The 62,813-nt window shown below is 45.8% G+C and overlaps 3 protein-coding genes across 5 annotated transcripts; 1 reads left to right on the forward strand and 2 right to left on the reverse strand.

The window, feature by feature from the left end:
• Positions 1 to 24,237: 24,237 nt before the first annotated feature.
• On the reverse strand, positions 24,238 to 48,068 carry iftap (intraflagellar transport associated protein). 2 transcript variants are annotated; one of them, XM_014125038.2, is made up of 7 exons: positions 47,121 to 47,248; positions 45,058 to 45,249; positions 44,664 to 44,824; positions 43,717 to 43,791; positions 43,337 to 43,400; positions 24,712 to 24,875; positions 24,238 to 24,445 (listed from the first exon to the last, which is right to left on the reverse strand). In XM_014125038.2, the coding sequence occupies exons 2-7, from the start codon at positions 45,188 to 45,190 to the stop codon at positions 24,338 to 24,340; spliced, it is 705 nt and encodes a 234-aa protein (XP_013980513.2). In that variant the 5' UTR covers positions 45,191 to 45,249; positions 47,121 to 47,248; the 3' UTR covers positions 24,238 to 24,337.
• LOC106561305 (recombination activating gene 2) lies at positions 47,147 to 50,305 on the forward strand. The gene is made up of 2 exons (XM_014125109.2): positions 47,147 to 47,369; positions 48,421 to 50,305. Exon 2 carries the CDS (start codon positions 48,435 to 48,437, stop codon positions 50,034 to 50,036), a length of 1,602 nt encoding a protein of 533 aa, XP_013980584.1. The 5' UTR covers positions 47,147 to 47,369; positions 48,421 to 48,434; the 3' UTR covers positions 50,037 to 50,305.
• Positions 50,306 to 50,628: 323 nt separating this feature from the next.
• rag1 (recombination activating 1) lies at positions 50,629 to 57,684 on the reverse strand. Of its 2 annotated transcripts, none has more exons than XM_014125106.2 (4): positions 57,496 to 57,684; positions 56,123 to 56,476; positions 54,843 to 55,984; positions 50,629 to 54,159 (listed from the first exon to the last, which is right to left on the reverse strand). In XM_014125106.2, exons 1-4 carry the CDS (start codon positions 57,546 to 57,548, stop codon positions 52,403 to 52,405), a joined length of 3,306 nt encoding a protein of 1,101 aa, XP_013980581.1. In that variant the 5' UTR covers positions 57,549 to 57,684; the 3' UTR covers positions 50,629 to 52,402. The 2 variants fall into 2 exon arrangements, with proteins under 2 accessions (XP_013980581.1, XP_013980582.1); XM_014125107.2 differs by lacking the exon at positions 57,496 to 57,684 and adding an exon at positions 57,200 to 57,388.
• Positions 57,685 to 62,813: the final 5,129 nt, after the last annotated feature.

Below are 62,813 nucleotides of genomic sequence, written 5' to 3' on the forward strand. Positions count from 1 at the left end.
TCAGTAAGCCTGCAGAACATGACGTTCGTTTTTTTCTTTGTTTGTTGTTTTGATTTCGTGTTCTGATTATAATATATAGAAATATGAACAGGTACTACTCTGCACCTTGGTATACTCCTTACAACGATCGTCACGCTCAGGACAACGGAGCTTTGGAGGAATACGCAGATTTAAAAAGGAGTCCGTAATTTGCTTTCTAATGATCATGATCTTTTCCTCAAAGAAGTTCATGAATTTATTACTGCTGAAGTGAAAGCCATCCTCTCTTGGGGAATGCTGCTTTTTAGTTAGCTTTGCGACAGTATCAAAAATACATTTCGGATTGTTCTTATTTTCCTCAATTAAGTTGGAAAAATAGGATGATCGAGCAGCAGTGAGGGCTCTTCGATACTGCACAGTACTGTCTTTCCAAGCTAGTCAGAAGACTTCCAGTTTGGTGTGGCGCCATTTCCGTTCCAATTTTCTGGAGCTTGCTTCAGAGCTCGTGTATTTTCTGTATACCAGGGAGCTAGTTTCTTATGACAAATGTTTTTAGTTTTTAGGGGTGCAACTGCATCTAGGGTATTGCGCAAGGTTAAATTCAGTTCCTCAGTTAGGTGGTTAACTGATTTTTGTCCTCCGATGTCCTTGGGTAGGCAGAGGGAGTCTGGAAGGGCATCAAGGAATCTTTGGGTTGTCGGAGAATTTATAGGTCGACTTTTGCTGCTCCTTGGTTGGGGTCTGAGCAGATTATTTGTTGCGATTGCAAACGTAATAAAATGGTGCTCCGATAGTCCAGGATTATGGGGAAAAACATTAAGATCCACAACATTTATTCCATGGGACAAAACTAGGTCCAGAGTATGACTGTGGCAGTGAGTAGGTCCAGAGACATGTTGGACAAAACCCACTGAGTCGATGATGGCTCCGAAAGCCTTTTGGAGTGGGTCTGTGGACTTTTCCATGTGAATATTAATGTCACCAAAAATTAGAATATTATCTGCTATGACTACAGTGTCCGATAGGAATTCAGGGAACTCAGTGAGGAATGCTGTATATGGCCCAGGAGGCCTGTAAACAGTAGCTATAAAAAGTGATTGAGTAGGCTGCATAGATTTCATCCCTAGAAGCTCAAAAGACGAAAACGTCGTAGTTTTTTTTTGTAAATTGAAATTTGCTATCGTAAATGCTTGCAACACCTCCGCCTTTGCAGGATGCACAGGGGATATGGTCACTAGTGTAACCAGTACACCTCCAATTGACTCAAATGATGTCAATTAGCCTATCAGAAGCTTCTAAAGCCATGACATCATTTTCTGGAATTTTCCAAGCTGTTTAAAGGCACAGTCAACTTAGTGTATGTAACCTTCTGACCCACTGGAATTGTGATACAGTGAATTATAACTGAAATAATCTGTCCGTAAACAATTGTTGTAAAAATTACTTGTGTCATGTGCAAAGGAGATGTCCTAACTGACTTGCCAAAACCATAGTTTGTTAACAAAAAATGTGTGGACTGGTTGAAAAACAAGTTTTAATGACTCCAACCTAAGTGTATGTAAACTTCCGACTTCAACTGTATATATTTTTTATTATTTATTGCATTTTCTCCCCGGTCCTTAAACGTCTTTGCTCTGCAAAAGAAGCAGAGATGACGGAGAAAACTTAGCATTGATTGAAGCATTCATTCTATCATTTATGACCATTTTCTGGTGAGCAAGGGTTTAATAAGTATTCTAGTATTCAACAAACAGTACCAGTCAAAAGTTTGGACACACCGACTCATTCAAGGTTTTTATTTATTTTTACTATTTTCTACATTGTAGAATAATAGTGAAGACATCAAAACTATGAAATAACACAAATGGAATCATATAGAAACCAAAAAAGTGCTAAACAAATGAAAATATATTTTATATTTGAGATTCTTCAAATATAAAGATCATTCTGCCTATTCATGTGAGCTCTTGTCACAGGTGTAGCCGTGTTGAATCGACCAAAACGCAGCCGGGATGTGAATACTCATCTTTATATTTATTTTGAATAAAGCATACACGGGAAAACAATAAACAAGAACGACTTGCGCCAGTTTCACAGGCTATACATTCACTAGCAGTGCGAAATACAACAACCCACAAAAACCAGGTGACAAACACACTCCTAATATATGACTCCCAATCAGGAACAACGATAACCAGCTGTCCCTGATCGGGAGCCACACAGACCAACATAGAAACAGAAATACTAGACAAACACATACCCAGTACTTCTGCCACGTCCTGACCACAATACTAAACAACTACTCCATCTGCTGGTCAGGACATGACAGTACCCCCCCACCCCAAAGGTGCATACCCCGAATGCACCTAACAAAAAAAACCACAAATATCCCCAATAGCACAACAAAAAACAAAACCAAATACCCCCCTAAACAAAAAGGGAGGGAAGGGAGGGTGGCTGCCGTCAACGACGGCACTGTGCTACACCCCCCCTCCCCAACCCACCTATCCTGGAGGTGGCTCAGGTGCGGGACGTGGCCTCCGCTCCACCCTTGGCGTCGCACACTGCGCCCGGCTGGCGGGCGACCCTGGCTGCGCCCGGCTGGCAGGCGACTCTTGCTGCGCTCGCCTGGCTGATGACCCTGGCGGCTCCGGCCTGGCTGATGACCCTGGCGGCTCCAGACTGGCGGGCGGCTCTGGCGGCTCCAGACTGGCGGGCGGCTCTGGCGGCTCCAGACTGGCGGGCGACTCTGGCGGCTCCAGACTGGCGAGGCTGGGCTGACGCACAAGAAGCCTGATGCGTGGGGCTGGTACTGGATGTGCCAGCCTGGAGACATGCACCTCAAGGCTAGTGCGTGTAGCGGAAAACACTGGACCGTAGAGGCGCACTGGCGGTCTCGAGCGCAGGACTGGCATCACCCCTACTGGCTGAATGCCCACTTTTTCCCCCTGGCACATGTGGGGCGCTGGTACTGCGCGTACCGGCCTGAAAATACCCGGCCTCGCCACAGCACCCATCACCCCAAAGCACGGGACCTGTCCAGTATGTCTCTGCCCAAAAAGGGTACGGGGAGCTGGCCTGGGGCTCCATCCTCGCCCAGCCAAACTACCCTTGTGCCCCCCCCAAAAAAATGATTGGGGCTGCCTCTCGAGCTCCCTTACCAGACGTGTTCCCCGGTCCTCACCAGATTTCCTCCGCTGCTTGGTCCTTTTAAGGTGGGTTGTTCTGTCACAGGTGTAGCCGTGTTGAATCGACCAAAACGCAGCCGGGATGTGAATACTCATCTTTATATTTATTTTGAATAAAGCATACACGGGAAAACAATAAACAAGAACGACTCGTGACAGTTTCACAGGCTATACATTCACTAGCAGTGCGAAATACAACAACCCACAAAAACCAGGTGACAAACACACTCCTAATATATGACTCCCAATCAGGAACAACGATAACCAGCGGTCCCTGATCGGGAGCCACACAGACCAACATAGAAACAGAAATACTAGACAAACACATACCCAGTACTTCTGCCACGTCCTGACCAAAATACTAAACAACTACTCCCTCTGCTGGTCAGGACGTGACAGCTCTATAGGAGAAAGCCCTGCCTCCAGCTGTTTGCTTAGAAATTCTAGGGAAAATAAGGATGCCTGCGTCGTGTGACCATAGCGTACATGTAGATATGTACGGCAAGACCAAATCGGAGAGATAGGTAGGAGCAAGCCCATGTAATGCTTTGTAGGTTAGCAGTAAAACCTTGAAATCAGCACTAGCCTTTACAGGAAGCCAGTGTAGAGAGGCTAGCACTGGAGTAATATGATCACATTTTTTGGTTCTAGTCAAGATTCTAGCAGCCGTGTTTAGCACTAACTGAAGTTTATTTAGTGCTTTATTCGGGTAGCCAGAAAGTAGTGCATTGCAGTAGTCTAATCTAGAAGTGGCAAAAGCATAGATTAACTTTTCTGCATCGTTTTTGAACAGAAAGTTTCAGATTTTTGCAATGTTACGAAGACGGAAAAAAGCTGTCCTTGAAATAGTCTTGATATGTTCGTCAAAAGAGAGATCATGGTCCAGAGTAACGCCGAGATCCTAGACAGTTTTATTTGTGACGACGGTACAACCATTAAGATTAATTGTCAGATCCAACAGAAGATCTCTTTGTTTCTTGGGACCTAGAACTAGCATCTCTGTTTTGTCCGAGTTTAAAAGTAAAATATTTGCCGCCATCATCTTCCTTATGTCTGAAACACAAGCTTCCACGGAGGGCAATTTTGGGGCATCACCATGTTTCATTGAAATGTACAGCTGTGTATCGTCCACATAGCAGTGAAAGTTAATATTATGTTTCCAAATGACATCACCAAAAGGTAAAATATATAGTGAAAACAATAGTGGTCCTAAAACGGAACCTTGAGGAACACCGAAACTTACAGTTGATTTGTCAGAGGACAAACCATCCACAGAGACAAACTGATATCTTTCCGACAGATAAGATCTAAACCAGGCCAGAACTTGTCTGTGTAGACCAATTTGAGTTTTTAATCTCTCCAAAAGAATGTCATGATCCATGGTGTCAAAAGCAGCACTAAGGTCTAGGAGCACAAGGACAACTCAGGTCATGTGAATTGGGTTAAATTTAGAATAAGGGTTAGGGGAAGATTTATCTAAAATGCTACAGTTGTCCCCCAACGCAACTCGAACATGCAACCTTTGGATTGCTAGACTGTTACGGATTATGGCTACCCATCCTCCCCGACCAACATCCTTACTTTCATTTCTGTCTCAAACTGGACCATTCATATCTATCATAGTATGTATTGTAGGTGCTCAGAAATACGGGAAGTATATTTCATATGGCTCTGAGGCCAGGCTGGCCCGCCGGGGAGACTTTGTCTTCCCATTCTAATTAGCATCAAGGCTCACTCTGTCTAGAAGCCAGCCAGCAAGGGCACTCAGGGATGGCTGAGTCAATATGTCTTCTTATAATAATACAACAGTGCCGACTGACTGACAAGTCATTTCAACAGGGCTCCATGCCCAGCTCCCTCCCCTCCTCACACTGTGGTCTATGAATGCAACAGACCCAAAGCAGCTGCTGCAAGTTACCTTCAACTCACAACAATTTCAAGGACTAAACATAGCCCTTTCAATCATAGACTTGTTCATTGCATTACTGACTTGTCCATTTACATTTTGTTGATTTCATGACTGTTGTGAGTGAACACAGTTCTTAACACTTCCTGAAATAGTATGTTTTGTTGGTTAACAACAAGGGAATGCCTTATCCTGTGCACTGTGACTTTTGCTCTGTGATACAACACTATATTCAGGCCTATCTCAACATTGAATATCAGTACTTTTGTCAGGCCATCGAACACAGCTTGTGCATCCATTGTTACGCAAGTGCAGCTTGGAGCTTGGAAGTCTAGAAGCTACACAGGATTCCTGTTGCAACCGCAATGGCAAACCTACTTCCATTTCCCTCTGTCCTGTTTCTCTCTGCCCTGACATTGTAATGTATGTGCAGGCATGTTAATGAAAACAAATAGAAGAAAGCAGCCACTCTGCTGGATAAAGTGGGGGAAGGAGGGAGGTAGGGATGGAGGGAGGGGTATTTATATGAAGGCAGTGCAACTGGAGCATCACTTCCCTTTTCTGTGAAGGTTAGGGAACAACAAGATTAAAGGAGTGTCAGACAGCAACCCTAAGTGGCTGGCGGTGAGTGCATCACTCCTAAAGAAATGATCGAGCGACAGAGAGGAGAGAAAATGAGAGGGTGTTGTGGAGAGAGAGGGAGCGGAGGAGGTACGATGGAGTGAAAAGTGGAGAGATATTGGGGGTGTTTGGCGAGACGTTTAGGAGAATAGGACAGCGTGATGATGGGTGAGAAAGCGAGTGATGGATGAGATGTGAGAGAAAGAGAGGGGAATGAGAGAGAGGGAAGGAAGTGAGGGAAGAGAGAGCAATTGTGCAGCTCTTGACACCTCCACAGAAAACACCTTGGCAAGCTGTCAATCAGACAGACTCGCTTGATTGATTTTCTCCTCTTTTCAATCAGCCTTTCACTTCGCTTCCTTCTCTTCTTTCTGGGAGCATGTATGGGTGCCAACATTCCCCCTCTCAGCTCCTCTTCCTCCTCCATCCTAACACTCCTGCAGCGTGAGACGCTTTAAAGCTACTTGATTTATTACAACACAGAGCTGACTGTCTGTCATATTTAAAATGCATTTAACATCATTAGGTGGTGGAGTAAAGTACGTATATGCAATGTGCAATGTTAATTCCTTTTAACTTTGAGCAATGAGTGCAAAGTTGAAATATACACTGCTCAAAAAAATAAAGGGAACACTTAAACAACACAATGTAACTCCAAGTCAATCACACTTCTGTGAAATCAAACTGTCCACTTAGGAAGCAACACTGATTGACAATAAATTTCACATGCTGTTGTGCAAATGGAATAGACAACAGGTGGAAATTATAGGCAATTAGCAAGACACCCCCAATAAAGGAGTGGTTCTGCAGGTGGGGACCACAGACCACTTCTCAGTTCCTATGCTTCCTGGCTGATGTTTTGGTCACTTTTGAATGCTGGCGGTGCTTTCACTCTAGTGGTAGCATGAGACGGAGTCTACAACCCACACAAGTGGCTCAGGTAGTGCAGCTCATCCAGGATGGCACATCAATGCGAGCTGTGGCAAGAAGGTTTGCTGTGACTGTCAGCGTAGTGTCCAGAGCATGGAGGCGCTGCCAGGAGACAGGCCAGTACATCAGGAGACGTGGAGGAGGCCGTACGAGGGCAACAACCCAGCAGCAGGACCGCTACCTCCGCCTTTGTGCAAGGAGGAGCAGGAGAAGCACCGCCAGAGCCCTGCAAAATGACCTCCAGCAGGCCACAAATGTACATGTGTCTGCTCAAATGGTCAGAAACAGACTCCATGAGGGTGGTATGAGGGCCCGACGTCCACAGGGGGAGGTTGTGCTTACAGCCCAACACCGTGTAGGACGTTTGGCATTTGCCAGAGAACACCAAGATTGGCAAATTCGCCACTGGCGCCCTGTGCTCTTCACAGATGAAAGCAGGTTCACACTGAGCACGTGACAGACGTGACAGAGTCTGGAGACGCCGTGGAGAACGTTCTGCTGCCTGCAACATCCTCCAGCATGACCGGTTTGGTGGTGGGTCAGTCATGGTGTGGGGTGGCATTTCTTTGGGGGGCCGCACAGCCCTCCATGTGCTCGCCAGAGGTAGCCTGACTGCCATTAGGTACCGAGATGAGATCCTCAGACCCCTTGTGAGACCATATGCTGGTGCGGTTGGCCCTGGGTTCCTCCTAATGCAAGACAATGCTAGACCTCATGTGGCTGGAGTGTGTCAGCAGTTCCTGCAAGAGGAAGGCATTGATGCTATGGACTGGCCCGCCCGTTCCCCAGACCTGAATCCAATTGAGCACATCTGGGACATCATGTCTCGCTCCATCCACCAACGCCACGTTGCACCACAGACTGTCCAGGAGTTGGCGGATGCTTTAGTCCAGGTCTGGGAGGAGATCCCTCAGGAAACCATCCGCCACCTCATCAGGAGCTTGCCCAGGCATTGTAGGGAGGTCATACAGGCACGTGGAGGCCACACACACTACTGAGCCTCATTTTGACTTGTTTTAAGGACATTACATCAAAGTTGGATCAGCCTGTAGTGTGGTTTTCCACTTTAATTTTGAGTGTGAGTCCAAATCCAGACCTCCATGGGTTGATAAATTGGATTTCTATTGATTATTTTTGTGTGATATTGTTGTCAGCACATTCAACTATGTAAAGAAAAAAGTATTTAATAAGATTATTTCTTTCATTCAGATCTAGGATGTGTTGTTTAAGTGTTCCCTTTATTTTTTTGAGCAGTATATTTAAATACACATTTTAAGTAATTTAGTAGCACATTCAACTAAAGTTGGTCAGACAACCACATATCACCATTATCACTGTAAAACAGTTTTTTTTTTCATCTTCAATTCTTCTAAAATGTTCAAATGACATGCAATACAGACTGCATTGTACAATAAGACCTCTTTAGCTACAGGAGGGGTAAATTAATAAAATAAAAAAGACAAAAAAAACTATGAGCCCAATAACCTTTTCATAGGCATCTAAAAGGTTAACAAGCAGCCCAAGGCAACCCCACCGGCCTCATTTGGAGAACCTGGCTAACCGTGCAGTCAATCATGTATTCTTAATTTACACACACACACACACACACACACACACACACACACACACACACACACACACACACACACACACACACACACACACACACACACACACACACACACACACACACACACACACACACACACACACACACTAGGACACTCTGTCCTAGTTCCACATTTCTGACCAACTTCAGCCAGCAGCATACCACCCTGCATCCCACAGCTGGCTTGCCTCTGAAGCTAAGCAGGGTCGGTCCAGATGCTGCTGGAAGTGGTGTTGGAGGGCCAGTAGGAGGCACTCTTTCCTCTGGTCTAAAAAAAATATGCCCCAGGGCAGTGATTGGGGACATTTCCCTGTGTAGGGTTGTGTCTTTCAGATGGGACGTTAAACGGGTGACCTGACTCTCTGTGGTCACTAAAGATCCCATGGCACTCGTAAGAGTAGGGGTGTTAACCCCGGTGTCCTGGATACATTCCCAATCTGGCCCTCATGGCAACCTCTTCCCTGTAACTATTCCCCAGGTGGTTGTTGTAAAATGAGAATGTGTTCTCAGTCAACTTACCTGGCAAAATAAGGGTTAAATTAATTTTTTCAAACATATATACAGCATGCACTAATACCAAATTCACCATCTACTTCTGACAGTCAAGTCCATAGCCATACCCATAAATATTTCAAATTATCCTAATCTTGATTTATAACAACATTTCTAATACTGCATTAAAGATGCTGAACTGCTGGAGAATTTATGAAGACAACAGCAACGGTGGCCATCCATCCACGGTCTCCATTTTACACGTTTGGTACTGCTGACTCAGGCCAGAGGCATGTTTCCTGTGACTCCAACTGAGTTTGAACAGCCAGGGTGTGTCTCTAGGACAAGAGGCCCATTGATTTCCATGCAGATGGATGAATAGACTAAATGCTTTTGCTTTTTCTCCTCAATTCCCACAGAGTCCAGGGAGGCCAGGGCCAATCAAATAGGCACCAATTGCTTTCATTCTGCAGAGGAAAAGTGGGCCAAGCGGGAGCAGGCTTTATATTAATCACAGAAACAAATGGGACAGGGGATGAGGGAAAAAGGCCTGGTTTTCTAAAATAAAACCTTACAAACATGTCAAGAGATAAGGAAGAGGAGAACGAGGAGGAGGAGGAGTTGGAGTGTGAAGATCACATTATTTTGGACTGGCATTTTGGCAACACATCAACAGACCCTTTTTGGTCATTTCGGGGGGGTCCCTCTCTTCACCCGTATCCGTTACCAACCACAACAACTATGAGCCACAACAGAGACAGTCAGTAGAAAAGAGGAGAGGAGAGGAGAGGAGAGGAGAGGAGAGGAGAGGAGAGGAGAGGAGAGGAGAGGAGAGGAGAGGAGAGGAGAGGAGAGGAGAAGAGAGAGAGAGAGAGAGACAGAGAGAGAGAGAGAGAGAGATCCAAATCCAACTCAGGACATTGAAATGTAAAAGAAAATTAAGAGCCCAGGCGGAACAAATGGAGAGAAGACATTAAAGTGAATCACTGGAGGGGATATGAGAGATATTTGCCATCCGCTATTCTTAAGGCATTATGAAGTGATAATCACATCACTCTATCCCACCGTGATGTAATATATCCATCATTCACATGTCAATCACTCTGCCACCTCCCTCCCTCTCTCTCGCCCTCTCCCTCCCTTCCTCTGTCCCACCCTGCCAGCTTCCCTCCCTTCCTCTCTCTGTCCCTTCCTCCCTCCATGCCTACCTGCGTCCATCCCTCCCTCCTTGCCTGCCTCCATCCCTGCCTGACCTCCCTCCGGCCTCACACAACCAGGGGGTTGAAATCAATTATCAAGCAGCCCCTCCCCCCGAGACTGTTTCTAGACACACTTGACCCTGTTGCGTTTTAACGTTTGCCATGAACATAAAATACATTATATAGATTACATTCCCTGATTGCAGAACAGCAGTCTTCCTTAACCGCCCTCCCTGACTAGGAGTAGGTAGATGGAATCTGGGACCTGTGGCAAAGGGGGACCTTATTTAGTTGGTGAGTGGAGATAGCACAACGGGGAAATGAAAAACCTCCCTCTCATTTCCTGCCTTGCAACTGCAGCGCTGCCGGGCTTCAAAGCACAGAATGTTTCTCTGGTGATACATATCACTCAGCCCACAGACTCCACTAAGCGTAAACCGAACACAAAATAACTTTTTTTCCTACATTGAGGTCTACTCTACACAGCCAGGGAGAGAACTGGGAGGAGAGGCATTACTTAGGAGGCTATTCACTTCACACTTCCTTTTGTCCTCAGCAGACATACAGCGAAGGGCTTGACTGTGGGGTTAACATGGATCACACAGAAGCCCACTACTTCAGTGATGATTAGTCTGATTAGTCTGTAGGATGGAGAAAAACACAAGATGAATGTATTATTCTACTTTCATGGTTTTATTCTAACAGCAGAGACAGACTAGACTTTTAAAACAGCACCTAGAATGTCATTATAAACGAGAGGGATAGTTGACCCTCGCGAAGCACTTTACATTTTCTTATGATGCCCGATGCGTTGCCTCTCCCCCAGGGCTTACCAGGGAGGTGAGGCTGAGGGATGAGAGCCCTGGAGATGTGTTTCCCCTTGTTTTCAGGCTCTCTCCCTACATCTCTCCCTCCCTTCATCTCTCCTTCGCTCCTCCTGTCCCTGTGACTAAAAGGAGGCTGATTGCCCGGAGCCTGAGAATGCCAAAGTGGAGAGCGAGGCCAGCGATTAGCTCTGACAGATCAACTCCCATGTTAGGAACAACACCCCACAAACACACACACACACACACACAACTTTGTAGGAGCGTCATAACTGTCGCTCAGGGGAAGAGTGGTGAATGCTAAGTTATTCACCATGTAAGACCCAAATTATTCCCAATGGGCTGCTGTGCCTACGGTATGATGCTGCCTGTGTACAGATGTATTTACTGTAGTAGCACATGAGTCATAGACCATATAAGACTCATGTTAGTCCCAAATACAGTGGGCTGACCCTATATTAAAGTTCCTGTATAAAGGAAATAGCTTTACGTAATACGCTGATATATCCAGTCATCATAGACACTGTATGATTGGCCACGATGGATCATTGACAGTGCTGAATTTTTGGGGGGGAATGCAGTACAAGTTGAAAGGTGAAGTGGCAAACCCAGTGAACTGTCACAAGCGCTTAGAATGCAAAACAAACAAACAAATCTTTACCATAAACAAAGACAATCAACAAAGCTAGATGTAATTCTTAAAGATGCACTATGCAGAAATCGTTCTGCCATTTTCTGGTTGCAAAAATTCTAGTAGTTTGCTTAATTTCAAGTACAGTGTAAATAATCATTGTACTATCTAAACCGCAGTGGAATATATTTTCCTTAACCAAAAATATTGTATTTTCAGCAGTTTGAAGCTGGTGTACAAAACAAAAAGCAAAAACTGCAAAAACCAAACTTAAGAACGGGAAGCATAGAAATAGCGCACATAGAACAGATAGTACACATACTGCTTCTTAGACTTGCTTGTAATGAGAATGACAGATCTATAACTCACATTTCTATGTGCATTTGGTCAGGTCACCCAAAAAGTAACATATTGCAGCTTTAATGATAGGAAACCCCATACAGTTCAATTCAATTCTATGTAAAGTGTTCCTTCCTATGCTGTATAGGTGCAACAGGTGATGAAATAGGACCGTAAAGGGCATGATTTATATGACCTGTCACATTCACTACATCAGACCAATAATGTTGTCAGATCAGTTACCCTTGGCCTCCAGCGAATCTGCTGTTTCACACATTAGGGTCATGATCATTATTCTGGGGGCTAATGGTGGAGGTCATTAGCTCGCTGCAATCAGAATCATTTTAGAATTTTTCATAAGACTCTAATGTGCTTAAGCTGATCCTATAAAACTACTTCTGTACATACCTTTTCTATTCATATACTGTACATACTGTCTTTACACACCATTCTGTATATATATTCAGTGCATTCGGAAAGTATTCAGACCCGTTGACATTTTCCACATTTTGTTACGTTACAGCCTTATTCTAAAATGGATTAAATTGTAAGGCTTGGGTGTTGTGGGTGAGGAGTCAGGCGCAGGAAGCAGAGAATACAGGGTAGTGTTTTTAATGAACACAATGGCGAACACAAGCCACCACACAGCGATCCAGAGCGCACACAAAACCAAAGTGCCCCAAACACAGGGGACAGAAAATAGTCGGCGCAAAACACGCACTAGCACCTTAATTAAACACAATGAGCGTGTACACAAGCAACACACAGATCAATAATCCCGCACACAGAGCAGGCGGGCCTACTAGCTAAAATAGCCCAGCTAATCAGCCCAACACAAAAACAGGTGCAAACAATAAACGGAAAGGGGGAAAAAAGGGAATCAGTGGCAGCTAGTAGGCCGGTGACGACGACCGCCGAGCGCCACCCGAGCAGGAGGGGGAGCTACCTTCGGTAGGAGTCGTGACATAAATCGTTTTTTTCCCCCTCATCAATCTACACACAATACCCCATAAAGGGACATTTTTGCAAATTACTTAAAAATAAAAAAACAGAAATTATTCAGATCCTTTACTCAGTACTTTTTTGAAGCGCCTTTGGCAGCGATTACAGCCTAGAGTCTTCTTGGGTATTAAGCTACAAGCTTGGCACACCTGTATTTGGGGAGTTTCTCCCATTCTTCTCTGCAGATTTACATTTACATTTACGTCATTTAGCAGACGGTCTTATCCAGAGTGTCTTACAAATTGGATCCTCGCAAGCTCCGTCAGGATGAATGGAGAACGTCGCTGCACAGCTATTTTCAGATCTCTCCAGAGATGTTCAATCGGGTTCAAGTCCGGGCTCTGGCTGGTTCTGTCACGTCCTGACCAGCAGATGGAGCTATTGTTTTAGTTTTGGGGTCAGGACGTGGCAGTTTTGTGTATGGGAATGTTTGTATTGTTGATTGGGACTTCCAATTGAAGGCAGGTGTGTTGAGTTGCCTTTGATTGGAAGTCCTATATAGGTGTGTGTGTTTTTCTTTGGGGTTGTGGGTGGTTGTTTTTGCACTGCGTTTATAGCCTGCAGAACTGTTACTGTTGTCACCTTTTTTGTGTTTTTAAGTGGATGCTTTACTCCTTATTTGTAATTAAAAATGAGTATTCACATACCTGCTGCGCCTTGGTCCATTTATGAAGACAAACGTTACAGAACCACCCACCAAACCAGGACCAAGCAGCGGAAGAGGAAGGAGCAGCGCCAGGAGGAACGTAAGGAATGGACCTGGCAGGACGAAAGACAATTCTGGGAGGACAAGTTAAGGGAGCTTAGGAAACCCGAGAGGCACCCCCAATACATTTTTTGGGGGGGGCACACGGGTAGCTTGGCCAGGCCAGGGAAGAGCCGTAAGCCAGCTATCCGTGACTACAGGGAGGTGCGTATGAGGTGGAGGGCGCCATGTTACGCTGAGGTACGCACCATCTCGCCTACACGGACGCACAGCCCAGTCCGCCCGGTACCAGCGCCCCGCAGGTGCCAGGGCAAGGTGAGCATCGGGCTGGAAGGGGTGATGCCAACCCTGCACTCAAGACCGCCAGTGCGCCCTTTCGGTCCGGTGTTTCCCGCTAGACGCACTAGCATGGAGGTGCGTGTCTCCAGGCTGGCACGTCCAATACCAGCCCCACGCATCAGGAGTCTAGTGTGTCAGCCCAGCCTCACCAGTCAACAGTCACCAGAGCTGCCCGCCAGTCAACAGTCACCAGAGCTGCCCGCCAGTCAACAGTCACCAGAGCTGCCCGCCAGTCAACAGTCACCAGAGCTGCCCGCCAGTCAACAGTCACCAGAGCTGCCCGCCAGTCAGAAGCCGCCAGAGTGGCCCGACTGCCCGGTTCTGCCAGAGTGGCCCGACTGCCCGGTTCTGCCAGAGTGGCCCGACTGCCCGGTTCTGCCAGAGTGGCCCGACTGCCCGGTTCTGCCAGAGTGGCCAGACTGCCCGGTTCTGCCAGAGTGGCCAGACTGCCCGGTTCTGCCAGGGTGGCCCTCCTGTCCTCCGGTCCAGCCCGAGTGGCCCTCCTGCCCTCCGGCCCAGCCCGAGTAGCCCTCCTGCCCTCCGGTCCAGCCCGAGTGGCCCTCCTGCCCTCCGGTCCAGCCCGAGTGGCCCTCCTGCCCTCCGGTCCAGCCCGAGTGGCCCTCCTGCCCTCCGGTCCAGCCCGAGTGGCCCTCCTGCCCTCCGGTCCAGCCCGAGTGGCCCTCCTGCCCTCCGGTCCAGCCCGAGTGGCCCCCCTGCCCTCCGGTCCAGCCCGAGTGGCCCTCCTGCCCTCCGGTCCAGCCCGAGTGGCCCTCCTGCCCTCCGGCCCTGCCTGAGTGGCCCGCATGTCTTCCGACCCAGCCTGAGTGGTCCGTCTGCCAGGGTCAGCCTGAGTGGTCCGTCTGCCCGGCGCAGCTATCGGCGCCACCAAAGTGGGCGACGCCGAAGGTGGAGCGAGGTCCACGTCCTGCACCTGAGCCACCTCCAGGATAGGTGGGTTGGGGAGGGAGGGTGTAGCACAGTGCCGTCGGTGACGGCAGCCACCCTCCCTTCCCTCCCTTATTGTTTAGGGGTTATTGTTTATGGGTTTTTTGTTGGTGTTTTCTGTTGGTAGGTGCATTCCGGGGTCTGCACCTTGAGGGGGGGGTACTGTCACGTCCTGACCAGCAGATGGAGCTATTGTTTTAGTTTTGGGGTCAGGACGTGGCAGTTTTGTGTATGGGAATGTTTGTATTGTTGATTGGGACTTCCAATTGAAGGCAGGTGTGTTGAGTTGCCTTTGATTGGAAGTCCTATATAGGTGTGTGTGTTTTTCTTTGGGGTTGTGGGTGGTTGTTTTTGCACTGCGATTATAGCCTGCAGAACTGTTACTGTTGTCACCTTTTTTGTGTTTTTAAGTGGATGCTTTACTCCTTATTTGTAATTAAATATGAGTATTCACATACCTGCTGCGCCTTGGTCCATTTATGAAGACAGACGTTACAGGTTCACTAAAGGACATTCAGAGACTTGTCCCGAAGCCACTCCTGCGTTGTCTTGGCTGTATGCTTAGTGTCATTGTCCTGTTGGAAAATGAACTTTCGCCGAGTCTGTACTTTGCTCTGTTCATCTTTCCCTCGATCCTGACTAGTCTTTCAGTCCGTCGCTGAAAAACATCCCCACAGAATTATGCTCCTGCCACCACCATGCTTCACCGTAGGGATGGTGCCAGGTTTCCTCTAGACGTGGCGCTTGGCAAGAGTTCAATCTTGGTTTCATCAGACCAGAGAATCTGCCTTTTGGCAAACTCCAAGCGGCTGTCATGAGACTTTAACTGAGGAGCGGCATCCATCTGGCCACTCTACCATAAAGGCCTGATTGATGGAGTGCTGCAGAGATGGTTGTCCTTCTGGAAGGTTCTCCCATCTCCACAGAGGAACTCTGGAGCTATGTCAGAGTGACCATCGGGTTCTTGGTCACCTCCATGACCTCCCTGACACCTCCCTGATCTCCCCCGATTGCTCAGTTTGGCCAGGCGGCCAGCTCTGGGAAGAGTCTTGGTGGTTCCAAACATCGTCCATTTAAGAATGATGGAGGCCACTGTGTTCTTGGGGACCTTCAATGCTGCAGACATTTCTCTACGGCCAATTCCTCGACCTCATGGCTTGGTTTTTGCTCTGACATGCACTGTCAACTGTGGGACCTTATATAGACAGGTGTGTGCCTTTTCAAATCATGTCCAATCAAATGAATTTACCACAGGTGGACTCCAATCAAGTTTTAGAAACATCTCAAAGATGATCAATGGAAACAGGATCCACCAGAGCTAATTTTTGAGTCTCATAGCAAAGAGTCTGAATACTTATGTAAATAAGGTATTTCTATTTTTATTTTTGTATAAATTTACGGTCATTATGGGGTATTGTGTGTAGATTGATGAGGATTTTTTTTTTATTTAATCCATCTTAGAGTAAGGCTGTAACGTAACAAAATGTGGAAAAAGGGAAGGGCTCTGAATACATTCCGAATGCACTGTGTACAGTGCTGTGAAAAGTTTTTGCCCCCTTTCTAATTTTCTCTACTTATGCCTATTTTTTATATTGAATGTTATCAGATAACTGGTTGTGCAACCTTTAGCTGCAATGACTCCAAACAAACACTTCCTATAGTTGTTGATCAGTCTCTCACATCGCTGTGGAGGAATTTTGGCCCACTCTTCCACGCAGCATTAGCCATTTTCATGTAGACTTGATTGTGTGTTTTGGATCCTAATCTTGCTGCATGACCCAGCTGTGCTTTAGCTTCAGCTCACAGACAGATGGCCTGACATTCTCCTGTAGAATTCTCTGATAAAGAGCAGAATTCATGGTTTCTTCTATTAAGGCAAGTCATTCAGGTCCTGAGGCAGCAAAGCATCCCCAAACCATCACACTTCTCTGCAAACCCTAGACACTGTCGTGCATGAAAAGCCCAGAAGGGCGGACGTTTCAGAGATACTGGATCCGGCGCACCTGGCACCGACAATCATACCATGCTCAAAGTCCCTTAGGTCACTCGTTTTGCCCATTCTAACGTTCAATCAAACAGTAACTGAATGCCTTGATGCCTGTCTTCCTGCTTTTTATAGAAAGCCATGGCCACGTAAACTCACTGTCTGTAGGTGCGATCCATTTTTGTGAACGGGGTGGTGTACCTAAAAAACTGTCCGTTGAGTGTATATGTTTTTATATTCCGGTCTCTGGCATTTCTCGTTCTAATATTTCTTAATAATTTTTTCCTGGATTGTGTGTATTGTGTATTTTCTATTTTGCATTGTTAGCTATTACTGCACTGTTGGAGCTAGAAACACAAGCATTTCGCTGCACCTACAAAAACATCTGCAAATCTGTGTGCGTGACCAATAAACTTTGATTTAATTTGAGATGTAACAGATGTGGAGTAAATGTGAAAGGTGGAGACCGTTGACCGAACAAAGCGAAGGAAGAAGGTCACTATTTGTTAACATCATTGTTTCAAAATGAGTAGGACATTGACGCTGTCCTTGTACACAATGAGGTATATGTTTCAAGCAGACCACTATAGTCCCTGTGCCCAAGAACACTAAGGTAACCTGCCTAAATCTCTACCGACCCATAGCACTCACATCTGTAGCCAAGAAATGCTTTGAAAATCTGGTCATGGATCACATCAACACCATTATCCCAGAAAACTTAGACCCACTCCAATGTGCATACCACACCAACAAATCCATAGATGATGTAATCTCTATTGCACTCCACACTGCACTTTCCCACCTGGACAAAAGGAACACCTACAGTTGAAGTCAGAAGTTTACATACACCTTAGCCAAATACATTTAAACTCAGTTTTTCACAATTCCTGACATTTAATCCTAGTAAGAATTCCCTGTCTTAGGTCAGTTATGATCACCACTTTATTTTAAGAATGTAAAATATCAGAATAATAGTAGAGCGAATGATTTATTTCAGCTTTTATTTCTTTCATCACGTTCCCAGTGGGTAAGAAGTTTACATACACTCAATTAGTATTTGGTAGCATTGCCTATAAATTGGCTAACTTGGGTCAAACGTTTCAGGTAGCCTTCCACAAGCTTCCCACAATCAGTTGGGTGAATTTTGGCCCATTCCTCCTGACAGAGCTGGTGTCAGGTTTGAAGGCCTCCTTGCTCGCACACGCTTGGGGTCATTGTCCATTTGGAAGACCCATGTGCGACCAAGCTTTAACTTCCTGACTGATGTCTTGAGATGTTGCTTCAATATATCCACATAATTTCCCTCCCTCATGATGCCATCTATTTTGTGAAGTGCACCAATCCGTCCTGCAGCAAAGCACCCCCACAACATGATGCTGCCACCCCCGTCCTTCACGGTTGGGATGGTGTTCTTCGGCTTGCAAGGCTCTCCCTTTTTCTTCCAAACATAACAATGGTCATTATGCCCAAACAGTTATATTTTTGTTTCATCAGACCAGAGGACATTTCTGTAAAAAGATCAATCTTTGTTCCCATGTGCAGTTGCAAACCGCAGTCTGGCTTTTTTATGGCAGTTTTGGAGCAGTGGCTTCTTCCTTGCTGAGCGGCCTTTCAGGTTATGTCGATATAGGACTCGTTTTACTGTGGATATAGATACTTTTGTACCTGTTTACTCCAGCATCTTCACAAGGTTCTTTGCTGTTGTTCTGGGATTGATTTGGACTTTTCGCACTTCTAAAGCCATGACATCATTTTCTGGAATTTTCCAAGCTGTTTAAAGGCACAGTCAACTTAGTGTATGTAAACTTCTGACCCACAGTGAAATAATCTGTCTGTAAACAATTGTTGGAAAAATTACTTGTGTCATGCACAAAGTAGATGTCCTAACCGACTTGCCAAAACTATAGTTTGTTAACAAGAAATTTGTGGAGTGGTTGAACAACCAGTTTTAATGACTCCAACCTAAGTGTATGTAAACTTCCGACTTCAAATGTACATGTACATAGTACTTCAATTACCTAGACACCTGTGCCCCCGCACATTGACTCTGTACCAGTACCCCCTGTATATAGCCCCGCTATTGTTATTTACTGCTGCTCTTTAATCATTTGTTATTCTTATCTCTTACTTTTTTCTTAAAAATGCATTGTTGGTTAAGGGCTTGTAAGTAAGCATTTCACTGTAAGGTCTACACTTGTTGTATTCAGCGCATGTGACAAATAACATTTGATTTGATTTGAATAGGAAAACATTCTATAGAAAGCCATTAACGTTTACTGTGTAGTATCCGGAACCTTAGCTTTCATTCAAGCAGCAACACGAGGAACCTCCCTGATCTCCATAAGGACTCAGGAGGGGAAGGAGCACAGCCAAGGAGTGGAGCCAAATTGGGACTTTTCCTCTGCAGGCTTGACGCCTACAGCACTGCCTGTTTGTCCTTCTCAATCCCACTGATCCACCACAAAATCCAGCGTCATCCAGAGCAGGGCCACTCTGGTGGCCCAGGCTAGCCTGGATTGGTGCTGCCACCCTGGGCTCTGGCAAGGTGACTGTCTGCCTTGCCTGCCACGGGGCATGGAGGGGAATACATAAATAGTGCTCCAGAGATCAACAGTCCTCTCTCCAGCTCTCCTTTCTATTCCTCCCTCTCCCCCTCTGGCATGATGCTTTATTATCATATATTTTTATTGAACCATCATTTCATACCTGCGTCAATCAACACAGCTTTACCTCTCTGGCCACAGCCATATATAGATGTGTAGAGGGAAGAGAGCTGAGGAGAATGGAATCAAATGACAGAGATACTGTTAACTCATGTTCATTTAAATGTGAACGTGAGCAAAGGGATGTGAGCATAAATCAGAGCCACATGAGTCCATTAATCTCCAGCTCCCCTGTGGAATCCATCACAGAGCAGTGGAGCAAGGACCAGAAGGAAGGAAGGAAGCCATTAGTGAAACAATGCCGTTCCTAGAAAATAGAAGTTGTTTCATGGACGGCATCTTGTGTAAATAATTGCTAAAGTGGAGAGTGCATGACCTTCACATTACAGAATCACATCCTCTGTGTTTTGTTCTCATCAAACCTTTATTAACATTTTTATGCAGATTGGTTAATTGGGTGAAGCTTGATTGTTGCCATGATGATCAACATTCAACCTATGTAACGAAGTCTCTACCTGTATGTGCGCACACTTGTCTATGTGCATACTTCTGTGTGTGTCTCCAGTGCAGACAGACAGTGGCCTGACTCACCAGTGTGGAGCTGATCAGTGTAGTTAGAGCCCTGTGTTAGACCTCATACACACCACCATTGAGGTGCCACACATGGGGCAACAGTGACACCCTCAGGAAGAGAGAAACACCCTCCTTCCTTCTTTCCCTCCCTCCCTCCATCCCTCCTTCCTTACCCCCAACACTAAGCTAAACCAGCCTAAATTATTATAATGAAAAGAAGCATGCTTTAGACATATTAGGCAAGGGCAAAATAATAAAAAAATTATATATATCAGGGTGTTTTGTTACTTCCATTTTAAATGGGCCAGGAGAAAACTTCCTTAGCATGTACAGTACAAATTATATGAATATTCAATGATCCCTGGCTGGGTTTCTCTCTGTCTCAGCCTCTTTCTGTCTTTAGTCTACAACCCAGTATGGTGTTTTTAAATTATCATCTGGCATCTACTTCCAAAGATCATTCTTGAAAAGGAAATAATTCCCTCCGGAGCGATAGTGTCTCTGTCATCTAATTAAATCACACACACTATCTTGGGAATCATTAAAATGATCACATTAATAAATAAACGGACTAAAGAAGTGTTTATTAAATCATAACGAAGCTTGGTAATAAATGCTGCCTCTCTTGTAAGAGAGTAGAACTGACCTAGGACAGGACAAGCTAATGATGTAGGATTGGTCTAATGCTGAGAGCTAATAATGTGAAGGGAAGGCTGCTTTTCTGATTTAATGTCTGCTCTGCATTTCAATCGTCTACTAAGTTACACCAACATACCAATTAACCATTCCGCACACAGAGTAAATGCCACTGCTACTTGGTCATAGGGTAACAGACCTGGGTTTAAATACTATTTTAAGTCTTTCCAATACTTTAAGCTTTTGCTTTAGCTTGCCTGGAGTGCCAGATTAGTGGGGTTTGTGACTACTCTTTTGGTTCCATTGCGCCAGGCAGGTTCAATTAACCGCAGCTAAAAGCATTTTAAATTATTTAAAATAGTATTTGAACCCAGGTCTCACAGTAATGTACCAAGCTGGAAGAGTTGTGATACTAGTCCCTACCATTTCTTCTCTGCAGTGCTCTCCTTTGTGTTCTCCTCTCTCCTCACCTGGGGGTTACCTGCCGTTGGTGGCCCACTAACGCTGCAGCTGTGGGAGGCTGGGTGAGGCTGCCTGCGGGGGCGAGGAGGGGGGTTGCCCTCCTTATCTCCCTCCCCATCCCGGGCTTCTGGTGGGGTAGCACCAACCGAAGGGCTGTGGTCACGGCCCCCATAACACACACACACAGTACCACAGACAACAGAAGCACCTGGGGAGGGGAGCCTGCTCCATCTGCTAAGGCACGGGAATAGCATGAGATGTTTAACCATACAGTCGGATTTCAATTCAGTCAGCTAAAGGATACGAACTGAGACTAAGTTCCCAATGCAAAATGAAATACTTATCCTCTGCTTTCCTAGATTATCTTTTCTATGATACTTTAAGCAATAATACATAAACACAATATGGTATGGACTTTAGTAAACAATAATAATATATTACTACAGTCAAGGATGCATACGCCTATAGAACAACCACATAGTATCAGCTTTCACAGAGAAGAGAGAAATACATTGGAGCATCATACGTAGTACATACTGTGCTTTCAGAAAGTATTCATATTCTTTGACTTATTCCACATTTTGTTGTTACAGCCTGAAATTTAAATATATTAAATCGATTTTTTTTTACGCCCATTTTCTCTCTCCACAATGACAAAGTGAATACATGTTGTTTTTTTGTGCAAATTTATTGAAAATGAAATACAGAAATTTCATTTACATAAGTATTCACACCTCTGGGTCAAAACTTTGTAGAAGCCCCTTTGGCAGCCTTTACAGATGAGAGTCTTTCTGGGTACGTCTAAGAGCTTTCCACACCTGGATTGTGCAACATTTGCCCATTATTCTTTCAAAATTCTTCAAGCTCTGTCAAATCTGTCAATTTGGCCGACCAACCAGTGCTCCCACACATTGGCTAACCGGGCTATCTGCATTGTGTCCCGCCACCCACCAACCCCTCTTTCACGCTACTGCTACTCTCTGTTCATCATATATGCATAGTCACTTTAACCATATCTACATGTACATACTACCTCAATCAGCCTGACTAACCGGTGTCTGTATGTAGCCTCGCTACTTTTATAGCCTCGCTACTGAATATAGCCTGTCTTTTTACTGTTGTTTTATTTCTTTACTTACCTATTGTTCACCTAATACCTTTTTTGCACTATTGGTTAGAGCCTGTAAGTAAGCATTTCACTGTAAGGTCTACACCTGTTGTATTCGGCGCGCGTGACAAATAAACTTTGATTTGATTTGAAATTGTTTTTTGATCATTGTTGGACAACCATTTTTAGATTTTGCCATAAATTATCAAGTAAATTTAAATCAAAACTGTAACTTGACCACGCAGGAACATTCACTGTCTTCTTGATAAGCAACTCCAGTGTAGATGGCTTGGCTTTGTGTTTGTTCTGCTGAAAGGTGAATTAATCTCCCAGCATCTGGTAGAAAGCAGACTGAAACAGGTTTTCCTGTAAGATTTTGCCTGTGCCTCCATTCTATTTCTCCAAAACTCCCAAGTCCTGTTATTTTCACTCTGTCAATTAGGTTAGTATTGTGGAGTAACTCCAATGTTGTTGATCCATCCTCAGTTTACTCCTATCACAGCCATTAAACTGTGTAACGGTTTTAAAGTCACCATTGGCCTTATGGTGAAATCCCTGAGCGGTTTCCTTCCTCTCCGGCAACTGGGTGTATTGATCCACCATCTAAAGTGTAATTAATAACTTCACCATGCTCAAAGGGATATTCAATGTCTGCTTTTTATAATTACCCAGCTACCAATAGGTGCCCTTCTTTGGACTTGATTAAACAATAATAATATATTACTACAGTCAAGGATGCATACGCCTATAGAACTACCACATAGTATCAGCTTTCACAGAGAAGAGAGTATTTGTGGTTGAACCTGTGTTTCAAATTCACTGCTCGACTGAGGGACCATACAGATAATTGTATGTATGGGGTACAGAGATGAGGTAGTCATTCAAAAATCATGATAAACACTATTATCGCACACAGAGTGAATCCATTTAACTTATTAAGACATTTTCTACTCCTGAACTTATTTAGGCTTGCCATAGGAAAGGGGTTGAATACTTATTGACTTAAGACATTTCAGCTTTTCATTTTTAATTAATTTGTAAACATTTCAGGGAAAAAATAATTCCACTTTGACATTATGGGGTATTATGTATAGGCCAGTGAAAAAAAAATCAAAATCTAAACCATTTTAAATTCAGGATGTAACACAACAAAATGTGGAAAAAGTAAAGGGGTGTGAATACTTTCTGAAGGCAATGTAAATGCCAGATCGCCCATACAACACAAGGAACCGTGTTCCATTGAATGCTAGCTTTTCAAATGTGTCTGCTCTTTAACTTTTAACACGTAACTGTGAAAAGGTCTTGTCCTCTTTAGGCATGTTCCAACCATGCCACCCACCAATTAAATGTGAGGTGACAGGAACATCCATTAAATATGCATTGCGTTCAGACTGAGTAGGCTGCACACGCATCGCGTTGCACACCTTCTTCTTAATGTTTTAAAGTAAACCAACAGTCGGTCTGGAAGATGTATTTTGCTTTTCTGCAGTATGAACTTGTCAACCCCTGTCACTCTCTCACACGCACACACACTAACGCTCTCTCTTACACACACAAATACTTTAGATGTCAAATCACAAATGAACCACTGACACAACAACATAGCATTCGTTAGAGGGAAATATTTGGTGTGTGCTTTCAGGTTATGAAGCCTGCTCAGTGCACCTCCCAGAGCTCTTTGTTCCAATGCAAAGGCACAGTGAGACACAGGCTGTAGCTACAGGGAATTAATTACAGTACAGGGTGTTTACCCAGTGGGGTACGAGCATGCACACACACGTACGCACATACACACAAATTACCTCTTACACACAAACACAAATACACAGCATTTCTGCTATGTGATGCCTGGTGGGCCAAGCCTCTATGTTCCTGTGTGTCGTCATTCATCAGTGACCAGTCTCACAGCCCAAAACAGTATGATTACTCCTGATCCAGAGGAGAGAATTCAGATAAGCTGTGCCATTAGCTTAGCACTATTTACAGTACATAAAGTCTGTGCTGCTGTAGTGTTCCTTTTAAAATAGTCCTTTTCAAACACCGTTTTGGTGTTGCTCTGTTCTAATGTTACACTTAGTAGCAGGAATGACAGGAAGGATGCTGTTTTCAGGAGTGGTTTATTAGTCCAGTTAAATGGTAAGTTGGGTAATTTGATGTGGTATGACACAAGGCTCTCCCAGACAGGGGTCCCTGCACAGAGGTCATTCACCAGTGTTGGACTGCGGTAGGAGATGTTTGCTAGACAGCACAACATTGTCGTAGTCAAAGTTCTCATCCAGGTTGAAAGGCAAAACCTCTTCACTGTCACTCTGTGAAAAGTCAATGACATGAATTAAGTTGCCTATACTGTATATAGACAGACCCCTCTCGCATGACACTAGCACAGAAAGACTGTGGCTTAAATAACAACACTTATGAATGCTTAACATAACTCTCAAACAAAATATACCAACTGCAAGTTCCATTTTCCTGGTCAACTAATTGTGGAGTCAACTAAGCTGTTCCTGGGGTGGGTAAATGTAATCTTCATCATAGTGTCTTTATGTCATAGATTAGTAAATGTCCTTCCTCGTACCTGTCTCTGTGGTGGCGTGTCCTGCTGCTGTCCCTGTGTCCCCGGCCGTGTCCCCGTCCTCCTGCCTGTGGAGGTCAGGTCCAGCTGGGTCAGGTGACAGAAGGAGGGCAGGTAGGCAGGGAGTTCCTCCTCTACCTCCCCTGGTAGAACCCGAACCCCACAATCTGAGAAAAGAGGAGAGAAGACACACCGGATGAGGACTCAACAGTGTCTTCTTTCTGCTTCTAGCTGTCCTTCCTAAGTAACTTGAAAAAGAAGGAGAGAACATCACACAGGATTAAGACCCCTCTTGATGGTATGCACAGTTTACGGAGTGTGGCTTGAATAGGATTCACATAGTGAGACTGAACTGACCATTAAGTTTTCACTCAGAGAAGCCGGCCTTTTCAAGTGGCACTCCTTGAAAAGTTAGTTAATTTTAGTTAATTGGGATTCAATAGCTCCTGAAGATCTAAGCCATTGTATTATTTCCAAAAGATCAGAGTAAGTACATCATTATGCAAATGATTATCGCATTGGCTTTGTTCTGTGCCATCATCAAACACAATTCAGAAGTGTGACAATCAAATTACAGAAAATGAGAAGTGACTCTTTGTTCAATTAAAATCAGACTCCAGTAGGTTAGAAAGGGCTGCTCATCACAATTTAATTGTATCACTAGGAAATCGTGTATAGAAATGATAATTTTACGAGTAATGATTTTACCTCCTCAAGTTCTCACCTCAGTGGGCACTACACACTGTAACCTAATACAACTCCTGCAAACCCCAGCCGCGAGCTGTCCAGTGACGCAAGCCTACCAGACGAACTAAATACCTTCTATGCTCGCTTCGAGGCTAGCAACACTGAACCATGCATGAGATCACCAGCTGTTTCGGACGACTGTGTGATCACGCACAAAACGCCAAGGTAACTTGTCTAAATGACTATCGCCTCGAAGCATTCGCATCTGTAACCATGAAATGCTTTGAAAGGCTGGTGATGGCTCATATCAACACCATCATCCCAGACAACATGCACCCACTCCAATTCGCATACCGCCAAAAAAGATGACGCAATCTCTATTGCATTCCACACTGTCCCATCTGGACAAAAGGAACACCTACGTGAGAATGCTGTTCATTGACTACAGCTCAGCATTCAACACCATAGTGCCGTCCAATCTCATCACTAAGGACCCTGAGATTAAACACCTTCCTCTGCAACTGGATCCTGGACTTCCTGATGCGCTACTCCGAAGTGGTGAGGGTAGGCAACAACACATCCGCCACACTGACGCTCAACATGGGGGCCCCTCAGGGGTACCTGCTTAGTCCCCTCCTGTTCACCCACGACTGCGTGGCCGCGCACTACTCTAGCACCCTCATTTTGTTTGCCCACGACACGGTGGTGGTGGTATGCCTGATCACGGACAACAATGAAACAGCCTACAGAGACCTGGCAGTGTGGTGCCAGGACAACAACCCCTCCCTCAACGTCAGCAAAACAGAGCTGATCGTGGACTACTGGAAACGGAGGGCCGAGCACGCCCCCATCCACATCGACAGGGCTGTAGTGGAGCAGGTCGAGAGCGTTAAGTTCATCGGTGTTCATATCACTAGGGAATTATCATGGTCCACACACACCAACACAGTCATGAAGACTGCACAACAATGCCTGTTCCCCCACAGAAGGCTGAACAGATTTGGCATGGGCCCTCAGATCCTCAAAAGGTTCAACAGCTGCACCATCGAGAGCATCCTGACTGGCTGCATCACCGCTTGCTATGGCAACTGCTTGGCATATGACTGCAAGGTGCTACAGAGGGTAGTGCGTATGGCCCAGTACATCACTGAGGCCAAGCTCCCTGCCATCTTGGACCTCTATACCAGGCGGTATAAGTGAAAGGCCCTAAAAATTGTCAAAGACTCCAGCCACCCAAGTCATAGAATGTTCTCTCTGCTACCGCACGGCAAGCGGTACCGATGCACCAAGTCTGGATACAGTCCCAAAATTGTTTGCATGTCAGCAGTCAAGTTTTCAAGATATTGGACATTCAAGAACCAAAGTGTCACTTGACACATCATGATGATGTATTTTGCATCATATAATAATTTTTTTAGCAAGAGACAAACCATTTTGGGACTGTATCAACACTGGACTAATGAAAAGAATAGTTGTTTTTGAGTGGAGTTTTCTTTTAATTTAGCAACTGCATGCTTCACTCCATTTCAAAAGATTTTCACTCAATTGAACACGCCCCAGGAGTATCTGTCTTTCTGCTCATCCTGTCAGACACATCCAACTAGTGTCGCACGGTATATCAAAAATAAGGTACTTTTCGGATACTAGAACATGAAAAACAGTTCGGTACTTCTGTGAAATGTGTCTCACGGATCACGCCTGTCTATCTGCACAGCCAACCCCTTATTATAGCACGCACTGTGCCTGCTCCACTTACCCATAACACACTTAAATAACACAACACGGCATGTAGAAATGTTGAAACTGTTGATTACTGTTCACAAAACAATGTCCATAAAGGCTAGAACACTTTACAATGGAAGAAGATAGCTTCCAGCTCTGTAAGCTACTGGTAACTTTCCTTGCTAGATGACAGCTAAAGCTGACATCCATTCACTACCCTAGTACTTTGTTTGTGATAATATGCAAACCAGAAGGCAACATATGCTGATTTCAAAGCTGATTGCCACCAAAAACGTTATTCATTCACTTACTCCCGTCTACCCCAAAGATTATCTATAGGGTGTTGAGGAGGAGGAGCCCTGTGGATCCGGTCCCGTGTGGCTCAGTTGGTAGAGCATGGTGTTTGCAACGCCAGGGTTGTGGGTTCAATTCCCACGGGGGACCAGTATGAAAAAGAAAAAAAAAAATGTATGAAAAATGTATGAAATGTATGCATTCACTACTGCAAGTCGCTCTGGATAAGAGTGTCTGCTAAATGACTAAAATGCTATTTTGTCGAGTCAATTAAATCGTGACATTCCTGGATTACTCATTATACTAATAAAAGTCCAATTAAATCAACAAATAGTATAAAAAAGGTTAAGTGTACATACTATATCTGGCTGTGTTGGCAAAATCACTAAATATACCATCAAGCCAAGCGGGGACAGTTCCAAGACCAGTCAGAAATGTCCAGCTAACCCTACCTCAATGACGCCAGTGAATTTCAAAACTGAACTTGGATCTGCATTAAGTAGCAATGACACAACAGATAGCTCGAATCAGTCATGACTATTCAACAAAACAATAAATAATTGTATTTCCATTGAATTTCTTAGTTACATGATTGTATAACTAGCAACAATGTTTTGATGTTGAGGGTGCAGTATTTAGGAAATTTAGCAATGAGGATGAAAACTAGCATAGTTCAGCTAGCCAGCTAGTTTAGCCAGGGAAAACAAGAGTGGGACAGGATATAGCTGGGCGCACATGCACACTATGCTAATTCAGGGCACAGACTTGAGTTTTTATGCCCTGATATCAGGAGCTGGCGGCGAAAAGTTCAATTATAAACTGGGTGGTTCGAGCCCCGAATGCTGATTGGCCGACAGCCGTGGTATATCAGAGCGTATACCACAGGTATTTACTTATCTAATTAAGTTGGTAAACAGTTTAGAATAGCAATAAGTCACCTCAGGGGTTTGTGATATATAGCCAATATACAGGGCTGTGTCCAGGCTCTCCACGTTGCGTCATACACAAGAACAGCCCTTAGCTGTGGTATATTGGCCATATACCACACCCCCTCGGGCCCTATTGCTTAATTACACAATTCAGAGACTGAAACAAATCCATCAGATGACAAATATTTAATGAGAGCAATTCAATATACAATCCCAAAATCAGCAGTAACTGTCAATAGTAAAATAAAGCTTAAAATGATGTTTGAGTGAACCTGAATCCAGAAAAGGAACTCTATTATCTCAGCGAACTGACGTGCTCTGACATGCCGCACCCCTCTTGACTCATGAATGACGTCATTACTGGTTAAAGACACAGCGCACATTTTTATAAAATAAGCTACTTCTATGCAAATGTTGTTGGTCAGTACAATAAAATAAGTCCTAAATGAAAGGGATACAGATTGTTTGTCATCTGTAGCCTCATGAAATAAGCCAAAACAAGCTCAATAACTCAATGCATGCGCACACTCCTATTGAATATGGATTCACCTGTGGATAGGCCTAGGCTACCCAGTTTATCAATAGATTTACCATTCAAATAAATGATTACCATTACGTTGTTATGTAGTTAGATTGGTAAAAACAAAGTCAAATTGATTGTAAAGTTGATTCATTAATGCATGCATGGCTGTCTCTGAAAAATGTTGACATAAAACAATTAAAATGTAATGAACACATAAAATACCCAACAATTGAACAGAGCAGTAGCTGAGTTTATCTGTCTGGGTCAAGTGCCATTCTGTGTTTTTGGCTAATATGCCTTCTTTTTTGCCGTGGTATCGTTCTGGTATAATTTTGGTATTGAGTATCGTGATGGTATAGAGCAGGGGTGTCAAACCCATTCCACGGAGGGCCGAGTGTCAGCAGGTTAAGACCTAGACAACCAGGTGAGGGGAGTTCCTTACTAATTTGTGACCTTAATTCATCCATCAAGTACAAGGGTGGAGCGAAAACCCGCAGACACTCGGCTCACAACCAAAATTCTGGTATCGTGACAACACTAATCCAAACAGGACACTAAGCCTGCTGTAACTCTGCAGTGAAACGAATCTCTATCAAAATGCAAAGCCACACTATTAACCCATATTTCCTCTGACAGTTTCTCCAGAATACAGATCCTGCAGCACGCAGCAGGAGGACTCAACAACAGCATGAGAGAAAGGGTCACAGACAACAGGTGAGGGATGGTTGGCTGGCTGGCAGGCATATGAAAGACATCAATGGGGTGGAGGAGATTTAATCTGAATTAAAAAGGCCTTGGTCGGCTGTAATCATCTCTGCCAGCCAGCTAATGTAACCCACATCCAGAGAACACAGAGATGGAGAGAGAGAGAGAGGAGCCTCAAATAGCAGGACCCAAAACACACTCCTGATAATAGGACCCTGACCAAAACATCAGGGCGATGGAGAGCGATCAAACTGAAAAGGACAGGCCTAGGCAACTGTCAAAGACAGGGTAGGTATACAATTATGTGTCTCCGTGCGTTCATAAAAGGGAATTTAAATCAATTAGAGAGGAGCAGAGACCATTAAATATTGACACTTCTCCTTGGCTTGGCGTGGCAGCCACAGGGCCGGTGTTGATCCTAATTAAACAGCTAATTACTCTCACTGTGAAAGTCACACTGGGATGGGAGGACGGAGCAGAAGAGGGGAGGTGGAGGGAGACGAGAGGCAAGGATAAGGAGGAAGCAAGACAAAGCATGAGTTGGTGAAGGGACACCACCTTGTGTATTATGTGCAGATGAGAAAGTCACACATTGAGCACGGTTACATGCACACAATAATATGAGTCAGATTAATATACATTTGTATAAAACATTTAGATGCTTTGCAAGAAGAACAATTTCCCTAATAATCCTGTTTACATGGGCACATCTGAAATCAGGCTACCTGATGGGCCTTTTGATGCAGAAAATCGGCAATCAAAATAAACGTTCTACCACAGTGACCATGTTATTTTTGCGAAGCCTATTTGATTCTGAGTTCGGACATATAAAGTTTGTATATGAAAACTATTTCTAAGATGCATACTTTTAGTTTTTGCGAACTCTCTTCACTCACGCATAAGAGGAAGGCTTGTGCTACCAGTGCTGCCACATGCGCAGATCAAATACACCTCTGGAACACCGATTAAGCGGTTTACATGTCCTAATAATTAGAAAGATTTCTCAGAAAACCAGGTGTTTTAATCGGTGTATGCTTACTTTGATTTTGACCTTACACCGATTTAGATAAGCAGAGTAAGGGGTTTACATTACTATATTTACACTCGGGCTACTGACATAATCAGTTTAAGGAATTATTAGTGTGCATGTTGTAACGCTTGATGTAGTGGGTGTGGACTCAGGCGCAGGAAACAAGAGCGTTTGCTATCGTGCTTTAATAAATGCACCATCAAAGAGAGTATACACCCAAAATAACAACAGGGTGTAATAAAAATACAATGACCCAAAACACGTTCCACTTACACAATACACAGTGCAAGAAAGAAATAAGCCCGCACACAGAACAGGTGGGGAAACGGGCTTAAATACCCCTAATCACTAATGGAACACAGGTGATACCAATAAAGACAAAACCAACAGAAAAGGAAAAAGGGATCGGTGGCAGCTAGTAGGTCGGTGACGACGACCGCCGAGCTCCACCCGAACAGGGAGAGGAGTCACCCTCGGCAGGAGTCGTGACAGTACCCCCCCCCCCAACAGCGCGCCGACACCGGCCTCGGGGGCGAGGCGCAGGGCGATCCGGGTGGAGGCGATGGAAATCCCTCAACAGTGCTGGATCCAGTATGTCCCCCACCGGCACCCAGCACCTCTCCTCCGGACTGTACCCCTCCCAGTCCACGAGGTACTGCAGGCCCCTCACCCGGCGTCTTGAGTCCAGAATGGCACGTACTGTATACCCCATAGTGCCGGAAGACATGGGTGAATAGAGCTTCCGCAGTCTGTAGGGCCGTAGGGAGACCGGGCAACGGGAGGAGACGGCAGGACTTAGAGAACCGATCCACAACTACCAGGACCGTGGTATTCCCCTGAGACGGGGGAAGATTGGTGAGAAAGTCCACCGACAGGTGAGACCACGGCCTCTGTGGAACGGGGAGGGGTTGTAACTTCCCTCTAGGAAGGTGCCTAGGAGCCTTACTCTGGGCGCACACAAAACAGGAAGAGACATAAAACCTCACGTCCTTAGCCAAGGTGGGCCACCAGTACTTCCCCCTAAGGCCTAGCACTGTCCTCGCCACCCCAAGATGACCCGACGAGGGTAACGTATGAGCCCATCGAATCAATTGATCACGGACACCAAGCGGAACGTACTTACGGCCTGCTGGACATTTAGAAGGCGCAGACTCCAACTGTAGCGCCCGCTCGATGTCCGCGTCCACCTCCCATACCACCGGTGCAACCAGCTTAGAGGCTGGAAGGATGGGAGTAGGATCGATGGGCCGATCCTCAGTGTCATAAAGACGGGACAGTGCGTCGGCCTTAGTGTTCATGGAACCTGGTCTATACGAAATAGTGAACTGGAACCGGGTGAAGAACATGGCCCACCGTGCCTGACGCGGGTTCAGTCTCCTAGCTGCCCGGATATACTCCAGGTTCCGGTGGTCAGTCCAGATGAAAAAAGGGTGTCTAGCCCCCTCAAGCCAGTGTCTCCACACGGTCAGAGCCCTGACCACAGCCAACAGCTCCCGGTCCCCCACATCATAGTTGCGCTCCGCCGGACTGAGCTTCCTAGAAAAAAAAGCGCAGGGGCGGAGTTTCGGTGGCGTACCCGAGCGCTGAGATAGCACGGCACCCACCCCAGCCTCGGACGCGTCCACCTCCACTATGAATGGTAAGGAGGGGTCCGGGTGCGCCAACACAGGTGTATCAGTGAACAGTGCCTTCAACTGGGTGAAAGCTCTGTCCGCCTCTGTCGACCATCGCAAACGCACCGGCCCCCCCTTCAGCAGTGAGGTAATGGGAGCCGCCACTTGGCCAAAACCCCGGATAAACCTACGGTAGTAATTGGCAAAACCCAAAAACCGCTGCACTTCCTTCACCGTGGCTGGAGTCGGCCAATTACGCACGGCCTTAACGCGGTCACACTCCATCACCACCCCCGAGGTGGAAATGCGATAACCCAGGAAGGAGACGGCTCGTTTGGAGAACTCACACTTCTCAGCCTTGACGTATAGGTCATGCTCCAGCAATCTCCCAAGCACCCTGCACACCAGGGACACATGCTCGGCGCGGGTGGCGGAGTAAATCAGGATATCGTCAATATACACTATCACGCCCTGCCCATGCAGGTCCCTGAGAATCTTGTCCACAAAGGATTGAAAGACGGCTGGAGCATTCTTCAACCCATACGGCATGACGAGGTACTCATAGTGGCCCGATGTGGTACTAAATGCGGTTTTCCACTTGTCTCCCCCCCGAATACGCACCAGATTATACGCGCTCCTGAGATCCAGTTTCGTGAAAAAACGCGCTCCATGAAATGATTCCACCGCCTTAGCGATGAGAGGTAACTGGATCCCACTGTAATGGAATTGAGACCTCTATAATCAATGCACGGACGCAGACCTCCCCCCTTTTTCTTCACGAAAAAGAAACTTGAGGAGACGGGTGAGATGGAGGGCCGAATGAACCCCTGTCTCAGAGATTCCGTGACATATGTTTCCATAGCCAACGTCTCCTCCTGGGACAATGGGTATACGTGACTCTTGGGAAGTGCAGCGTTTACCTGGAGGTTTATCGCACAATCCCCTTGTCGATGAGGTGGTAATTTAGTCGCCTTCTTCTTACAGAAGGCGAGAGCCAAATCGGCATACTCAGGGGGAATGTGCACAGTGGAAACCTGGTCTGGACTCTCCACCAACGTGGCACCGATGGAAACTCCCAGACACCTACCTGAACCCTCCTCTGACCACCCCTGGAGAACCCCCTGTTTCCACAAAATCTTGGGATTGTGACTGGCCAGCCAATGCACCCCCAGCACCACTGGAAACGCAGGTGAATTGATATGGAAGAAACTAATTCACTCCTTATGATTCCCCTGCATTACCATGTCCAGTGGCAGCGTGGTCTCCCTGACCAGCCCTGACCCTAATGGCCGGCTATCTAAGGAGTGCACGGGGAAGGGGGAATCTAACGGTACTAGTGGAACTCCCAGCTTGAGGGCGAGTCCGCGATCCATAAATTTCCCCGCTGCGCCTGAATCGACTAGCGCCTTATGCTGGGAACAGGGAAAACAATCAAGAAAAAAAAATAAAACAAACATATGACCAACAGAGGGTTCTGGGTGAGTTTGGTGCTGACTCACCTGGGGTGAACGAGGAGTGTTCTGCCTGCCCTCTCGACTCCCAGAGGGACCCCCCCAGCACCGGTCGACCGTGTGTCCTCGGCGACCACAATTGGTGCAGGAGGAGTGCCCTCCTCTGGTTCCCTTAGATGCGGCCCCTCCTAGCTCCATGGGAATGGGCGCGGGAGGGCTAGGAGGTGGAACTAACAGGACCCTTTCTGACCTCCGCGGGCAGCCAGCAGATTGTCCAGTCGGATTGACATGTCAATCAGTTCATCCAGGGAGAGTGTAGTGTCCCGACACGCTAGCTCCCTGCGGACGTCCTCCCGGAGGCTGCACCGGTAATGATCTATTAGGGCCCTGTCGTTCCACCCGGCCCCCGCAGCCAAGGTCCGGAACTCCAGAGCGAAGTCTTGCGCACTCCTCGTCTCCTGCCTGAGATGAAACAGTCGCTCACCCGCCGCCCGGCCTTCTGGAGGGTGATCGAATACGGCACGGAAACGGCAGGTGAACTCAGGGTAGTTCTCTCTCGCTGAGTTGGGGCTGTTCCAGACAGCATTGGCCCATTACAACGCTCGCCCCGTCAGGCAGGAGACGAGGAGGCTCACACTCTCCTCTCCCGAGGGAGTCGGCCTCACGGTAGCCAGGTATAAGTCAATCTGAAGCAGAAACCCCTGGCACCCCGCTGCTGCTCCATCGTACTCCCTCGGGAGCGCAAGATGTGGGGCGCCAGAACCAGACGTAGGAGGGAGCGGAGTAGGTGAACTCATCTGGTGAGTCAGAGGCGAAGAGAGGAGACCACTCCTCTCCCATCGGTCCATCCTCTCCATCATTTGGTCCATCGCTGACCCGATTCGATGGAGTACGGTGGTGTGGTGGAGGACCCGTTCCTCCATAGAGGGGAGAGGGGTGGCGGCTGCTCCTGCTGACTCCATACTTAAAGGTTGCGGGCTTCTGTAACGCTTGATGTAGTGGGTGTGGAGTCAGGCGCAGGAAACAAGAGCGTTTGCTATCGTGCTTTAATAAATGCACCATCAAAGAGAGTATACACCCAAAATAACAACTGGGTGTAATCAAAATACAATGACCCAAAACACGTTCCACTTACACAATACACAGTGCAAGAAAGAAATAAGCCCGCACACAGAACAGGTGGGGAAACGGGCTTAAATACCCAACTAATCACTAATGGAACACAGGTGATACCAATAAAGACAAAACCAACAGAAAAGGAAAGAGGGATCGGTGGCAGCTAGTAGGCCGGTGGCGACGACCGCCGAGCTCCACCCGAACAGGGAGAGGAGTCACCCTCGACAGGAGTCGTTTGACATGTAAACTACATATAGGTAAACAAGTACTCTCTAAGGATGTTTTACCTAAAGACAAACATCACCTGGAGGACACAGCTACAGTGGTTTGTTATGTCTTGGAGATAGAGACCTTTAGTCAGTGTCATAATGGGTAATCAAAAATAAGCGGGTCTTAAATGTGACCCGTTTCAGGAAACTAGACGTATGTCACAAGTCACGACTTCACAGGAGAGCCATTTTAATGTTTTTTCGTTTTTTTTATCAAAATGCATTTTTTGGCAGAAATGCCTTCTGGAGCATGTGAACTTTCATGTGCCTTAATAACAAACTTGCATGCCATCTGTAAATATGAATAAAATTGTTAAATTACGAGCCTTGTTGGTTAAGCCACAAGCCTGTGGTTAAGCCACAGAAAAAGTGAGCCACCTTCCCAGTAGCTATGATTGGCTGAGATAATGAGTGGGCTGGACATGCCGAGAGAGGGGTTCGGATTGGTCTGCCATATAGAGGGCTTTTGTCTATTTCAGCTGGTCAGTCTGTGTTGGTAATCCTGTCGAACGCGGCTTTAAAAAAAAATGTATCGTGTAGTGGAGCTGCATAAGTGTTGCTCTCCACTTTCTGGAGGATCGAGTTTTGAAATCAGTAGTATTAGAGTATGATAGCTAAGGAGATGAAGAAAAAACCTGTCTCCGGATTACATCTTCAAACTAAGGACAACCGTGGCATGGCATCCGTGACAGGGAGACTCGTCCATCATGCATGATGATGTATACGGGTAAGATAGTCTAGCAAGCTACATTTTCAGATATTACACGTTAGACAGAAAGTAGTTTCATTTCAAGCTAAAGTGTACTGTTAGCTAGCTAGCTAACGTTAGCTGGCTGGCTCCCTAAGCTAACGTTACGTGTATGGCGTTATTATTCGTATCCCAGAACCGTTTGCTTTGCGAGTTAGAGCCTAATGTTAGCTAGCTAACATTGAACCTGGTTGGTCAGCTCCCAGCAGATTCATGCAGGGTAGTAACGACATGATTTGGCACTATGTTTATTGTTGTTTAACTAGCTAACATTGGCTGTCTGGCTCGTTAGTTAACGTTACGTGGCGTGTGTGATCTTACACATTGTTTACCTAGCTAGGTTCATTGTTTGCCTAGCTAGCTAGCTACATGTCTTAAGCTAAAGTGTACTGTTAACCAGCTAGCAGCAGCCCGTCTGGTGTTCAACCTTCCCAAGTTCTCTCACGTCACCCCGCTCCTCCGCTCTCTCCACTGGCTTCCAGTTGAAGCTCGCATCCGCTACAAGACCATGGTGATTGCCTACGGAGCTGTGAAGGGAACGGCACCTCCATACCTTCAGGCTCTGATCAGGCCCTACACCCAAATAAGGGCACTGCGTTCATCCACCACTGGCCTGCTGGCCCCCCTACCTCTGAGGAAGCACAGTTCCCGCTCAGCCCAGTCAAAACTGTTCGCTGCTCTGGCACCCCAATGGTGGAACAAGCTCCCTCACGACGCCAGGACAGCGGAGTCAATCACCACCTTCCGGAGACACCTGAAACCCCACCTCTTTAAGGAATACCTAGGATAGGATAAAGTAATCCTTCTAACCCCCCCCCTTAAAAGATTTAGATGCAGTATTGTAAAGTGGTTGTTCCACTGGATATCATAAGGTGAATGCACCATTTTGTAAGTCGCTCTGGATAAGAGCGTCTGCTAAATGACTTAAATGTAAATGTAAATGTAGCTAACGTTAGCTGGCTGGCTCCCTAGCTAACGTTACGTGTTTGACATTATTATTCGTATCCCAGAGCCGTTTGCTTTGCTAGTTAAAGCCTAATTTTAGCTAGCTAACATTAAACCTGGTTGGTTAGCTCCCAGCAGATTCATGCAGGGTAGTAACAACATGATTTGGCACTATGTTCATTGTTGTTTAACTAGCTAACGTTAGCTGGCTGGCTTGTTAGCCAACGTTACGTGATGTGTGGGATCTTACATATTGTTTACCTGGAGCTAGGTTCATTGTTTACATAGCTAGCTAGCTAGCTACATGTTTTAAGCTAAAGTGTACAACACCGTTGAATATGGCCGGTGTCAGTAAAAGTCGGCAAGAAAGCGTAATGAAATTGTTGCCAGCGTTTTTGACACAAAGTTCAACTGTACTGGTTGTTCATGCTCTGATCTTGTCCCATTTTGATTGCTGTGCGATAATATGGTCAGGTGCAGCAAAGAAAAACTGCAGCTGGCTCAAAATAAAGCAGCATGCCTTGCCCTGAACTGCACACACAGAACTAACATCAACAGCATGCATGATAGCCTTTCATGGTTGAGGAGAAATTGACTACTTCTCTTCTAGTCTTTTTAAGAAACATTTGTATGTTGACAATGCCTAACCACTTGTATAATCTATTTGCATACACTTCAAACAGACATACATACCTCCCGAGTGGCGCAGCGGTATAAGGCACTGCAGCGGTATAAGGCACTGCAAGAGGTGTCACTACAGTCCCTGGTTTGAATCCAGGCTGTATCACATCCGGCCGTGATTGGGAGTTCCATAGGGCGGCGCATAATTGGCCCAGCATCGTCCAGGTTTGGCCAGGGAAGGCCGTCATTGCAAATAAGAATCTGTTCTTAATTAGTGACTTGCCTAGTTAAAAAAAGGTAAAATATAAATATATTTTTTAAATACCCCACCAGACACGCCACTATGGGTTTCATCATGGTACCCAAACCAAAAACAAATGTAATGCTTCGCTCAGTTATGTGTAGAGCCATATCACTGTGGAATGCTCTGCCACCAGATGTTACTAAGGCAAAAAGCAAGTTTAGCTAGAAGGAAAAAAACATATTGTATCACAGCGCTTCTCCTCTGTCTAAACATCTAATTTAACTGTAATTATTATATAACAGTGTGTATATATGAATAGTGAGTAAATAGTATTTTTGTTGTCTCCTGGTATATTTCCAATATACACTCGGCTGACAGGTTATTAGGTACACCACCCCGTTCACAAAAATATTTCACTCCTACAGACAGTGAGTCAAGTGGCCTTGATTGGGAGTCCCATAGAGCTGCGCACAATTGGCACAGCGTTGTCCGGGTTTGACCGGGGTAGGCCGTCATTGTAAATAAGACTTGCCTAGTTAAATAAAAAGAAATACATAAATGGCGTGGGGATTGTTTTCCTGGCACATGTTAGGTCCCTTGATACCAATTGAGCAACGTTTGAACACCAAACTTTGTAGAATCCACGCCCCGAAGAATTCAGGTTGTTCTGGAGGCAAATTAAATTGAGCAAGTTGGAAATTAAGCAAGTTGAGATGACTAAACTGCTTGGAGTAACCCTAGATTGTAAACTGTCATGGTCAAAACATATTGATGCAGTAGTAGCTAAGATGGGGAGAAGTCTGTCTATAATAAAGCGATGCTCTGCCTTCTTAACAACACTATCAACAAGGCAGGTCCTACAGGCCCTAGTTTTGTCGCAACTTGACTACTGTTCAGTCGTGTGGTCAGGTGCCACAAAAAAAAGGACTTAGGAAAATTGCAATTGGCTCAGAACAAGGCAACACGGCTGGTCCTTGGATATACACAGAGAGCTAATATTAATAATATGCATGTCAATCTCTCCTGGCTGAAAGTGGAGGAGAGATTGACTTCAACACTACTTTTATTTATGAGAGGTATTGACATGTTGAATGCACCAAGCTGTCTGTCTGAACTACTGGCACACAGCTCGGACACCCATGCATACCCCACAAGACATGCCACAAGAGGTCTCTTCACAGTCCCCAAGTCCAGAACAGACTATGGGAGGCACACAGTACTACTTGGAGCCATAACTACATGGAACTCTATTCCACATCAAGTAACTGACGCAAGCAGTGAAATTACATTTAAAAAACAGATTAAAAAAAAAAACACGGCCCGCTACCAAAACCTGTGGGCTCTCCTTTACTGCAGCCGATGTGAGCAAAACATTTAAACATTCAACCCTCGCAAGGCTGCAGGCCCAGACGGCATCCCCAGCCGCGTCCTCAAAGCATGCGCAGACCAGCTGGCTGGTGTATTTACGGACATATTCAATCAATCCTTATCCCAGTCTGCTGTTCCCACATGCTTCAAGAGGGCCACCATTGTTCCTGTTTCCAAGAAAGCTAAGGTAACTGAGCTAAACTTTGAGAGAGTAGTCAAGGACCATATCACCTCCACCCTACCTGACACCCTAGACCCACTCCAATTTGCTTACCACCCCAATAGGTCCACAGACGACACAATCGCAATCACACTGCACACTTCCCTAACCCATCTGGACAAGAGGAATACCTATGTGAGAATGCTGTTCATCGACTACAGCTCAGCATTTAACACCATAGTACCCTCCAAACTCGTCATCAAGCTCGAGACCTTGGGTCTCGACCCCACCCTGTGCAACTGGGTCCTGGACTTACTGACGGGCCACCCCAGGTGGTGAGGGTAGGTAACAACATCTCCACCCCGCTGATCCTCAACACTGGGGCCCCACAAGGGTGCGTTGTCAGCCCTCTCCTGTACTCCCTGTTCACCCACGACTGCGTGGCCATGCACGCCTCCAACTCAATCATCAAGTTTGCAGACGACACTACAGTGGTATGCTTGATTACCGACAACGACGAGACGGCCTACAGGGAGGAGGTGAGGGCCCTCGGAGTGTGGGGTCAGGAAAATAACCTCACACTCAACGTCAACAAAACAAAGGAGATGATCGTGGACTTCAGGAAACAGCAGAGGGAGCACCCTCCTATCCACATCGATGGGACAGTAGTGGAGAGGGTAGAAAGTTTTAAGTTCCTCGGCGTACACATCACGGACAAACTGAAATGGTCCAACCACACAGACAGCGTGGTGAAGAAGGCGCAGCAGCGCCTCTTTTACCTCAGGAGGCTGAAGAAATTCGGCTTGTCACCAAAAACACTCAAAAACTTTTAAAGATGCACAATCGAGAGCATCCTGTCGGGCTGTATCACTGCCTGGTACGGCAACTGCTCCGCCCATAACCGAGGGTAGTGAGGTCTGCACAACGCATCACCGGGGGCAAACTACCTGCGTTCCAGGACACCTACACCACCCAATGTCACAGGAAGGCCAAAAAGATCATCAAGGACATCAACCACCCGAGCCACTGCCTGTTCACCCCGCTATCATCCAGAAGGCGAGGTCAGTACAGGTGCATCAAAGCAGGGACCGAGAGACTGAAAAACAGCTTCTACCTCAAGGCCATCAGACTGTTAAACAGCCATCACTAACATTGAGTGGCTGCTGCCAACATACAGAGTCAACTCCAGCCACTTTCATAATGGAAAAATGTATGTAATAAATGTATCACTAGCCACTTTAAACAATGCCACTTCATATAATGTTTACATACCCTACATTACTCATCTCATATGTATATACTGTACTCTATACCATCTACTGCATCTTGCCATCTTGATGTAATGCATCACTAGCCACTTTAAACAATGCCACTTTTATATGTTTACATACCCTACATTACTCATCTCATATGTATATACTGTACTCTATACCATCTACTGCATCTTGCCATCTTGATGTAATGTATCACTAGCCACTTTAAACAATGCCACTTGTATATGTTTACATATCCTACATTACTCATCTCATATGTATATACTGTACTCTATACCATCCACTGCATCTTGCCTATGCCGTTCTATACCATCATTTTGCAGAGGGGTCAAATACTTATTTCCCTCATTAAAATGCAAATCAATTTATAACATTTTTGACATGCGTTTTCCTGGATATTTTTGTTGTTATTCTGTCTCTCACTGTTCAAATAAACCTACCATTAAAATTATAGACTGATCCTTTCTTTGTCAGTGGGCAAACGTACAAAATCAGCAGGGGATCAAATACTTTTTTCCCCCACTGTACATGAATGTATAGTTAAAGTGACTATGCATATATGATAAACAGAGAGTAGCAGCAGTGTAAAAAGAGGGGTTGGGGGGGGGGCACACAATGCAAATAGTCTGGGTAGCCATTTGATTACCTGTTCAGGAGTCTTATGGCTTTGGGGTAAAAACTGTTGAGAAGCCTTTTTGTCCTAGACTTGGTACTCCGGTACCGCTTACCATGCGGTAGTAGAGAGAAGAGTCTATGACTGGGGTGGCTGGAGTCTTTGACAATTTTCAGGGCCTTCCTCTGACACCACCTGGTGTAGAGGGCCTGGATGGCAGGCAGCTTAGCCCCAGTGATGTGCTGGGCCGTACGCGCTACCCTCTGTAGTGCCTTGCAGTCAGAGGCCAAGCAATTGCCGTACCAGGCAGTGATGCAACCAGTCAGGATGCTCTCGATGTTGCAGCTGTAGAGCCTTTTGAGGATCTCGGGACCCATGCCAACTCTTTTTAGTTTCCTGAGGGGGAATAGGCTTTGTCGTGCCCTCTTCACAACTGTCTTGGTGTGTTTGGACCATTCTAGTTTGTTGGTGATGTGGACACCAAGGAACTTGAAGCCCTCAACCTGCTCCACTACAGCCCCGTCAATGAGAATGGGGGCATGCTCGGTCCTCCTTTTCCTGTAGTCCACAATCATCTCCTTAGTCTTGGTTACGTTGAGGGATAGGTTGTTAGTCTGGCACCACCCGGCCAGGTCTCTGACTTCCTCCCTATAGGCTGTCTCGTCGTTGTCGGTGATCAGGTCTACCACTGTTGTGTCATCTGCAAACTTAATGATGGTGTTGGAGTCGTGCCTGGCCATGCAGTCCTGGGTGAACAGGGACTACAGGAGGGGACTGAACATGCACCCCTGGGGAGCTCCAGTGTTGAGGATCAGAGTGGCAGATGTGTTGCTACCTACCCTCACCACCTGGGGGCGGCCCGTCAGGAAGTCCAGGATCCAGATGCAGAGGGAGGTGTTTAGTCCCAGGATCCTTAGCTTAGTGATGAGCTTTGAGGGTACTATGGTGTTGAACTCTGAGCTGTAGTCACACTCTAATGACTCCTGAAACAATCACATAAGTGTTCCTTTTGTCCAGGTGGGAAAGGGCAGTGTGGAGTGCAATAGAGATTGCATCATCTGTGGATCTGTTTGGGCGGTATGCAAATTGGAGTGGGTCTAGGGTTTCTGGAATAATGGTGTTGATGTGAGCTATTACCAACCTTTCAAAGCACTTCATGGCTACGGACGTGAGTACTACGGGTCTGTAGTCGTTTAGGTTGCCTTTGTGTTTCTTGGGCACAGGGACTATTGTGGTCTGCTTGAAACATTTTGGTATTACAGACTCAATCAGGGACATGTTGAAAATGTCAGTGAAGACACCTGCCAGTTGGTCAGCACATGTCCGGAGCACACGTCCTGGTAATCCGTCTGGCCCCGCAGCCTTGTGTATGTTGACCTGTTTAAAGGTCTTACTCACGTCGGCTACGGAGAGCGTGATCACACTGTCGTCCGGAACAGCTGATGCTCTCATGCATGCCTCAGTGTTGCTTGCCTCAAAGCGAGCATAGAAGTGATTTAGCTCGTCTGGTAGGCTCGTGTCACTGGGCAGCTCACACACTGGGCAGCTCACACACTGGGCAGCTCACACAACATGTTGTGGAGGTTTCTGGTTGTTACTGTTGGGCTCAGCATCAGGGTTGGCGTTAGGGTCTTGTACCTCTGTATCTAAAGCAGTTGTATGGAGATGTAGTTTGAACGAGGTCTATGTATCCCTCATTGCTAAATGAGGACAGTGAGAGCATTACACCACAGAGCAGAGAGCCATTGCCCTTAACACTAATTACAGTATGTATTGAAAATGCGTAATAGATGGTAATGTATTTAAAATGAATGGCATGACTAGCCTTATTACAGAAATAATATGCATATGACATTAACTAAATCCTATTACAAGGTGAACTCTTAAATGTCTTGTAAGGCTTACTGGCAAACTTCATGTTTCCTTCTTTACATGGATTATTAAGAATATATTCTACTTTTCACTGGAGATTTTCCTTTCTTTGAGGAAATAATGTAAGAACTCTGGAGCGCTGTAATTTACTGTCAAAGAAGCTTCGATTAATGGAACCATTCTCCGTGAAATAGCATTGCGGACTCAAAGGCTCATATCAATACTGCATGGCAAGGCGCTAACTTTCTAATTCTACCGTAATCAGGAAAGATTAGGATAAATTAATGTTAATGATGATCCATGCACACTCTTAAATGACTTTAGAAGAAACAAGAATGCCATTATACAGTGCCAAGAAAGTTATTTTCCACCTTGTACAATGCACTAATCTAAAATCAGTTCTGAAAACTGGAGGGTTGTGAGTGAGAGAACAAGATGCTGTACCTGGGTCAGCAGTTACATCTCCTTCCTCCTCACTGAAGTCCCCAACATCCAGGTAGTTATCCAGCTATACACAGAGAACAATGGAGAGTTACTCTTCAATCAACAATTCTCAAATCAGAAAACAAGAGAAAGTGATTACTTTTCATGTTGTGTATATTACTGTAGTAAACAAGTTATAAATCTGTATTTTGATCAATAGTAGAGACAAAGTATATAGCAGTTTATAATATGTGATCATCATGAGTCCATGTGTGTGACCTTGACCTATGTCAGTGACAATTTAAAAAATAAAATATGCACTAACATAAATATTCCCATATTTAAAATACAGTATGGAATTGGGATATTACAACAACATTACTTCAGTCCACAATATCAACCTTGAGAGTTATGCCTGGTGGACGACAGTCTCCATTTCCACAGCTGCCCACAGTCACTCCAGCACCTAGCTCCATCTGCAACCAAACCACAGTCACAAAGAGATACTCACTGCCAGATACTCATACTGTATATGACCACTGCATTTTTGCTCAAGCAGTTTGACTCATTATGACCTCATCAGACACTAAGAGCTCTGTGGGGTCGTGGCCACTACTCCTGTTGATCTATGGCTCCAGTTGTTACATATATGAATGTGTTTGGACAGCTGAGTGCCTCTAAGAGTCCTACAGATGCTATAGGATCTTGTGCTCACTCAACTCTTCCAAATAATCACCAGTGAGATTAATTGGAAACCAAATATGGGATCCTATCCCAGACTTTCAGTTTCAGTGTGTAACTTGCTGATGTGTAGTATTGATTACAGCAGAGAGAACCTTTAATCAGAATCATGGTTAAATCAATAGCTGGCATAGCCTGAGGTCCTAAGCACTGTTCATGCTCCAATGTACACATCTGAAGTAAACCTTCCTGCTCCTGAAACAATCCACTAATTTGGTTTAGGAAAATGGGAAAACACTGAAATAGATGGAGGGAACAGAAATAAACCAAGGGAGACTGACAGAGAGAGAGAAATTGTATTTTATTTTTAAAATACCTTTATTGGCCCAATAGTTACATCATTAAAAGCACAGAACCAACCCCCCCCCCTACAAAGTCCTCCAGAAGGCTTGTTAGTTTTGTCATAAAGTAGGACTGCAGGTTTGCAAAGAGAGAGAGAATGAGAGAAAGAGAAAAGAGAAAAAGAACAAGAAAGAGCAAGAGCAAGAGAACAAGAGAGAGTAAAGGGCTGACAGGAGGGATTGAAGCCTGGTGGGGTGAGTTTACGGTGTAAGCCTTGAGTCAGTCAAGCCTGTAGGAAAGACGGACAGATCTAGGTGTCACTGACCTCCTCCTGATCAGCAGGCAGGACACAGACACTCTGCTGTCCTCTCCTCTCTTCCTCTGCATCCTCTTCTCCATTCCTCCTCCTCTCCCCTGATCTCTCCATCTCCCTAGAGAGATGACTGGGTCCGGAGGGCAGAGTCGTGTGTCCACTCCCAGCACTCCCTGTGAGAGGAAGGTCAGAAGAAAAAATACATCTGTCTTTGTATCAATTTAATACATGCCTGTAAGGTATGAGCTCTACATGTAATGAAGTCACAACCTGCGGGCCTTTGAGACCAGGCTTGGGCCAATTTAGTTCCAATTCAATTGCAAGAAATCCTTATGGAAAACAAATTAGGTGTGTGAACTGCCTGTGAGACTGACCTGGAGTCAGTCCGTGTGTGAAGGAGCCTGACCTGGAGTCAGGTGTGTGAAGGAGGACAGGAACTGGTCGTAGGTCTGTTCTGAGGAGCTGCAGAAACAATTCAGGGCCTCCAGGACCACCTCGTCATCAGCCAGACCACCTGAGCCACTCTCCACCCCGGGCATCCTGCCACCCAAAACAACTAGCTGGCCTGGTACACTGGCAACCCCTGGGTACAGCTCACCTGGGGGAGATAGGATAATGGGGGAGGGAGAGAGATGTTAAAATCAGTAGCACAGCGGCCATATTGTGCGCCACGCGGTCTAAGGCACTGCATCTCAGTGCTAGAGGCATCCCTACAGACCCTGGTTCGATTCCAGGCTGTATTACAACCGGCCGTGATTGGGAGTCCCATAGGACGCGGAGCACAATTGGCCCAGCGTCATCCGGGTTAGGGTTTGGCCAGGGTAGGCCGTCATTGTAAATAAGAATGTTCATAACTGACTTGCCAAGTTAAAAAAAAGGTTAAAGAAATAACATTTAAATAAATATTAGCTAGGCCCAGGTGTAATTACCCTGCTGCCGACACTCTGCTCAATCCCAATCACTACAGGGGGAACAATTAAGCATCGCATTAAACAGTGATAAACACTGCAGCAAGTATGATCGTCAGAACATCACAACTGTCACTGCGCCCATTAATCAAAACCGGAATCTTGCAGGGAAGGACTTGTCAGGTATTGAAACATTATAGCGGGGACAGAAACAGGTGCTACAACACTTTCTAATGACTCTGTTCTATCAATTATACTCTGCAAATCCCTGCATGGCCTGGGATCCATCTCCATGGCTCACTGCTGAGCCTGCCACACACACACAACTGCACCGACCCAGCTGCAACATAAAGCAGACCTTCAACAGAACTGTGTAGGTGCCTTAAGGAACTGACTGACTGAGCTGGTTTGTTATTCAGTGCTGATTTGGAGGTGTATTATCTTAACTCATAGAAAAAACATGTCCACAGTACCTATTCAGCTGTTAGGAATGGGGAGGAATGCTTTATTTCCTGTTTCTGGTGCTGGAGGTACCCCCCTCTAAGCAACAGCTCAAAGAGACACAGGTGCTCCGCTGCTTGTTTGTTTTTGAGTTCTAACGTTCTTCCAGGCAATCGTGGTTGCAGCGTTTGTTTTGTACGCTCCCTGAGCCTTCTCACAGCCCCTCCAAAAACACAAAAACATTATGCTAATGGTTGCCAGACAGCTGCTTCCAGCTCATTGTGTGTGTGTGTGTGTGTGTGTGTGTGTGTGTGTGTGTGTGTGTGTGTGTGTGTGTGTTCCTCTCTCCTCCGGTAGACTACACAAGAAGTGGTTAGGCATAATAGAAAAGGAATTCAAGCTTGAGTAGAACTAGAAATTAAAAGGAAATAAAGCTGTGCTCTTCTCTTCCCTTTCTCCTCTTTAACACAGTATAATGTAAGTAATGCATCAGGTTCAGTGTACCATGTGAGGACATGAATCACAGTCCCACTGACTGCACATGGCACTACACACATGCCACTTAATTGTAGTGTGGAAAATGCCAAAATGTTCACAGAGGGGATAATGATGGCTCTCCATCTAAAAAATGGGATACATACAATGAGGCCCTCTGAATGTTCCACAGCTGTAATGACACACACACACACACACACACACACACACACACACACACACACACAGGGAGAGAGACAGGGAGCTTATGGCCACCTTCCCTTAGATGTAAAAGAAATCTGACAACAATAACGTGGCTGTACTCAGCGTAACAAAGCCAGCTTTTACACTGTCACTGTGAGGAGTCCACAGGAGAGGAATGTGATGGAACAGAGAGGATGAGCTGAGGAGAGGGGCTGGAAGGATTGGTGCACTACATTTGCAACTATATAAAGGGCTGGTATTTCCATTAATTGCAAATAGACTGCCTTCAAACTGTAGCGGTCACAACTGTAAGCTACCTTTGGTTCTTCAAGGTTCAATCACAAGAGCAATGACAAAACTAAAGCACAAAAACATTCTTCTTTGCAGAGAAACAAACTCTACTGTACACAACCTATGATTACATTAACAGTGATTGTATTACCAGCTCAGTCTTATTGCAGTGTAGAGAGCACACCTGCCTGACAGCAGCGGTCACAGACAGTTAACCTCAGGATCTGTAACTCATCTGAGTCAATCGAGCTTCACAAACTCTGTCAACCACTGTCTGTCTACACAGCTTAGTACTAAAGCTACACAAAGATTAGCCTAACTTATTACAACATTATTACAACATTCCATAACACTGTTCTTCGAGACGTTCAAACAGTAACGTTAGCTACTTGAGCAGGAGGTAAGCAACGCTGAAATTCTGCTTTCAATGGGAGATTTGACACTGATCGTAGTAACGTTAGCTATGATTATAACTCCAATGTGACAAGAATGTCTAGACATGATCTATAGCTAGCTAGCTAGATACATTCATTGTCACATTGGAGTTATAATCATATAGCTAGCTAGATATTTTATATATAGTAAGGATTGTAGAAAAGTTAGCTAGCTATTTTATGTCCTAAATTATCTCTTTGGCATAAAGACAGCAAACGTTAGCTAAGTAACTTAGCATAGCCGTTATTACTGTCTAATTGAGCAGGACATCGCAATGGGACCTTACTAACTAACGTGATTAAATGTAGCAGAATGCTAGCTAGATGGTTTGCGTTGTTTATCGTACTGTTATATCAAAAATCACAGTTTCTAATCTAAACCATCTTTAGCTATATCTCTGCACATCACATCAGAGATGATTATTGCCGAGGCTAATTTAGGCTAGCTAACTTCCAACTAAGCTTAGCCAGTCAAACATGACCACAGCAGGCTACCACGTATGCTATTACAATCGAAGCTGGCACTTGTATCATTGTATTATGTTCATTGTTCACCAAAATCGCTAGCTAACTCGTGTTTAGGAAAATGTGCTAGTTATAACACGAGTAAAAGGTTGACAACAGAGCGACGATTTACGTTACCTTCGCTCGGATTTGCGTTGAGCAATGAATGTTGGGAAATGAGTCTTTTGGCTATTTAATGGAACGAAAAGAAAGCGATTAAAAACTACACACTGATAGGAAATTTATCTGACAGTATTTTCTGCAGGTCATAAACGAATGTAGAATAAATAGTTCCTAAATAAACAACAATGAATACATTGGACTGAAAATTATTTTTTTTATCCTACTTGTTCAAACATAGTAAAATGGCCTTTTCCTTTTAAGACACAAAGTTCTGTCACTAATAATCAGACCATATAATTAGAAAGAGTCAGACAACCCATGTTTAAAAGCCTTCAGTTCAAAACAAGCAGCAGCTGACTGAGACAATTTTGTGTTGTTGTTTTCCCACAGCCACCTGCAGTAGCATGTCTCTGCAACCACTGACTGCAGTGAACTGTGGCAGCCTCCTGCAGCCTGGCTGCTCCCTGTTACAGCTGGACGGTGACATATTTCTGTTCGGCCAGAAAGGCTGGCCCAAGCGCTCCTGTCCTACTGGGGTCTTCGGGGTACGCTTAAAGCATGGGGAGCTCAAACTGCGACCCATCTCCTTCTCCAATGACTCCTGCTACCTTCCCCCTCTGCGTTGTCCCGCCGTGACCCGCCTTGAGCCCCATGATGGACACCCAGAGGGCTACCTCATCCATGGAGGCCGTACCCCAAACAACGAGATCTCCTCCAGCCTCTACCTGCTGACCCTGGACAGCCGTGGCTGCAACCGCAAAGTGACCCTGCGCTGTCAGGAGAGAGAGTTGGTGGGAGAGCAGCCAGGGCCCCGATACGGCCACACCCTCAGCGTGGTGCACAGTCTGGGCAAGAGGGCCTGTGTTGTGTTTGGGGGCAGATCCTACATGCCGGCCGGGGAGCGGAGCACAGAGAACTGGAACAGCGTTGTGGACTGCCCTCCTCAGGTGTTCATCATCGACTTAGAGTTTGGCTGCTGCTCCACCCACACCTTACCTGAGCTCACTGACGGCCAGTCCTTCCACCTAGCTTTGGCCAGAGACGACTGTGTCTACTTCCTTGGTGGCCACACTCTGTCGTCTGACTCCCGTCCTCCTCGTGTGTTCTGCCTGCGTGTGGAGCTCCTGCAGGGCAGCCCTCTGCTCTCCTGTGAGCACCTGGACACCGGCCTGTCCATCACCAGTGCTATTGCCACCCGTGTGGGGCCCTCCCATGAGTACATTGTCCTGGGTGGGTATCAGTCAGAGACCCAAAAGAGGATGGAGTGCAGCAGTGTGGTGCTGGATGACTCTGGGATCAGCATCGAGCCCAGAGAGGCCCCTCAGTGGACAGGGGAAATCAGCCACAGCCACACCTGGTTCGGAGGCAGCTTGGGTGGAGGGAGCGCTCTGATCGGGGTCCCCTCTGAGGGCAGGCCAGCACCGCCCGAAGCACATTACTTCTACCAGGTGTGCTTCCAAAAGGAGGGGGAAGGAGAGGGTGAAGACGGGAACCAGGGATGCAGCCAGGAGTCCACAGACTTCGAGGACTCCGCCCCTCTGGAGGACTCTGAGGAGCTGTACTTCGGCCGCGAGCCCCATGAGCTGGAGGACAGCAGCGAGGGAGAGGGGGATACGTACAATGAAGAGGATGAGGAGGACGAGTCCCAGACAGGCTATTGGGTCAAATGTTGCCTGGGCTGCCAGGTGGACCCCAACACTTGGGAGCCCTACTACTCCACAGAGCTGCTGCGGCCAGCCATGATCTACTGCTCCAAAGGGGAGGGAGGCCACTGGGTCCATGCCCAGTGTATGGAGCTGACTGAGGGCCTGCTGGTAAGGCTCTCGCAGGGAAACGGCAAGTACTTCTGCCTGGACCACGGGGGCCTGCCCCGCCAGGAGATGACCCCGCCACGCCAGGTGCTGCCCCTGAAGAGGAGCCCCATGAAACCCCAGCACAGGAAGGGCCCAATGATGCCGAAGATGACACCCGCCAAGAAGCGCTTCTTCAGGAGGCTGTTTGAGTGATGTCTGACAATGCAGTAAAGTTATACTTACTCATTGATCAACTGGTTCATAATATGTCATTCTAATTATATGGCCTAAATGCCATATCATTGTTTAATGTGCCATTGTAGCAATTTACTGTTTCCAAACTTTTGAATAAGTAAACTCAGAACTCTTTTTTGTGCTTGGTTTTTGATTCCTTACAGTGCTCAATATTTTATGTAATAAACTAAACAAAAGTTTTGCAAGAAAAATGTATGAAACCGAATTGAATAAAAATGGAAATTAAAGCCAGAGTCTATTTGCTTCATGTTCTACCCCCACATATTACACATAGTGACTTTGTGGCTTGCTGTGTTCACCCTCGTTATTGGCAGTCGTTATCAGGATGCTTTTAGAATATTTGAGGTTTGTCAAACCAAATTTTCTTTGGAAGGTAGGCTAATACTGTGTGGACTGGCACAACTGTATGTAAACCTATAGAATATAATTTATTTTCTGTGGTTGAATGTTTCTGTGGCAAAATATGTTATGATAAAAACTTACATTGATCAGTTCACACAGGTGTAATAACATAAACCAACACATAAGCTCAGTTGGCAGAATCAACAAATATTTTGAATAAAGTTTAATAGTGTGATAAATTGTTTGCTACATTTTCAGTACATTAACAGTATTGTAGAGAGGTATGAACAATTACTTCAGTAATCATGAAACAATAAAAAAGGCCAATAAACCACCAAATCAAATTTACAAACACATTAAACAAATGAACAGTGAACAAATGTGCAACAGGCATACATATCATTATTTTCATTCAAATAAAAAAATGAGTGAGTGTTTTTGGCAACAGTTTTTTTTTTCTCCTGAGTTTAAATGTACACTTGAAACATGACAAAGCAGCAGATTGAATACACCGCTGATATAAGATTCACACAAACCATATCCATCATCCTTCATGTAGCAAATGCAATTTAATAATGGAGAATACATTATTTAACATACTGTCATGTAAAATGTGATGTTATTCTTTGACTGTGACAGTTGTTTAAACTAAATATTACACATTATGAAAATCTGTACATCATCAGCTTAAAGCCATGACAGTAAAATAGAACTAGAACATTTAATGTGTCAAATATAAAAAATTGCCTGTCACAACTCAAAATGGTGTCGGCAGAGATAAACAATAACATCAATCAATCAAACAAATAAACTATCAAATCAATTCAGTTCCCCTCAAGGCTCACTTGCTTCCCTGTTTACTCTTCCCTGTTTACTCGCCCCAGAAGAGGCATAGAACCAGGGCGTGTGAGGATTCAATAAAGATCATCTAAATACATCATTTAGGCAAGCCTAAAGGTGTTAGGCCTAGTAATGGAGCCTACTGCATTTTCATGTGGTCAACAAAAAGGTCTGTTTATGTTATTTTATGAAAAGAGATAGAATGGTATTATTTCTCCTTCACTGTGCAAATGCTAAAACAGATAAAGATGGTTTCAAAGTCACCCAGGCCCCCATTTTGGACTTCGGGGACCTGAATATAAAGCTCTAAAGCAACAGTTTTTAGAAGGCAGCCCTGAAACGAAGACAATTTGAGTCTATATGATTCAATTTTGCTCCAGCACTGGAGATAAACTAATACACTGATCATAAATGTGAGCTCCTTTATCACAATTTCCATTCCATGACTTACAGTGCTTTCATTTGTTCCCATAAATAACCTCACTGGATAAATTCATGGATGTGTCATAACCCATGCAATACAATAAACTGTCCCACATTTCACAGGCACCCAGAGATAAAACACCAACTATCAAATCATCAAATCATTATGAACTAATGAAGTAGTATAAAATACCAATATAAAATGCAACGACTTTTGGGAATTATGTATGGAAATTAAATTTAAGGTAGAAAGCATTTTCAAATGTCCTCAGAGTAAATAATGAATCAAATAAAAAAAAGTGCCACCTTTTTTGGATTATGACAATTAATAATAATGTCTTTACAGAATAAAGTATCTTCCTCTTACATAGTTCATATTGTAGAGTAAATATTAAGTTTGAAACAGAACAGCAGGGGCGCACTGGCCATCTGGCTTTTCGTGGAAATGCTATACTAGCTGGTCCATTTTTAGCCTAGTAGACATGTCTAACTTTTTTCTCTTTTTTTTTGCACACAATTATCCTTATCTGGCTAATAATTGGGGCCTCAAGGAAAACACTGGGCTAACATGCTAGGAATGTCAGGACTGATTTTTGGTCCAAGTCCGCCCCTGCAGAACAGTACAGTACAGACAGATTAGAATTAGACATGCTCCTGCTAAAACATATCCCTCATGTAATCCATAAAGTTCCAAAGAAATGTCAAATTAAAACAATTTTTCAAAAGTCTGGGACATCCAGTGACATGTCAGCATCCTCCTGTGTCTCCTGACTCTCCACAGTGTCAATGGTGGCCTGCAGAGCTTTGGCAGAGTTCTTGTGAGCTTCCATGAACTTCTGCAGGTACTTGGATGTGTAGAGCCAGTGGTGCTTCAGCACGTCCTCCAGCTCAAAGGTCTTGGACTGACGGGCATTCATCTTCCTGAACCGTCTGAACAGCTTGTTCCCAGACTCATTCCCCTCGCTGGCCCAGGCCCCGATGGAGCCATCCCTCTCCACAATCTCTGGCACATGGGCCAAGGTCTTGTGCAGGTAGTTGGTGATCTTTCCGTCATACCTGTACTTGAAGACGGTGGAGAGCAGCTCTGCGAAGCGTTGGGAGTTGAAGCTATACCGGCAGAGCTGGTCTGGGCACTCCTTGGCCGGGCAGGTGGAGCGCCACACAGGCTTCATCTGGATGTAGAGCCCCATCAGCTCCCTCAGGGCTTCCTGACGCTCCTCTGAGCGCACCAGCTCACACACTGCCTCCACTGCCTCCCGGGTCATCAGCTTCCGTGCATAGTTCCCATTCATCCTCATTACAGGCTTCAGCTTCATCTTCTTTCTCAGCTGCTTGTCCAGGGCGGCCCGCCAGCTCCGACGCTGCTCCCGGCTGGGGTTTGTCTTATGATAGACCTCCCCTATCTCATCCTGAAAGATCTTGTAGAACTCGGTGGCATTGCCAATATCACAGTGCAGGGCATCCAGTGTGGGCTGGGTCTCCATGAAGGGCTTGGCAGAGACGCCTTTGACTCGGTCTCGCAGCTCTTCAGCTGATTCAGAATGAGGATTGGTCCTCCAAAGTTCATAGCGCTCCAGGTTCTCGTCGTGGCTGCGGGTGACAGAGTGGAGAGTCATGTTTTGGGAGGCCTCTGCCCGAGTGGAGTCACATAGCGTGCAGATGTAAGTGGAGCCAGAGGCCTCCAAACCCTCCATTTCTCGCACCATCTTCTCATCATAGCCCGTGCCCCGGAAGTGGAAGCGGAAGGAGCGAGAAAGGCCGCCCACAGACAGGATGAGACGGCTGTGCTTCATAGCGTTCCTTTCAGCCACCACAGGCCCCAGGACGCCTGTGAGAGTCTCGTGGTCCGACTCGTCCACAAACATCAGGCAGAGCGGCTTGCAGGACATCTCCGAGTTGGGCTTGGGCTCCCGGAAAATGGTGATCGCCTCATCTTCTCCCTCAGCTTGAATAGAGACGGACATGATGGTGAAGGAGAAACGCACAGCTTTTTCCGGGACGGCCGGCCCGCCGCCATGCTTCTCACTGACGTCCCCCATGCCATCGCAGGACTCCTTGATCATAACGCTGAAGCCCGAGGTGCAAGCACTGTCCTCCAGGCCTCGCTCTCTCAGCCCCTCCATGATGTCCTCCTCCAGGTCCTTCAGGGCCGACACCAGGGCCACGTCGTAGCGAAACCGACGCGTGACTGTATCTGCTGGGGAGTCGTCCACCGAAGCGACCCACCCTGATAGCCCGTCAATGATCCCCACATGGCAGGATGTGGACACACTCTTGAGGGCCGGCTGCCACTCAAAGGGGTGGTAGCCTGGGAGGAGCTCCTTCTCTGCAGCGCGTAAGGTGTGCAGGGGCTGGAAGATCTGGCGCCCACTGGTGGCCTTGACGGTGCGGTACATCTTGTGGTACTGGCTGCAGCTCAGGAACGTGTTGACCCGGATGGCCAGACACACAGCAGGATGCAGGCCAAAGCCCCTGCCTGGAGCCGGAGAGAGAGCGAGAGAGCGATGGAGAGAAACAAAGGCAGATGTTATGTATTATGAGTACCAAGACATGTTTATGAATGAGAGAGCTGTCATCGACCTCAGTCACTAGTTAATTCTAGCACTCTGATGATAATTTCAGTATGGAATATCTCTTAATTGCACCCCTGCATTTGCTGTCATTATGAACGTTATGCAGAGGACAGCAGGGTGAATCAGTGAAGCTGCCATAAACTGATGTATTGGCTGCAGATGAAAACAGACACCAGCTGGCCTCTATTCCCCAGAGTGGAGTACGATGCTGCCTGTATAATTTGCAGATACAAGTGGTGCTGATGTTGTTGACAAGAGTTGTTATTGTGCATTAGAGAGAGTGTGAAAAGGGGAGAGAAAAGAGAAGGGGGGAGAAAACGAGAGAGGGGGTGAAAGCGAGAGAGAGAAAGTAAGAGAGAGAAGGGGTGTGAGAGGGAAAGAGAGGGAGAGGAACGAGAGGACAGAGTGTGTAACAAGATTTTCCATTTACAAATATCCCACAGAGTGGGTAGTTGTCAATGTTTATGTGAACTGCACCTTTGAACAAATGCAATAATCGAATCTCAACAATAAGTGGCTCAAATCCTGTGATTACATTAGATCATGTTTGTTGTATGTGTGAGCTAGTGAATGTCCAGACTCCTACCTTGCATCATGGCCTCCAGTTCGTCTGCCTGCCGGTGTTCGTTTCCCGCCCTCAAGGCTAGCAGGAACAGGGTCAGGCACACCGACTTGGTGTCTCCACCTTCTTCCTTCTCTGCAAACACTTTCACCTGGGTCTTCAGGTCCCTCAGCCGGTGCTTCTGGGCACGCCTCGTCAGTGACAAGAGATGCTGTCGGGGCCTTCCCCCTTTGTTGACAGGCAGGAAGTTGTCCAGGCAATTTTCTGCTGACTTGTGGTCCCCATCCACTTCCTCCAGATGGTGGCCCAAGCAGTGGGCTCTGAAGGAGTCCAGCCGTACCCGCTCCCCACAGCTCTCTCTGGGGCAAAGCAGCGGCAGGGAGTGCAGGACCCCCAGGAAGCCCTTAGCTGGGGCAGTAAGGTCGGCAGGGCCGCAGGGCAGGGTGCAAGCCGGGCAGTGGGGGCCCAGAGAGTAGATGTATTTAGCAATGCAGCTGCGGCAGAAGAGGTGTCTGCAGGGGGACTGGACGGGCTCAGACAACAGGTGGTCACACACCTGACAGGTAACTGAGCTCAGGAAGTCCACAGGGAGGTCCTCGGACAGCAGTCTGGCACTAAGGTGCTCTTTCTGGCAGAGGGTGATGTTCTTCACCCACTGAGCTCTCTGGACGCTGGATCTCACCCAGGGTCTAAGTCCAGGTCCCTGGTGAGGATCTATCACTGTTCTCCAGGCTCTCTTCTCACCAACAGTAGCAGCGTTATCCTGGAGGTCCCACTTGGACCTCTTGGCCAGGCGTTGGGCTCCACGAGTGGGCTTCCTCCTCTTCCTCCCTCTCCTCTGTAGTGAGGGTTTCTTGGGGTGGCAGAGGAGGCAGAGGGTGGTGTGGGGTCTCCACTCTGGGACATGGGTCCTGGAGAAGCTGCAGAAGCCCCCTCCTCGCATGGCCAATGTCCAGCAGCGCTGGCAGAAGAACGGCGGATGGACGACCTCCATGTCCCCCGCCACGTCCACTTTGAAGACCTTGAGGATGACCTCTGGCCAGCTGGTGGCCTTGCAGCCCATCCTACGCAGGGCACTCCTGCTAGCCTCGTCCAGAAGCCCCTGGACTTCATGCTCTGGACCTTTGGCTTTCCTCAGGGCCCCGCCACAGAGACGGCACAGACACCTGCACACACACATTAACATTAGGATATTACATAAACCAAAAGTTTGTCTCTCTGATCTTCCAGTATGTTTTAAACAGAAAGAAACTACATTTCTGAGCTTGTTGCTGATTAAAAAACACTCCACTTCCTCAACTGACCTGAGGTGGTTCATGTGTGTGTCCATCTCCTGGAGTTTCAGGTCCACTCTCTTTCCCGGGCCCTCTATGTTCTCCTTGCTCTTACCCCCCAGGCAAAGCTTCATCACACTCCCTGGGAGACCCACCACATCCCCCACAGTTTCCCCCAGGGGTGCAGAGGCCACAACGTCAGACAAGGCCCCTCTCTCGAGCTGCATCTCCCCGGGCAGCGGGGCCCTCTCCATGGACCTGACCCGGAACAGCTTGAACTTCCAGTCTGAGAACTTGGAGTAGGGGTGATGGAGCTCGGCCGGCATGGAGCACCGGGGGGCATATGTCTCCAGGGTCCCCTCCTCCATAGTGTCAGCAAGGGCTCTTGAGGAGAGGAGAGGAGAAATGAGAGTAGAAGCGGTAGGGGAGAAGTTAGATGATCAGTGCTAGTCCAACCAGCTTAATTTAAATCTGGTGGAGTTTATGTACAAAGTCCTCTGTTAACCCGTGAATAAGGTGGACATCTGAGATCTGACCCAGTTCTGTATTATACCATAAGTGGCATTTAGATCTTCTGTAAAATGCATGAGACATTCAGGGATCGATCCACAACCAAACAATCTTTATTTCTATCTTCCCCCAATCCTGGTGCTCAGGGAACTGATGTGGCAATTTTTGCCTTGGAATTGTGAAATTGCTAAATGGACACACCTATCCCTGGAGGGCTGTCAATCACTTCTATTAGTCATTTTCTAGGCTGGAGACAGAATTGGAGCCCCAGGAGGCTCTCACTGGCATTTGGAGCACCCAGAAAAATTAATAATTTTTCATTTCAGAAAAATAATTATACAGGAATAGGCCTATATTTTTTATATGCCACTTGAATTCAGAGGAAACTGTTCCAATTGGACCCTGGAGTAGTTATTTTGAAGGGCTAAGACTTCAACAACATCCTCATTCTCATAGTCAACTGCTCGTATACAATAATACCATGTGACTGTCAATGTACATTTGCAATGCTATGTCAACCAATGTACATTCATATACATTCAAGTAGCTCCACAATCAATACATCAATTAAACCAAAGCATAAACATAGACTCTTACCATGTCTCACCATTGGCGTGCCCATAGTGTCATTTCCCTTCTTTCCATCTCTGTGTGTGTATATACCCAGTGTGATTTTTCACTGGGTAGTTTGGAAGTCTGCTTTACTCCCAGCTCTCTCTGTATCTCTCAGACTGAACTTTCATTAGAGTCTAACAGCTGAGTCACCCAGTGTTTGTGTGTGTGTGTGTGTGTGTGTGTGTGTGTGTGTGTGTGTGTGTGTGTGTGTGTGTGTGTGTGTGTGTGTGTGTGTGTGTGAGTGAGAGAGAGAGAGAGCGAGAGCGCTGGGCCCTTACCTTGTTTTTCCAGTCTCAGCTGGCGTCGGTTCCCTTGGGGCTCCTCTCCGCATGGGGGCACAGGGGGGACTTGGAGTCACAGCCTGCACAGTGTGTGTGTATGTTTGTGTCTATCTCCGGGCCTTGGGCTGATTCTTGGCTTGGTGTGTCTCCCACTATGGATTGTTACTCCATGGGAAGGATCTCTTTCTGTCTGTCCCTCTCTTCCTCCCTCTGGTATTTATACCCCGTACGGAGACCCCAACAGACAAACACTGCCACCTGAGACACTGGCAGCTGATCAGAAAACAATATGAGGTTAACCCCAAACACACACACACACACACACACACACACACACACACACACACACACACACACACACACATATCCATAAACATCAAAACACACACCTTCAAACACATACACACACACAAACACACACACACACTGCCAGTACATTAACACCTCACACTCCTCACCAGGTGGGGACTCTTTTGTGTCACCCCTCCCCCTTTACCAACCTCCATCTGTGGATTCACCTCAACCAGGTGGTCCAAACTGTGAAAGGGAGAGTGGTGAAAGGTTACCAGTGCAGGGTTTTTATGGAGAACACAGTATATAGCCAGTAGAGCCCTACTTTCACACAGAGGAGCAGTTACATTGTTGTACAGTCTTGTATAGTCTAAGAATAATGGATGCTTCCTCAAGTCAGTGATAAAGTCCAACTGTATCAGTAATTAAATTAAATAAGATCAGAGGGAAGACTGCAAACATAACATCGAATGTGCAGTGAACCTTTGTTAGTTCATCCAATTAATGCTGGCTTCAGTCTTACCAAGCAGATAGACTGTTTTACTGTAAATGGCACGATCACTGGAGTGTGAACTTGATCTTTCATTTGATTCTGTTTTTCTTTGGGGGCAAAATGAATTTTAAAGAACTGATTTTAGCATTAAAAGACTCAGGCCAAGTACCATCATTGGGCCGTGGGTGTAAAAGATTCCGCAGGCTACTGGTATTACACATCTGACTAAAAGATTATTGTAGCTCTGCTGGTTTCACTTTTATAGATAACTTTGACACCTTCTGGAAAATACTCTACAGGAATGACGGAGTCCATCCAAATCATCTTGGCTCCTGGATTCTGTCCACGCATTTCAAGGCTGCATTGAAACATTGATTGTCAATGAGCCAAGACCAGCTCAGTTAATCCCTACCATTGTGACAATGAGTCGTCATAATGCTGCATCAAATGTACATTATCCTGAGGGCGTTGGCAGACACAATGTAAGTAACTTAATTTATGTCCCCCTAATTGCCCTGAATACCTCTGTTGATCCTACAGCTATTGTATGCAGTAATCATGAGCCTATGAACCAGAGTTACACTGTTAGCACTGAGACAGTGTGCAATAGTAGGAAGACCACTTTTTGCAGCTCATCCTGCACTACTATCAGCTCCAATATAAAGAACATGAGCAAGTCTACTTCTGATAAGCTTCCCAGTAAAGCATTAAATGTCACTCCCTGATCTGTTTCACCTGTTCCTGTGATTGTCTCCACCCCCTCCAGGTGTCGCTTATTTTCCCCAGTGTATTTATCCCTGTGTTTCCTGTCTCTCTGTGCCAGTTTGTCTTGTATGTTTAGTCAAGTCAACCAGCTTGTTTTTCCTGTACTCCTTTTGCCATTGTCATTTTTCTAGTCCTCCCGGTTTTGACCCTTGCCTGTTTCTGGACTGTGTACCCGCCTGCCTGACCATTCTGCCTGCCTTGACCACGAGCCTGTCTGCCACTCTGTACCTCCTGGACTCTGATCTGGTTTTTCCCTTTTTGCCTGTCCACGACCATTCTCTTGCCTACTCCTTTGGATTATTAAACATTGTAAAACTCCAACCATCTGCCTCCTGTGTCTGCATCTGGGTCTCGCCTTGTGCCTTGATATTTTAAAAAATCAAGCAACCCAGAAACGTGCAAAAAATAGCCGATATTAACATATGCAGCCTGAGAAACAAGGTCCATGAAGTCAATAACTTGCTTGTAACAGATTACATTCATATTCTGACTATCTCTGAAACTCACTTAGATAATATCTTTGATGATACAGTGGTATCAATACATGGTTATAACACTTACCGAAAAGACAGAAATGCCATGGTGTTGTGGTCTATATAAAGAACCACATTCCTGTAAAGCTTAGAGACGATCTAATGTTAAATACCGTTGAAGTAATATGGCTACAGGTTCATCTGCCATAAACTGAATGTGGGGGCTGTCTTGTTAGACTTCAGTGCAGCTTTTGACATTATCTATCATAGTCTGCTGCTGGAAAAAGGTATGTGTTATGGCTTTACACCCCCTGCTATATTGTGGATAAAGAGTTACCTGCCTAACAGAACACAGAGAGTGTTCTTTAGGAAGCCTCTCCAAAAATATCCAGTTAGAATCAGGAATTCCCCAGGTCAGCTATCTAGGCCCCTTACTTTTTTCAATCTTTACTAATGACATTCCACTGGCTTTGTGTAAGGCCAGTGTGGCTATGTATGCAGATGACTCAACACTATACTCGTCAGCTACTACAGCGACTGAAATGACTGGAACACTTTGCAGTTAGCTTCGGAATGGGTAGCATTGAATAAGTTAGTCTTAAATATTTCCAAAACTAAAAGCATTGTATTTGGGACAAATCATTCATTAAACCCTAAACCTCAACTAAATCTTGTAATGAATAATGTGGAAATTGAGCAAGTTGAGGTGACTAAACTGCTTGGAGTAACCCTGGATTGTAAACTGTCATGGTCAAAACATATTGATAAAACAGTAGCTAAAATGGGGAGAAGTCTGTCCATAATAAAGCGCTGCTCTGCCTTCTTAACAACACTATCAACAAGGCAGGTCCTACAGGCCCTGGTTTTATTGCACCTGGACTACTGTTCAGTCGTGTGGTCAGGTGCCACAAATATGGACTTGGGAAAATTGCAGTTGGATCGGAACAGGGCAGCACAGCTGGCCCTTAAAAGTACACAGAGAGCTAACATGAATAAAATGCATGTCAATCACTCATGGCTCAAAGTGGAAGATAGATTGACTTCATCATTACTTGTTTTTGTAAGATGTGTTGACAAGCTGAATGTACTGAGCTGTCTGTTTAAAATACTAGCACACAGCTCGGACACCCATGCATACCCCACAAGACATGCCACCAGAGGTCTCTTCACAGTCCCCAAGTCCAGAACAGACTATGGGAGGTGCACAGTACTATATAGAGCAATGACTACATCGAACTCTATTCCACATCAGTAACTGATGCAAGCAGTAGAATCAGATTTAAAAAGCAGGTAAAAATACACCTTATGGAACAGCGGGGACTGTGAAGCAACACAAACATAGGCACAGACACATGCATAAACACACATGATCACATACGCACTATACACACACGTACACATGGATTTTGTGTTGTAGTTATGTGGTATTGGAGTATGGGCCTAAGGGCACACACTTAGTGTGTTGTGAATTCTGTAATGAATGTATTGTAATGTTTTTAAAATTGTATAACTACCTTAAGTTTGCCTGACCCCAGGAAGAGTAGCTGCTGCCTTGGCAGCAACTAATAGGGATCCATAATAAAGACAAATACAAATCAACTAATACCTTTTATTTTGTTTCCAAACTGCGTCCCTCCATGTCTCCATTAAGACGGAGCACTAATTACAAAGCACTATTTAATATGTTATCTCTGTGGAGACAAACACAGACAGACAAACAGAATTTGCCCAAGATCAGTCTTGTTTAAATTCATCCAGAGGATGAATGTGGTATCTCTTCGCCTGGGGAGCCTCTCGCTTCGCCGCTGTGCTGTATCTGCCTGCCAAGTCATTAGACACACAGTGAGCGGCCCCAGTAGAAGCAGTGGAGTTGTTTGGTCTGTTCTCTCCTACTCATCTCTGCCTTCCACTGTTCCACAGACCTGGAAGGAGGAACAGTACTGTATAGTGGTGGTGTTTGACTGTTGAGAAGGATGTTAGGTTATGTAATTATAGTTAACTGGGATACAATGGGCCACACAAAAAGGCAGGGATAGCCATATCTGAAACTAAAAATAAATTGAAGGCAAAAGTTTAAAGATCTGCAGTTCACCATATCTGTGGACATGAAGATATATGTATAGGAACCGATGATGGATTATGAAAACATAACCCAGGGTTCAAATTAGGAATTTGGAAGTGGGAGAGCCGTATTTGGAGGGGTAAGGGTTAAGGTTGAACCAGGGTGTGGACATGAAGCTTTGGTTAGGATTAGGGTTGAACCGGGGTGTGTACATAAAGCTAAGTTTAGGGTTAGGGTAAGGGTTAGGGTTACTCATGTAAGTAGGGTACTATTATCCAAATTTCTATCCTACTCCTCTTTGGACCCATGCGGTGCTGGAGGTTGGCTCTGGGTAGCTCTGGCTCAATTTAACCATCGAACCCAACCCCATGTTCTGTATAGTTATAGGTGAGCACAGACAGACAGAAAGACCGAAAGAAAAAGCTGCAGATGTCTGTCTGTCTAATAAACAAGCAGGACCCCCTGAGACCCCCATCTCTCTGCCTCCGTTGATTGACTTGTTATTGATCAACTCAACAGCTGGTTGATGTGTGCATGGAAATACAGCCTGGCAGAGACAGACACCTGGCATGTAGCTGACTGTTATGAATGTGGATTTGGGCAGGAGTAGAAGGACTGGGAAAGGAGGAGGGTAATGGATTACTTCCTGTGTCGACCCTGTAAAGAGAGCCGTGACATGGGTGGCTTTCCAGGGTGCTGAAGATCTCTGTGGACGTCTTCTCACATGTTGAAGGTTAAGTGGTCAATCCTACTATGACACACTGCATGACCAAAAAAAGACAAGCTCTGATGAAGACCACATATGCTTGAATAAAAAATGAGAAAAAGTAATGTGCAGGTTTCTCTTTTCTTTGAAGTAATTACATTCCTACACACCTGCAACAAGATAACTCAGATGTGCGAGTGCTTTTTGAATTTCAAATACAGACTATACAATCCAGTGGAGGCTCTTCAGAGGAGGAAGGGAAGGACCATCCTCAGTGAATTTCAAAAACATTAAATAGTGAAACATTAAAAAGAACATGAAAAAGTGAAACATTGAAAAAATGATCATTTTCAGATAAAATTATTAAATATATTCACATGTCACCGAATAATTGATTAAACCGCATTGTTTTGCAATTAAGTTCTACAGTAGCCTCAACAGCACTCTGTAGGGTAGCACCATGGTGTAGCCAGAGGACAGCTAGTGTTACGTCCTGACCAGTGTAAGAGGCCATTTGCCATAGTA

Source organism: Salmo salar, chromosome ssa10, assembly GCF_905237065.1.
Source record: "Salmo salar chromosome ssa10, Ssal_v3.1, whole genome shotgun sequence".
NCBI classification, from domain to species: Eukaryota; Metazoa; Chordata; class Actinopteri; order Salmoniformes; family Salmonidae; genus Salmo; species Salmo salar.

Excerpts from the sequence above, each read along its gene's own strand:
- iftap (XM_014125038.2), bottom strand. The coding sequence starts at position 45,190 with ATGCCCGGGGTGGAGAGTGGCTCAGGTGGTCTGGCTGATGACGAGGTG. Across the intron at positions 43,792-44,663 it reads TGCCTGCTGATCAGGAGGAG|ATGGAGCTAGGTGCTGGAGT; the intron begins GTCAGTGACACC and ends GTTTGGTTGCAG. Across the intron at positions 24,446-24,711 it reads ACACGCCACCACAGAGACAG|AGTGACAGTGAAGAGGTTTT; the intron begins GTACGAGGAAGG and ends GACTTTTCACAG.
- LOC106561305 (XM_014125109.2), top strand. The coding sequence starts at position 48,435 with ATGTCTCTGCAACCACTGACTGCAGTGAACTGTGGCAGCCTCCTGCAG.
- rag1 (XM_014125106.2), bottom strand. The coding sequence starts at position 57,548 with ATGCGGAGAGGAGCCCCAAGGGAACCGACGCCAGCTGAGACTGGAAAA. Across the intron at positions 56,477-57,495 it reads GCTGAGACTGGAAAAACAAG|AGCCCTTGCTGACACTATGG; the intron begins GTAAGGGCCCAG and ends CCTCTCCTCAAG. Across the intron at positions 54,160-54,842 it reads ACTGGAGGCCATGATGCAAG|GCAGGGGCTTTGGCCTGCAT; the intron begins GTAGGAGTCTGG and ends CTCCGGCTCCAG.